This window comes from Scomber scombrus, chromosome 10 (genome assembly GCF_963691925.1).
Source record: "Scomber scombrus chromosome 10, fScoSco1.1, whole genome shotgun sequence".
In the NCBI taxonomy this organism is placed as follows: domain Eukaryota; kingdom Metazoa; phylum Chordata; class Actinopteri; order Scombriformes; family Scombridae; genus Scomber; species Scomber scombrus.
Window position 1 is genome coordinate 27,564,975 of NC_084979.1, and position 61,060 is coordinate 27,626,034.

General features: G+C 37.3%; 13 protein-coding genes across 13 annotated transcripts; all 13 read left to right on the forward strand.

Annotated features, from left to right (window-relative positions):
• Nucleotides 1-3,636: 3,636 nt before the first annotated feature.
• On the forward strand, nt 3,637-8,778 carry ccn5 (cellular communication network factor 5). The gene is made up of 5 exons (XM_062427156.1): nt 3,637-3,684; nt 4,803-5,028; nt 5,511-5,759; nt 6,794-7,035; nt 8,056-8,778. The coding sequence occupies exons 1-5, from the start codon at nt 3,637-3,639 to the stop codon at nt 8,341-8,343; spliced, it is 1,053 nt and encodes a 350-aa protein (XP_062283140.1). The 3' UTR covers nt 8,344-8,778.
• A 5,436-nt stretch (nt 8,779-14,214) lies between these two features.
• Nucleotides 14,215-15,306, forward strand: LOC133988180 (P2Y purinoceptor 1-like). The gene has a single exon (XM_062427736.1). It carries the CDS (start codon nt 14,215-14,217, stop codon nt 15,211-15,213), a length of 999 nt encoding a protein of 332 aa, XP_062283720.1. The 3' UTR covers nt 15,214-15,306.
• A 2,141-nt stretch (nt 15,307-17,447) lies between these two features.
• On the forward strand, nt 17,448-18,410 carry LOC133987713 (P2Y purinoceptor 1-like). The gene has a single exon (XM_062427157.1). The coding sequence runs from the start codon at nt 17,448-17,450 to the stop codon at nt 18,408-18,410; it is 963 nt and encodes a 320-aa protein (XP_062283141.1).
• A 2,205-nt stretch (nt 18,411-20,615) lies between these two features.
• On the forward strand, nt 20,616-21,608 carry LOC133987714 (P2Y purinoceptor 1-like). Its single transcript, XM_062427158.1, has one exon. The coding sequence runs from the start codon at nt 20,616-20,618 to the stop codon at nt 21,606-21,608; it is 993 nt and encodes a 330-aa protein (XP_062283142.1).
• Nucleotides 21,609-26,912: 5,304 nt separating this feature from the next.
• On the forward strand, nt 26,913-28,263 carry LOC133988132 (P2Y purinoceptor 1-like). The gene has a single exon (XM_062427684.1). It carries the CDS (start codon nt 26,931-26,933, stop codon nt 27,918-27,920), a length of 990 nt encoding a protein of 329 aa, XP_062283668.1. The 5' UTR covers nt 26,913-26,930; the 3' UTR covers nt 27,921-28,263.
• Nucleotides 28,264-29,657: 1,394 nt separating this feature from the next.
• LOC133987715 (P2Y purinoceptor 1-like) lies at nt 29,658-30,644 on the forward strand. The gene has a single exon (XM_062427159.1). It carries the CDS (start codon nt 29,658-29,660, stop codon nt 30,642-30,644), a length of 987 nt encoding a protein of 328 aa, XP_062283143.1.
• Nucleotides 30,645-33,477: 2,833 nt separating this feature from the next.
• Nucleotides 33,478-34,452, forward strand: LOC133987716 (P2Y purinoceptor 1-like). Its single transcript, XM_062427160.1, has one exon. The coding sequence runs from the start codon at nt 33,478-33,480 to the stop codon at nt 34,450-34,452; it is 975 nt and encodes a 324-aa protein (XP_062283144.1).
• Nucleotides 34,453-37,514: 3,062 nt separating this feature from the next.
• LOC133988174 (P2Y purinoceptor 1-like) lies at nt 37,515-38,690 on the forward strand. Its single transcript, XM_062427730.1, has one exon. It carries the CDS (start codon nt 37,515-37,517, stop codon nt 38,508-38,510), a length of 996 nt encoding a protein of 331 aa, XP_062283714.1. The 3' UTR covers nt 38,511-38,690.
• Nucleotides 38,691-41,263: 2,573 nt separating this feature from the next.
• Nucleotides 41,264-42,253, forward strand: LOC133987718 (P2Y purinoceptor 1-like). The gene has a single exon (XM_062427161.1). It carries the CDS (start codon nt 41,264-41,266, stop codon nt 42,251-42,253), a length of 990 nt encoding a protein of 329 aa, XP_062283145.1.
• A 3,444-nt stretch (nt 42,254-45,697) lies between these two features.
• Nucleotides 45,698-46,705, forward strand: LOC133987719 (P2Y purinoceptor 1-like). Its single transcript, XM_062427162.1, has one exon. It carries the CDS (start codon nt 45,698-45,700, stop codon nt 46,703-46,705), a length of 1,008 nt encoding a protein of 335 aa, XP_062283146.1.
• A 1,599-nt stretch (nt 46,706-48,304) lies between these two features.
• LOC133987720 (P2Y purinoceptor 1-like) lies at nt 48,305-49,291 on the forward strand. Its single transcript, XM_062427163.1, has one exon. The coding sequence runs from the start codon at nt 48,305-48,307 to the stop codon at nt 49,289-49,291; it is 987 nt and encodes a 328-aa protein (XP_062283147.1).
• A 2,159-nt stretch (nt 49,292-51,450) lies between these two features.
• Nucleotides 51,451-52,440, forward strand: LOC133987721 (P2Y purinoceptor 1-like). The gene has a single exon (XM_062427165.1). The coding sequence runs from the start codon at nt 51,451-51,453 to the stop codon at nt 52,438-52,440; it is 990 nt and encodes a 329-aa protein (XP_062283149.1).
• A 2,160-nt stretch (nt 52,441-54,600) lies between these two features.
• On the forward strand, nt 54,601-55,590 carry LOC133987722 (P2Y purinoceptor 1-like). The gene has a single exon (XM_062427166.1). It carries the CDS (start codon nt 54,601-54,603, stop codon nt 55,588-55,590), a length of 990 nt encoding a protein of 329 aa, XP_062283150.1.
• The last annotated feature ends 5,470 nt before the right edge of the window (nt 55,591-61,060 follow it).

Sequence of the window (61,060 nt, forward strand, 5' to 3'; positions counted from 1 at the left end):
TGTGGGAGCTGTCTGTTGAGATTAGGCCTACACGACAGGCGCCAGAGAATTAAAAGAAACAAAACAACATAGACTTGGTGTTTAAAAAATGAAGGGGTCCCTAAGTGATGAGTGAAGTGATGAGTCAGTGTGGATCAAATGGAAGCAGACCTTTACTGTCGATTGTAGGCATGAAAGAAACGCTTAAAAAAAAACCTTTTGTAACCAGATGTGATTTAATACCACTGTTTAACTGCCAAAAGCTCCAGAAGACAAATAACTTGTAAACTCTGTTCACAATAGTAACAGTTACCAAGCTAAAAACAGAAAAACAAGAATGAATTTATGAACCTATGAGAGGGACAAAGGTTTCAGATCACTCAGAGCATTTAGAGAGAGCACCTTATGCATGACTGAATATGGTGAAATTGACCCTGTCGCTTGAGACAAGGGGTAATTATTTCTCATGGAAGAAATTTCAGTATAACTTTAGCTGCTGTTATTATAGGAACAGACCACTGACTAATAGACCTCTGACTGGCACAGTTACAATTAGAGAATTTGTTAGCGTAAAGATTATGTCATGTCTTGGAAAGACGGAAGCATTACACCCTTTCAACATCTGGCTATCATGCGTCTTATATCACCTCCCAAGTTGGTTATAACAACTGGACTTGAATGAGTCTCAAATGCTTATTAGATGCATGTGGCCCTAGTCTTTTTTCTAGATTTATTTTTAACAATTTCTAAAAATCTATCAGTGATTTTACTTGTTGGATGTCAGCAATTTCAACAAATTACATACAAATATGTCAACTATAGTCTGAAATTGATATTTGTTAATCCCCCTTGTGGCAGCCTCTGGATTTTCATTAAGCATGTTACTGTTTGATTTCACTGTGAAATGAATCGAAGCATATCAGAGCAGAACAACAAGTTTTCACATCTGTAAATGTAATTTAAGCTCTGCATACCTTCAGCAGAGTGTCACCTCGGAGTATCTTGATAGCAGCCTGACTCGACAATGTATTACGTGCTACTTCCACATTTTTGCTCCGAAGTGACAGATTTGGTGGAGCGGTTTTCTTTCCTCTCTCCGCACTTAGATCAATGCATTCTTTCCTAACATTTACAGGACAAATAATATTTTCCTTACTTTGCCATTCAGTTTTATGCATGCATGAATCAACAAGGGATCCAGTGGGATTTTCCTACATACCATCACATACCAAAACAATATTCACTCAAGACTGAAAGGGGCTCATTGTACAGGAGTTTGGGGTTTTCTTCAACAGAGAAGTGTCTAGTGTTAGAGTGATACTTTACTGTCTGGGAGCTTTCAAACATCTGTGTGCTTTCTGGGAAAATGAGTCGAGCCTTCTCTGCCTCTCTAGGTTTGCATTGGCAGATATGATTTCACTGTGACTGATACTGGCTGCAGTTGTTGATGTTATGACTTGTCTATATCCTATTCACACAGCAGTTGATCATGGACAAGCACAGTGAGTCTACAACAGTATTCATTCAATGTGTCATATCAAGTATTTTTAAGATCAATTCAGATCTTGCTGTATTGGATGTAACATTTAGAATCTTAAACACTAAAAATAATAATCTAAGACAGATTTCAATGAGCTTTATTTGTCATTTACTAGGGTACGAGGTCCTATCTCGGACTACGGCATGTCATAATACAATCCTTCCAGCTTCAGTCATTCTTGGAGAGCACGGAAAACACATGTAGAGGTGGCCAGGAAAGCATAGTTTTCAGAGAAAGCTGAAACTGAGGCCTTGCAGGACATCTAGACTAGCTGGCCACCTGGAGGCCACCTGCCAGGACACACATACTTTCCTCTTTTCTCTATCTTTCTGTCTGTCTCCTTCTATTTATAACTACCGTGTCTTTACCACCCAACATAGCTCTGAAAGAAATGGCTTGAAATGTTGAACTTCAGAAATCTGGTCTTGCTTTTGATGGAATTCCTTTGATCATGAATAGCTTAAATCCTGTTTAAGTGACTGCAATCCTTTTTACTTTTCTTGTGTTTAGATTCAAGCACATTTTAGTTGACAGCATCACTGTAATATGCTTCATGTATGTTTGCGTGGACTTTTTTGGCTCTATGAACAGCAATGTCGATCAGTCTGTTTGTCCAACACTTTGATCCAGACTCAAATTTCTCAACAACGACTCTTTGCTCTAAAACTCTCATTGCTGTGAAATTAGGTACAGACATTCTTGTTCTACAGAGGATGAAGACTCCTGACTGTGATGATTATTGGACTTTTCTCCTCAAGCACCACCTCAAGGTTCATTTTTAAAGTTTTGAATGAAGTGTCTCGGCAACTATTGAATGGATTTTTAACGACATTTGGTACAGCCATTCCATTTCCCCTCAGGATGAATTGTACTAACTTTGATGGTCCTTTCCCTTTCCCTCAGGTCAAAAGTTTAGTTTGCCAAAAATGGTCAACTTCCTAAACCCTGAGAGATTACATTTTTTGACTTTATGCACAACTTGTGCTGACAAGTTTTTATCTTGTGCTCATGAGATAATAATAATGTGAAGAAGATCTATATCTGCACAAGATAAAGAAGTTTTTTTTTTTAGGACTTTGAGGGCTCCAGCCTTACCTGTACTTTGTGTTCAGAGCTAATTAGCAAATGTTAGCATGCTTAGACTATGGTGAACACAGTAAATGTTTTACATGCTAATCATCAGCATTTTAATATTGCCATTATGAGCATTAGCATTCAAATCAAAACATGCCAGAGCTCAACCTCACACCGCCTCTTTTGGATAATCACAACAGCAACAAACATACTGAATGGTTTAATGAAGATGACGGTTTACAGCGTGCACTGTAAATCCTGAGCTGAATCAGTCTCATTGTCTGCACTGCTGCCTCTGCAGTAACTATTCAGTAATGAAGCAGCTCAGTTTGTTTCCAGGTCCCTATTTGAATTCCCTTCATTGGAAAGCTTTCCTCTCACAATACAAGAGATCACCATGATTCAAGTTCATGCCAACCTCAGACATGCTGCCCTAACACCAGGGAAACCACAGGGAAGAGGAGGATTAAATCTCTTTTAAGTCTGGCTTCAGAAGTATTTTAGGTCTCGGGATGAAAAAATTAAATAGTGGAAATATCTGCTTTATATTCGTCCTTTCAAAAGATCAGCTACTATATCTGACTGACCATACAGTGAAGCAGCAGCTTGCAAAAACATCAGCGAGATAAAATCTCACCAACTTAACTCGGAGTCGTCACCACAAAAGCCCTGGAGGTTGTTTGACTTATAGACAACTGGGTTTATGTATTTTTCTCCCCTCAGCTCATGTTAAGCTGTGTAAACTTAGAACGCCACAAGACTGGAAAGAGAGGGAGGAGAGGAAAAAGAGGGGAAAGAGTGAAGTTGGAGGGGGGCTAGTGTATGTGTGTGTGTGTCTGGAAGTGGAAATGGGCAGCAGGGAGGAGGAATGTGAAACATTTCTGATGCTGCTCCAGTGGCTGTTTACACGGTAGTCAGCCCGTGACATCAGAGTCCAGACTTTATAAATGTCAGCAGGCGCAAGAATGAGCAGTTAGCAAACAGCTGCACTGTTAGCACCACATCGTCACACAGGTTTAGTGAGACGGACTGAGCTCGCCCCCATGGACTGTGTGATAGCTTTGGCTGTGCTGCTGTGTGTGGCTACACAGGTGAGGCCTGTTCCTGCTTGTTTATACTAGTTACTTCTGAATGAGATGATTCAAACAATGAAGCTGTGATTTTATTGTTACTAGATTGATCAATATTGTGGGAGAAATGATAGAAACAGAGTCTTAGTGTGGTCAATTAATTATTGATTACAGTTATTTCATGTGTGTGCTAGATGAGAGGTAACATGTGCTTGTCTTGATTTGAAAGGAAGTGATCATAGCCATCATATCTTGACAGAAATAGGTGTTCAAGATATGCAAATATGATCTTTAAAAAAGGTAGTGCTGCAACTAATGACTGTTTTCATTATCAATTAATCTGCCAATTGTTTTATTGATTAATGGATTCCTTATTCAGTTTTTAGATTGTGATTTTTGACATTTGATAAACCAAACAAGGAATAATGAAAATGATATCTTTGGATTTGGTTGAACAAAACAAGACATTTGATGATTTGATCACCTATGTCTTATTTTGTTCAACCAAACCCAAATATATTATTTTTTATGATCAGATAAGAAAGAAAAATAGGAAATCCTCACAATTGAGAGGCTGGAACTAGAGATTTTCTTCATTTTTGATTAAATAATGACTTGAAGGATGGATTTATTATTGAAATGATGCTGATTAATTACATGTCAGGCCAAAAAGATACTTGATTACTCATAATCATGTTAACATGCAGCACCAGTCAAAAGTTTGGACACACTTTCACATTCAGGAAGGTGTGTCCAAACTTTTGACTGGTGCTGTAACTCTTAAGACAGAGTTCAAGGAAACACTTTTCTCTTCCTCATTATCATCTCGCTCCTTGTTTTAAAGCTGATAAATAGTAAAGAAATAATCTATACTTTACTTGCTGTGTTGATAGATTTACAGTAGAGGATTATCTTGTTGCATGAAAAACACATGGAGGGCTGTATTTGATGACCTGACCTGTGTGTTGGCTCTGTCAGATACATGAGGGCTAACTGAAAACAGTGATGTGGCTTGACAGTGTTGGATACTGATGTGCAGTATACGTCAGAAAATACCATTAATATTTTGTGTACTCCTTCACATAATATGAAAATGTAGTGTTTGTGCTCATTCTGTGGTCTTCCTCTAACTTGTCCAGTCCCTGCAGGTGTTGTGCCAGCTGTGTGACAGGCCCTGCCTTTGCCCCGGTCCTGTCCGTCAGTGTCCCACAGGAGTCCCGCTGGTGCTGGATGGCTGCCGATGCTGCCAGGTGTGTGCCAGGCAACGAGGCGAACCCTGCACTGAGATATTTCCCTGCGACAGCCAGAGAGGACTGCAGTGTGACTACAGTGCCAGCTTCCCTGGGCACCCTGGGGAGTGTGTCGGTGAGTGCCTCTTCTAACGAGCAAACAAGCAGGCCCATGTCTGTGTGGGTGAGACAGAGTGGAGGACGTGATAGAGCCTCAGTCAGCGTGCATGAGCGGCACAAACAGACAGTTAATGTTTAGAGTCTGCTCAGCCGAGCGGGACTGCTATTTCCAGAGCTGCTGTTGACACATTTTACTCTAATGACTACCCTTTGAGCATGATAGATTGCAGAGAGAACGCTCATGGCTTGAAAAACAGCCTCAGTTTTCTCAGTAGAGAAGCCTGTTTTCCTATAAAACTACATAACCATTGGCAGGGACAGCCGCTCCTGTGTCCTCTCTTTCATTTTCCTATACTGTGTCCCCCCTGCATCCATCCACCTCCCCCCTCTCATCACCAAACCAGATCCTCTCACTTCCTGATTAAGTTTCCCACATCAATCCAAGGTGCAGGAGTGGTTGAGGAAGTTAACGCGGCGTCTGTGCTGTGTATCCTACAGGTCAGGAGGATCTGGGCTGTGAAGTCAACGGCGTCACTTACCAGGAGGGCCAGTCCTTTCAGCCATCCTGTGATGCCTACTGCCACTGCAGAGGTGGAGGGGTGACATGTGTGCCAGCTTGTCCCCTGACCGGCCGTCTCCCCACCCCGGATTGTCCTAATCCACAATTTATCCGGCTACCGGGGAAGTGCTGCAAGGAATGGGTGTGCGAAAACCTCGAGAACACAGTCATTCAGGATGCCATCACAGGTAAAATCCACAGGTGGAACCCTTAAAAGGAGGAACACAAATAGTTCTCTCATGCAAGTGTTTATTTATGTCTGAGAAGAGATTACTAGCAGCAGCAGAGAGTAGAGTTTAAAGGAATAGCTTGACATTTAAGTAAATAAGTTAATTCCCTTTTTTGTCAAGTGTTAGATGAGAAGATTGATATCACTCTTATCTGAGACCCCCACCACAAAAGGTAAATGAGTGCATTTCCCAAAATCACAAACTACTCTGTTAAATTTAATCCTGACACCATAAATCACCATATGTCACTGGATTCCCCAATTACAATTGTTGCTCAGTGATTACCAGTTTGTATGGCAACATAATACTTCATTTATATGAGGTTTGTCACTGGTGGTCATGTCTGGAAGTTTTTACTGCAACATTTTGAATTAAAGTGGGGTGTGTCTAGCCAAAAGGAAAACTCCCAAAGTCCAAATATAACTCACATTTCTTTGGAAAAGTCAAAACATTTTTGCTTGTTGCACAGTTACCAAGGTCCCTAGTTCATAACAACAACCACATCTGTGCAAAAATTAAACACATGAAGCCATGTGGACATTACATTACTCCATTAAAAGGGTAATTTGTGTGTGCATGTGCGTGCGTGTGTGTATGAGGGAGAGAGAGAGAGAGAGAGAGAGAGAGAGAGAAAAAGACAGAAAGAGAATGGGCTTTAGGGACATGAAGCCACTCTAAAAACATGTGGAATTCCAAACAATGTCTGAGTCAAACTACGTTATGAGAACAGAGATGGAACATTTTGTTCTTGGATACAGAACCTGCTATGTCATGCCTGAAGATCAGCTGATTATTATGACTTATGCATATTAGTTTTGGGTGGAACAAAAGCTTACAACTCAATCCAATACTTTGAATTTGTATAATTCACAAAAATTCAAACAATCAGATGGAAGTGAATCACTACTGGAAGTGAATAACTGAGGTGAATGAGTTCATTGTTTGAATTCAGTTCTCATTCATTTCTTATCTTATTTTATTCTTTCCTCTAGCCATGAGACCCAACAGGCTGTGGCCAAGTCTCCCAAGGGATCACCATCTAAACAAACTGGTCCCACGTGCTCCCACCTGTATAGAGCAGAGCACCCAGTGGAGTGCCTGTTCCCAGAGTTGTGGGTCTGGGGTCTCCACACGGGTTTCTAACCAGAATCCAGCCTGCAAGCTGCAAATGGAGACTCGACTTTGCAAAGTGAGGCCTTGCCATAAAGTCCTGCCTGGTCCGAGGAAACCCATGGTGAGCCTTGCTTCTACTGCCTGTGTATTATGTCCCATAATTGTCCAGTCATGGGACATAGGAAATGGTTTTGGTTTGTGCAGTTTTTTTAGTCTCTAAAATTTCTGTCGTAAATATAACACAATGACACAAAACACAACACAAACAATGTTTTCAGAGATTATTATATCAAAACCTGCACAACTATCTGCATGGCTAGATACAACAAGGAGTAAGAAAAAATATGTTTATGTGATTGTGGTGAAGTTTAAACAATGCACTTTTTCAAACATTTCTCAGACTCAGAGCTGATGTGCACAACCAAATATAAAATTAAAGGTATCACGTGGCATTTTTGACCACTAGTAGTGCTATGGAGCACTGTTCTTACTCTTTATCCTGCACACTTATGAGCATGCAGGTGATCTGGTCATCATCCCTGTCTGCTTCAAGCTTTTCCTCTGATCAACAGCTGGTGGCGGTAACACACCACCAAACATAGCAATGTGCTAACAGAAGCAGAAAATACTGCAAATAGCATGGATATAAACAATGTCCAATTTAAAATAAATAATAAAAAATCTGCTCTGCAAACCTTTTCTTAACTGCTGAACCCCAACAAAAAAGGCAATAACTATGTTATAGTTTCCATAGTTATGAATGCTTTGCTTGCCATTCAAACATACTGGTTAGTTAAGTTGATCAGTGAATTTCTATCTTCCTCTTTAGCAACTCTGTAGCTCAGATGTGTTTATATTATTATTAGTCAGTTGCAGGTCAAAGGTATTATGGATTCTTATGTAAAATAAATAAATAAAAATTATGATTTGGTAACAAATATAACTTTAGTTTTAACAGCATCTTAATGACTATATTGACTAATATTATCACTGAAATGTTCTTTGATGTCTAAAAATGCTTTGACTTAGACATCTACACATGTTTTGATCTGCACTTCTCCAAATCACTGCATTGCTTATTGGGATTTTCTCCATTAACTGTGTGTGGGTGTGTGTGTGTTCTTGCCTCCTCTTTTTCCAGTGGGGACAGCAGGGACAGTGCAAGGCAAGCTACGCGTCACCGGGGCCCATTCGGCTCGTTCACCAGGGCTGCTACAGCACTCGTACCTACCATCTCCGGTACTGTGGACAGTGTAACAACTCCCGGTGCTGCATGCCTTACCACACCACCACTGCTGAGGTGACCTTCCGCTGCCCGACCGGCAGACTGCTACAGCGAGCTGTGATGATGATCCACTCGTGTGTCTGCCATAACAACTGCCCCTACGCACCGTACACTAACCCTGCTCTTTGGGGATACCGGCCTTGATTCACTGATAACACGTCAGACTTCATTGACTGATTCTTCATCTCTGAAACTTGCCACACATGTGGAACGGACATTGAGAGAAACTTGATGTATCACCAGGTGGATCCACATAGGCATTCTCAATGGACTTTGAAAGAGAAAATGACATTGTAGATTTAAAAAAAACTGTGATTGAGTGTGTGGGGGGAATCTTGATCTTCACACACATCCTCTGTCTGCACTTATTCACAACTCCAGCACCTTGGAAAGCCAATATACTGGTGTTTTTGGGCTTATCCAAGATGCAAATGATACAAATCAAACTTTACTACATAGCACTTTTCAAAACAGAAGTTGCAAAGTGCTTTACAGCAAGAAGAAAAGGGAAATAGGAAGATAGGGGAGATAGGGAAGATAATATATAAGTATGAAAGGTTATAAAACCAAGAAAAAGGAACAAGTTGGTTTCAAAATAAGATGTGCACTGATTTGGCTTCTTTGAGACTTTGCATGATCACGTTAATATTTTTCAGCATTGACAATGAAACAGCATCCAAATGTCCCTCCTGTGAGGATCTGAGGCTTCTCACAGAGGTCAGAGGGCACAACAACCTCCTTTAAATACACAGGTGCCTGAACATGTAATCAAAGGTTAAGTTTCAAAATCAGTCCTCCAGGATACACGGATTAGGTGCAGAGAAACAAAACCTTTTGCAATGTGTGATATATGTTATATTTCTGCTAAAAAAAAACCTTGCTGCAGAGTTCTGCACCTGTTGGCGTCGAGATAGAGAAGATTTGTTTGAACAGGTGAACAAAGTGTGACGTGACAAAGGCATGGGTGTCTTTTTCTAAATGTTTATGTTGAATGACAGTTCTGATTCATGCAGTGTTCCTTTGCTCATTAGTTCTTTGGTTAGAAAGCAGGATGGAAGATTTCATGTGGACAAAGTCAGGTTAAAAAATAATCCCAATACTGGATTTAACATTTTGGGATTTGTTTAAACTGTTATTTTGCATAACAGTAAATGGGCCAATAAAAATAATTACAGTTTTGACCCAATTAAGCTGTAAAACATTTTGCAGGAGAAACAAAAATGTATTTTTCTTTCTCATGTTATTTGAGAAAACCTTTATACCTAAAAAAAAAAAAAAAAAATAGACCATGACTTAACTTGATGTCATCCAAACATGGTGTCAATTTGGTCAGAAATGTAGCTTTAAAGATACATTTTCACCACTGATCTGTAAATATGTCAATAATAAATTTCAGTAATATAAAAGTATGTACTTGTAACCCACCTAATGATTCCAACCTTTGTGTTGACAGATATTATTTCCTGAAGTGAGCAATGCAATTTTTAACTTGTACAGTTTTGTTTGTGTGTTTGTAATGAGATGATGTTGCACTTATTTCTTTATTTTCTGTTTTGCTGTAAATAATTCTGAACGTGTCTCTTATGTATAGTGAAAAATATTTCAATATTTTACATACGGCCTGCATTGTTACATTGTTTATATTTTTCTTTCGATATTACATCATTGCTTTATAAAAAAAAAAAACAGTTTCCTTTTCATTTCATTTCATTTGAACCATATGCATCACATTATCTTTACCTCAGTTTGGAGTCAGTCTGTACTTTTAACAGATCTTTCATGAACATTTTGCTTCATTATTGATCAATATTTGCAGGTTTCCCCTTGCTAATGAACTGCTAAGATCAGATGAAGCATTTGCTATGAAAAATTAAACCAAATTGATAAATATTGTTACTTCCTGTGCAGAGACTGTAAGTTGATCAGACCAAACAACAAGCCATCCTGACATCTAGTGGACTTCAGGGTGTACTGCCAAGACCAAAGGCAGTTCATTAACCATACAGTATTACTCATCAGAACATAAGAAAACATTTTGAAGTACACTACTGGTCAAAAGTTTTAGAACACCCCAATTTTTCCAGTTTTTTATTGAAATTCACGCAGTTCAAGTCCAATAAATAGCTTGAAATGGTACAGAGGTAAGTGGTGAACTGCCAGAGGTTTTTAAAAAAAAGGTAAGGTTACCCAAAACTGAAAATTTTACAAAAACACTTAAAAATGTAGGTCTTTCCTACAGAGAAATTGCAAAGAAAATCAAGGTGTCAGAGAGTACAGTTTCCTTCAGCATCAAAAAACACTCAAAAACTGGGGGAAACTCTGAAAGGAAGAGGTCTGGCAGACCCAAAGCCACAACAGAATCAGAAGACAAGTTTCTGAGAGTCAACAGCTTGCGTGATAGGCGGCTCACATGACAACAGCTTCAAGCACAGCTTAATAGTGGTCGTAATAAGCAAGTCTCAGTTTCAACTGTGAAGAGAAGTTGCAGGTTTGACAGGTCGAGTTGCAGCAAGAAAGCCATTGCTAAGACGTCAGAATAAGAAGAAGAGGCTTGCCTGGGCCATGAAACACCACCAATGGACTACTGAAGACTGGAAGAAGCTGTTATGGACTGATGAATCAACATTTAAAATATTCTGTTCATCACGCAGGAGTTTTGTACGCTGTCGAGTAGGTGAAAGGATGGTTCTTCAGTGTGTGACATTAACTGTCAAATATGGAGGAGGAAGCATGATGGTCTGGGACTGTTTTTCTGGATCCAGGGTCGGCTACCACAGCGTTCTGCAGCGCCATGCAGTACCCTCTGGTATGCACGTAGTTGGTCAGGGGTTCATCCTACAGCAAGATAATGACCCACAACATAAGTCCAAGCTATGCCACAACTACCTTAGGAAAAAAGACCAAGATGGTAAGTTTGAAAACATTTTTTCAATAAAAAACTGGAAAAATTTGAGTGTTCTAAAACTTTTGACTGGTAGTGTACATGCTGCTTAAGGGGAAACGTGGCCTCTGTCATATTCAAATTAAATCATTTATGGGTTGAGCATCATAAGAACAAATCATTGTAGTGTATGGACGTGGGTTATATTCTTCAAAGTGTATCTTGTCCATTTCTGCTTGCTCTTTACCATATGACCTTATCAATTGTGGCTGAAATCCAACTATTACAATATGATTGTCAAACAGTGAGATCAGGGAATTCATTTTTTAATCTAAAACTGAATTTAGTAATGGTTTTCAGTGTATCAGAGTGCACTTGAAAGTCACTTCAGTAAGATAATGCTGCCACTTTGCTATTTTAGAGAGAACATTATATGAATGTAAAGAGGATAGCAATTTAGATGACTGAATCTGCTTGGATGAAGCTAAACAGGACGAAGAGTCTACAGTCTGCTGGCGGCTTTGTGAGGTTGTATTTCGGCACTTTGAGTTAATTGTAAACTAACACCATCATGCTCAGTAAGTACGATGTTGACTGTATTCACATAAAATTTTCTTATTTGCACTAAACCAACAAGTCCTCCAAATTAAATGGCCAAATGCATCATTTGACCATGGGAGCATTTTCTAATATAGCACCTATATAGTTAATAATCAGCAGGACATCATAAATCTGTGCTTTCCAAAACTATAACAAATCACTATCAAATAAATAGGGGTGTTTTATCATGTGGCACATTATTAGGTTTAGGCACCAAAAACATGCTACATCCTTAAAGTTATTGTGACCTTTGTCGTCATGGTTACAATAATAACCATGAGTTTATTGTTAAGGGACAGTCGTAGTTACTTTACTAGTTATTTTATTTTTTTTAACTGTCCCAATTTATATTTGGAAATGATCACCTTTGGCATATTGTATGTCACTCAAATGTAACAAAAGGTTGTTTTGGGGTGACTGACATTTTTCTTGGGGGGGGCAGTCTACTAAACACAAAGTAAAGCTGAGGCTAACCCTAACCCTAACCCTAACCCTAACCCTAACCCTAACCCTAATGGGAATATCTTTAGTTCTGCATATCTTTGATCACAAACAAAAACAGTGTGGATCACAAAGGGATCAGAATTCATCCTGATGGGGGACATGAATGTCTGAACCAAATTTAATGGCAATTCTTTCAATAATTATCGTGACTTTTGAATAAGAATGAAAAAAAGGGGATCACAAAGGTCAGTAGGGTTCATCCTCTGTGAGTCATGTTGATACAAAATGCAATTGCAATCCATCCAGTAGTTGTTGAGATAGTGTTTCAGCTTCACTGAGTACAGCACCTCTGCATCTGACGCACAACAGGCCTAGCACAGGAAGCTAGTGGTATTGAGCAAAGAGCAACACGATCCTTTCATGCTGTGTCTAAAGCTGCCCAGTCACAGTCTGTGAAAGGGGACTGAAGTACAAAGAATCAGTTAGTTAGTGATATTGTGTTTCCAAACATTACTGATGTATATTAACCTTTAGCAGCGTCACAAATGTTTAATAGCTAAGACTAAATCACTATTTTTATATTACCCCCTGTATGAAGACCTACTAATCAACCTGTGAGTTATATAGTAACTTCCTGTGTTTTCAGTTTTAAAAGGATAAGGCTGGCAATTATACTGTGCCCCTGAGGTGCAATATATACATATAATATTTCACAAAACAGAAAAAGTAGAGACAACAAATCTTGTTTGTGATTGGACAGATCTCAGGTCAATCCAGAGTTCAGTGAAGATGGGTCAGTGGTACTGTAAACTCCCAGAGATGCACTGACTCGCCTTGAGGATATAGTGAGATGCTACTGGGCCTTTGTCTTCACTGAAAAAGCTATCAAGAAAACCTGGATGCAGACAAGATGACCGTTTATGAGAGATTTCAGTCTGGACCAAATTGGTGGACCAACCATCCAACAACAGACATGAGCCAGGCTGCTAGTGTGGCTAGAAATCTACACAGAAACCGTCTCGACTCTTAAGATATTATACCACTATTTCTAAAAACATAAACATCCTAACTCTCTTTGTTCATGCTTAATACACAGGAAATATAGATCGTACTAGTTGCCATTTCCAGTTAGTACAACATTTGGGTAGTCCGTTTTTGAACAATAATTTGGTTGGGGTGTATCAACAGCAAACAATGAATTTGTGATTTAATTTTTTTTTAAAATTAATAACATATCATACAATCTGTCCGCACTTACAGTTAACTTGTTTCACAAAAGGATGTGGTAAACCAAGCAAAACCCAGCAAAACTCAGCAGACAGGAAGCAGAAACCCATATTATCATAAGTTATCCACCAACATAATACATGTGTGTAACACATTAACTGAGTGAGGTCTATAAAGTTTATTGATAAAGTACTTTTTTAAATTTCATTTTGGTAATAATCTGTATCTTGGTGGAATCTACCCAAGTAATGGTAAATAACGACTTTACTGAAAGTGAGTAAAATCATCATGTAGTCCTGCATTGTAAAATGTCTGCTGGCTACGTGACACAGAAATAATGTCCCACTGTACTGTGAAACATTTTTCAGTCGCCAAAAACATTATAGTGATTTATAGTGGTGAAATGAATGTACTAAACATTTCCTACTGACTCTCTCATATTTAAGTGATGATGCAGGTTAAGTTAATATTTGCCTAAAATGCTTGATCAGACTTTGAGATGAATTAAATTATAGCTATGTTGTTATTGATTAAATTAAGATATTTAATACCCTCATGTTAGAAATGGTGCTACACACTAAACTAGAGTTAAACATCAGTTACCATTTATAAAAAGATATTATCAGAGGCTTTACAAAAATAAAGACAGAGAAGTCTAACGTGTCACTGCTTTTGATACTAGATTCACTTTCTATTTTTACGAGTTAACCAATGAAAGTTTAAGTTTCTATTTCCTGTACATTTGCAGGTGCAGAACCGCATGTAGTATGCAGAGGACAAGGCTCAAAAGAGGAAGTTTTCTCGCAACTGCTGTCCTGTGATTGTGTTTCAGATACTCACAGAGAGAACAGATTACACTAACAATGAATAAGACCTCCTGTGATATCAGCTTTGACTTTACGGGCAGATTCCTTCCTCCTGTTTTCATCTTAGTATTCATCGTTGGTCTGGCGGCTAATGGATGGGGATTGAAGTCTTTGAAGCTCAACTGGAAGAAACTGGGGGACATCAATGTTTTTGTTCTCAATCTTGGTCTCACAGATATTTTATATCTGCTCACACTCCCATTTCTGATGGTGTACTATTGTATGGGGAGTAAATGGATCTTTGGAGACACATTCTGCAAGATAACAAGATTCTGCTTCAACCTGAATTTATATGGCAGCATTGGGTTCCTTACTTGTATAAGTGTGTACAGGTACCTGGCCATTGTCCATCCAATGAGAGCAATGGGAAGATTAACATTCACACGGTCTGTGGCTATCTCAATCATGGTTTGGCTGTTGGTGAGTGTTCAAAGTCTCCCTGACATGTTCTACATCAAGACTTGGAGATTTGGAAACGAGTCTGGGAAATGCTATGAAACCACCAGTAAGAGATATGTTGAGGATTACCTGAACTATAGCCTCGGATGGACACTTACTGGATTTTGCATCCCCTTTCTCATCACACTGGGCTGCTATGGACATATGATTGTCATTCTCTGCCGCAAAGATACCACTGACAAGGTACTGAAACAGAGATGCTTGAGCTTATTGGTCATATTGATTGTTCTCTTCTGTGTTTGTTACATCCCCTATCATGTACTGAAAAACCTCAACCTCTGGGCAAGAGTTCTGTCCAAACAGCGGATATGCTATGAATGGTTTAATGGAGTCTACATTGCTCATCAGATAAGTCGTGGACTTGTGTGTCTGAACAGTGCTCTCAACCCTCTGGTTTATCTTCATGTACATGAAGATATTCCTGCTCAGCTCAGACAGCTGCTCCAGCGAGCTTGTCCCATGTTCAGCCGTCCGCCTTCAACAAACTCTGGTAATGTGTCGATGACAGAAATGACTAATTTGAATGGCAGAGTTTAATAAATGAAAAATGTTGCTAAAAATGCGCTTTATAAACTTGTCTTGTGCCTTGCTTAGTTTTGTATTTGCAATATGCAGCTTATGTAACCACCAAACCTCGTTTGCAAGTTAGATTACACCACTCACTTGGAAAAATGTGTTTATATACACCCCTTACTTCATTTTCCCGGTAGTAAATTGCGTGCTATGTGAGTGAATCATATTGCATCATCTGCTGTGATGAGACATTCATTTGTCCTGGGTCAGTGTTTGATCTTTTGTTGTTTTATATTTTGCTTTTGACATGTTAAAAAAAAGAGATAAGATTAATACATGTTTTGACAATTCTGAGAATAAACAATTCTGACGACTTCACTGTTCTCTTTAATAAAGGTTTGCAGAGAGAAAAGCACGACTTATTGTGGTCGTGGGGTGAGGCTCCGTAATCAGCATGATGCATGTTGTGTTAAATCAGGAAGTTGAGGAGTCTGTATGAATCACACTGAATATACCACCCCTGCATCAATTGACGCATCACACATGTAGCACAGGAAGCTAGTCGTATTTAGCAAAGAGCAACACAATGACTATTTTATATTGTCTAAGTGCAATATATATGCGACTACGCTGCACTTTACTATTAATACATCCATATATTTATCTATATGTAATATATGCATACATATATTTTTATATATATATAAATATTTATTTTCATGTTTGTATGTATGGATCTATCTATCTATCTATCTATCTATCTATCTATCTATCTATCTATCTATCTATCTATCTATCTATCTATCTATCTATCTATCTATCTATCTATCTATCATAGTTTATCTTTTATCACAAACCAAAATAACCATTGAACCAAATGGCAATGTTAATTCATTCAATTATCATCACGACTTTTCGCAAAGAATGAATACAAAGTCAGGGGATCACTGAGGTCAGTAGGGTTCATCCTCTGGGAGTCATGAATGTATAAAATGTAATCCCAATCCATCCAGTAGTTGTTGAGAGATTTCAGTCCTTGATTATGTATAAATAATTTAAAGGAGAAGTGTTTAAGCTTCACTGACTACAACAGCCACACATCACCTGATAAACCCCAGGCGTAGCACAGGAAGTTAGTGGTGTTTAGCAAACAACACCATGATGCTTTCAATCTCATCAACATTACTGAGCTACTGTGTGACCATTTTATACAGTGTTTTAGGATATTTCTACTGCATTTCCTTCCTTTGTCATGGCCAAAGAGCTGGGTCATGACGACGCACAGAATAGGGAGAGATTTCAGTGTTATCATTGTGTTTTGGGAGTTGATAGTTAGTGTTAAACATAGGTGAACTTTTTAAAACAATAAAATATGACTATGAAAGTCTAACTGCTGACATTGACTGTAAATGAAACTTATTAGAAAATACTTGATGTGTCTGACCTGCAGATAACCCGTCACAGTCTGCAGAGTGGGACTTAACCTTTACATACCGCTGGGGTCAAATTTGACCTATTTTGACATTTTCAAAGCAATGAAGAAACCACATAAATTACATTATTTAAGCCTGAAATTGTATGACTTTTCCTATAGTGGTCTAAAATATAAAAATATTTTTTAGAAATGGTTTATTTTTGTGCAGTTGGTATACACTTTTGCTTATTTTTAAAGGTTATCGTGAAGCCTTCCATTCAAATGTTGTTGCCTCGTTCCCATTCAAAAAATTAACAGAAATACTTATGGCTCCTATATTCTCATTTTAGATAACATAAGATCATAGTATAGTGTGATTGTGAATCTATTTGAGTGTAATTTGGTATAGGCACTAGTTAAAGGGTAAGTTGATATTTGCTTGAAATGCTTGATCAGATTTGGAGATTAATTAAATTATAGCTACGTTCTTATTGATGCATTTAGATATTTAATATCCTCATGTTAGAAATGGTGCTACACACTAAACTAGAGTTAAACATCAGTTACCATTTATCAAAAGGTATTATCAGAGGCTCCAAAGAATAAAGACAGAGAAGTCAAACCTGCAACTGGCTTTGAAAACAGACTCACAGTCTATTTTTACTTCTTTTTTTTTAAGGACAAGTCAACCAATGAAAGTTTAAGTTTCTATTTCCTCTAAACTTCCAGGTACTAAACCGCATATAATATGCAGAAGACAAGGCTCAAAAGAGGAAGTCTTCTCACAACTGCTGTGCTGTAATTCTGTTTCATATACTAACAGAGAGAACGAATTACACTAACAATGAATAAGACCTCCTGTGATATCAGCTTTGACTTTACGGGCAGATTCCTTCCCCCTGTTTATATCTTAGTATTCATCGTTGGTCTGGTGGCTAATGGATGGGGATTGAAGTCTTTGAAGCTCAACTGGAAGAAACTGGGGGACATCAATGTTTTTGTTCTCAATCTTAGTCTTGCAGATATTTTGTACCTGCTCACACTCCCATTTCTGATGGTGTACCATTTTATGGGGAGTAAATGGATCTTTGGAGACACATTCTGCAAGATAACAAGATTCTGCATCAACCTGAATTTATATGGCAGCATTGGGTTCCTTACTTGTATAAGTGTGTACAGGTACCTGGCCATTGTCCGTCCAATGAGAGTAATGGGAAGATTAACTGTCACACGGTCTGTGGCTATCTCAATCATGGTTTGGCTGTTGGTGAGTGTTCAAAGTCTCCCTGACATGTTCTACATCAAGACATTTGGAAACGAGTCTGGGAAATGCTATGAAACCACCAGTAAGAGATATGTTGAGGATTACCTGAACTATAGCCTCGGATGGACACTTACTGGATTTTGCATCCCCTTTCTCATCACACTGGGCTGCTATGGACATGTGATCGTCATTCTCTGCCGCAAAGATACCACTGAAAAGGTACTGAAACAGAGATGCTTGACATTATTGCTCATTTTGATTGTTCTCTTCTCTGTTTGTTACATCCCCTATCATGTACTGAAAAACCTCAACCTCTGGTCAAGAGTTCTGTTCAAACAGCGGATATGCTATGAATGGTTTAATAGAGTCTACGTAGCTCATCAGATAAGTCGTGGACTTGTGTGTCTGAACAGTGCTCTCAACCCTCTGGTTTATCTTCATGTACATGAAGATATTCCTGCTCAGTTCAGGCAGCTGCTCCAGCGAGCTCGTCGAGCTGTCACACAGCTGTCCTTCACCCCTATTCCATTTTCCCCGGAGTAAATTGTTTGCTAATGCATCATCTGCTGTGATAAGACATTCATTTGTTCTGGGTCAGTGTTTGGTCTTATATTGTTTTATATTTTGCTTTTAACATGCTAAAAATAGAGAAGATTAATACATGTTTTAACAATTCTGAAAATAAACAATTTGCAAATAAACAATTCTGACGACTTCACTGTTCTCTTTCATAAAGGTTTGCAGAAAGAAAAGCACGACTTATTGTGGTCGTGGGGTGAGGCTCCGTAATCGGCATGATGCATGTTGTGTTAAATCAGGAAGTTGATGAGTCTGTATGAATCACACTGAATTTACCACCCCTGCATCAATTGACGCATCACACTTTTAGCACAGAAAGATAGTAGTATCTAGAAAAGAGCAACACAATGCTTTCAAAATCATAAAAATTACTGAGCTACTGAGTGACTATTTTAGATTGTCTAAGTGCAATATATATGCTACTACGCTGCACTTTACTATTAATACATCCATATATTTATCTGTATATAATATATACATACATATATTTTTTATATACATATAAATAATTATTTTCATGTATGTATGTATGGATCTATCTATATTTCCATCTATCTATCTATCTATCTATCTATCTATCTATCTATCGATCTATCTATCTATCTATCTATCTATCTATCTATCTATCTATCTATCTATCTATCTATCTATCTATCTATCTATCTATCTATCATAGTTTATCTTTTATCACAAACCAAAATAGTGGATGAATCAGAATTTCTACCTGATGTTGGCGCTAAAAGAAAAACCAAGGGACAACAAAGGGATCACAATTCATCCTGAGGGGGGGACATTAATGTCTGAACCAAATGGCAATGTTAATTCATTCAATTATCATCAAGACTTTTGGCACAGAATGAATACAAAGTCAGGGGATCACTAAGGTCAGTAGGGTTCATCCTCTGGGAGTCATGAATGTATAAAATGTAATCCCAATCCATCCAGTAGTTGTTGAGAGATTTCAGTCCTTGATTATGTATAAATAACTTAAAGGAGAAGTGTTTAAGCTTCACTGACTACAACAGCCACACATCACCTGATAAGCCCCAGGCGTAGCACAGGAAGTTAGTGGTGTTTAGCAAACAACACCATGATGCTTTCAATCTCATCAACATTACTGAGCTACTGTGTGACAATTTTATACAGTGTTTTAGGATATTTCTACTGCATTTCCTTCCTTTGTCATGGCCAAAGAGCTGGGTCATGACGACGCACAGACTACGGAGAGATTTCAGTGTTATCATTGTGTTTTGGGAGTTGATTGTTAGTGTTAAACGTAGGCGAACTTTTTAGAACAATAAAATATGACTATGAAAGTCTAACTGCTGACATTGACTGTAAATGAAACTTATTAGAAAATACTTGATGTGTCTGACCTGCAGATAACCAGTCACAGTCTGCAGAGTGGGACTTAACCTTTACATACTGCTGCGGTCATATTTGACCCATTTTGACATTTGAAAGGAATAAAGAAACCACATAAATTACCTTATTTAAGCCTGAAATTGTATGACTTTTCCTATAGTGGTCTAAAAGATAAAAACATTTTTTAGAAATGGTTTATTTTTGTGCAGTTGGTATACACTTTTGCTTATTTTTAAAGGTTATCGTGAAGCCTTCCATTCAAATGTTGTTGCCTTGTTCACATTCAAAAAATTAACAGAAATAATTATGGCTGCTATATTCTCATTTTAATTAACATAAGATCATAATGTAGCGTGATTGTGAATCTATTTGAGTGTAATTTGGTATAGGCACTAGTTAAAGGGTAAGTTAATATTTGCCTGAATTGCTTGATCAGATTTGGAGATGAATTAAATGATAGCTACGTTCTTATTGATGCATTTAGATATTTAATATCCTCATGTTAGAAATGGTGCTATACACTAAACTAGAGTTAAACATCAGTTACCATCTATCAAAAGGTATTATAGTAGAGTAGTCAAACCTGTAACTGGCTTTGAAAACAGACTCACAGTCTATTTTTACTTCTTTTTTTTTAAGGACAAGTCAACCAATGAAAGTTTAAGTTTCTATTTCCTCTAAACTTTCAGATACTAAACCGCAAAAGATATGCAGAAGACAAGGCTCAAAAGAGAAAGTCTTCTCACAACTGCCGTCCTGTAATTCTGTTTCATATACTAACAGAGAGAACGGATTACACTAACAATGAATAAGACCTCCTGTGATATCAGCTTTGACTTTACGGGCAGATTCCTTCCCCCTGTTTTCATCTTAGTATTCATCGTTGGTCTGGTGGCTAATGGATGGGGATTGAAGTCTTTGAAGCTCAACTGGAAGAAACTGGGGGACATCAATGTTTTTGTTCTCAATCTTAGTCTTGCAGATATTTTGTACCTGCTCACACTCCCTTTTCTGATGGTGTACCATTTTATGGGGAGTAAATGGATCTTTGGAGACGCATTCTGCAAGATAACAAGATTCTGCTTCAACCTGAATTTATATGGCAGCATTGGGTTCCTTACTTGTATAAGTGTGTACAGGTACCTGGCCATTGTCCGTCCAATGAGAGCAATGGGAAGATTAACTGTCACACGGTCTGTGGCTATCTCAATCATGGTTTGGCTGTTGGTGAGCATTCAAAGTCTCCCTGACATGTTCTACATCAAGACATTTGGAAACAAGTCTGGGAAATGCTATGATACCACCAGTAAGAGATATGCTGAGGATTACCTGAACTACAGCCTCGGATGGACACTTACTGGATTTTGCATCCCCTTTCTCATCACACTGGGCTGCTATGGACATGTGATCGTCATTCTCTGCCGCAAAGATACCACTGACAAGGTACTGAAACAGAGATGCTTGAGCTTATTGCTCATATTGATTGTTCTCTTCTCTGTTTGTTACATCCCCTATCATGTACTGAAAAACCTCAACCTCTGGGCAAGAGTTCTGTCCAAACAGCCGATATGCTATGAATGGTTTAATGGAGTCTACATTGCTCATCAGATAAGTCGTGGACTTGTGTGTCTGAACAGTGCTCTCAACCCTCTGGTTTATCTTCATGTACATGAAGATATTCCTGCTCAGATCAGACAGCTGCTCCAGCGAGCTCGTCACATGTTCAGCCGTCCGCCTTCAACAAACTCTGGTAATGTGTCGATGATAGAAATGACCAATTTGAATAGCAGAGTTTAATAAATGAACCATATGTTTTACCAGTAACAAGGTAAACATTAGCATGCATTTGTAAAAAAAATTTCAAAAAATATAATTATGTTTCTAATTTCATATTTATCCCTCTCACATGTATTGTTTCAGCAGTAGTAGTGCTCTTTGAATTGCCTTGTGGCTAAAAATGCCCTATAGAAAACAGATTTGCCTTGTGCCTTGCTTGCTTTTGAATTTGCAATATGCAGCTTATGTAACCACCAAACCTCTGACTTTGCAAGAGATTGCAAGTTAGATTTCATTCATGCTAATATTTGAATTTGTGTGTGTGATTATAGTAACACAATGTGTAGCATTTAGCAATAAAGGAAATAACATAATGATTAATCAAATTAAAGTACTGTTCAAGATTATATGCAGTTGTTGTCATGTACATAATTCAGACTTGGAAAAATGTGTTTAAATACACCCCTATCTCATTTTCCACGGAGTAAATTGTCTGCTATTGCATCGTCTACTGTGATAAGACATTAATTTGTCCTGGGTCAGTGTTTGGTCTTATGTTGTTTTTTATTTTGCTGTTAACATACTAAAAATAGATATGATTCATAATGTTGTAACAATTCAGAAAATAAATGTAAGAGGGAAATTATGTTTTATAGGTAAAAGTTATGTTAACATAAGATAAACATGGGTTTACTGTAGTGTTATTCTATTATTTTTCACTGTGGTCTTATTGAATTATTGCCAGTCAGTTTTACTGCATGTGAATGTTGGCCACTTGGTGGCGCTGTTGAGACTGCGGATAGTGATGTGGAGTTGAGATGAGACTGGAGAAGAAGAGACGTGGGGGAAAAGAAAAGAAACGTAATGGCTGCATGTTAAACTGTACTGAGACCGCACTAAAAGTTATGAGAAAAACCCAGAACGTTGTTGGACTCCTTTATTCTCTTACACAAACCCACATCGTTTACATAAACAATTCTGAAGATTGCAGACAGAAAAGCGTATAGTGCATAGACTGTATATAAAATGGACGTAACATCCGTGACGTCACCCATTGGTTTGTGGACTGCTGCCTGGAAGCGAATAGTTTCGGATCTGAGCAGCGCCATCTTGAAAATGTCCGGTGAATGCCGGGTAAAATAAAAACACGGATTCTACTTATATGGGCATCAGGAGGAGCATGAGGGGCCCTCCTGAACCTGTGAACTAATCAACCTGTCAATCACGGCGTAGCCACGCCCTAATGCATACCCTGCTTTATCGTCAAATATAAAATCAGGGAGGCCAAAATTTCACAAATGAACATGATACTGCATTGAAGAAGGCTTTAAGCTAGCGATTGAGACCATAAACACATTTTGAAAACGTTTACTGAGGTTATAAATCAAGTGAGAAGTTGGTGAATTCTCCGTTGACTTGTATAGAGACGGAAGTCCTTTTGACACCAAAACGGTCGCCCCCTGGTGGCGTTTTGATAGAATGCAGTTTTAAGTTACTTCCGCGTTGGCATCATTTCAGAGGACCCGAACTCCCAGCTTGGTATAGTGGTTGTGAGGTGAGGCTCCATAGTCAGCATGATGTGTGTTGTGTTAAATCAGGAAGTTGAGGTATCTTCACAGTGTATTAACAAATGTACAGTATGTTTGAGCCACACTGAATGTAACTTAAATTGTAATCTTTCATTTGCACTTTCCTTTTAAAGCAAATCATTATTTTATGCTGTAACCTTATATTTAATGCTCTATTCTAGTTTAGTTTTTATTTTATTTTTCTCTCTTTCTATTTTTTATTCCTTTTATTATTGGTGGGGGTGTTTTGTTTTTAATTGTATTTTTTAATGTTTACATGTTTTTACTACTATTGGGTTTTATTTTTATTTTTCAAATTTTATGTTTTTTGTTTCCAATTCTTAATGTTAAATGTTTGTTTTATGTAAAGCACATTGAGCCATTGGGTATGAAATGCGCTATATAAATAAAGTTGCCTTGCCTTAGCAAAGAGGAACACGATGCTTTCAGACATTACTGAGCTACTATTTTGTCTAAGTGGAATATGTTACTACTGCTGCACTTTAGTGTCAATACATCCATATAGGCTATTTATTTATCTGCCATATATACATTCATATACTTTCATATACATATATATTTATTTTCATGTCGGCCTGTATGTATGTATCTCGCGCGATCACTGAAATCCCGTGTGGTCGCGCGAGATCCCGCACAGATCTCTAGATGTGCTGTGCGGGATTTCAATGATGTTTACAGCTTTAGCAGTAGCAGCAGAGTAAAAGCCATCAGGTAAGTGTTTATTTTACAAAACTTTCAAACTTTACAAACTTTCCAATGCATCGATTTTTGAGTAAAGATCCTATTTGTACTACTGTAGAAGTTTGATAACAATCCAGGTATTATTAGTTGGGTAATCTACGAGATACACTGGTGGTTCTGTTAGCGCCTGTACTAAGCCATTCGGCTGATGACTCTAACTTCACTATTTTGCGACCAAATGAAAAAAAAGGGCTGAGGCAGTGATTATATAGACCGCATGGTGCATATGACCCTAGGTCTAAATTACGCCGAACCATTGCTTTAAGGCTTCTTGGAGATCATCTTGACAGTCACACATCAGCAGACCACAACAACCTCATCATTAGTCATCAAATGTCAACTACCAGAAATTAAAGTGGACAGCAGCGCAACAACAACTACTGCAACTACTACAGTCACAGAGACAAGTTAAGTTCAAAGGTGCGATGGAATAAGAAAGGATGTCAGTGCTACTGAGCTGCTTGAAAAGTCATCAATGAAGATCTTTACAAAGATCTTAGCGCTGGAAGAGTCACAGTTTCAGAAGTGAGTGAAACAATATCAAACATATCAGACGTAGACTTATACACAGCCACGTTAGACAAAACATCTCCGGTAACATTGCTTGCAGCTAAACTAGCAGTAACTTTAGCAGCAAACATCTCAGTGGGGGTGGTGTTTTTTTGAGTGCCAGCATAGTGCTTGTGCTTTCATATGATTAAATGTGAGAATTCAGTGCTTTACAACCCATAGTTCCAAGTTTGAATGTTCTTTGGCAGAGTTCACATTTTACTTCATGTGGATCTTTGAATGGTTTCAACCACTCATAGCGTCCTTTTCGTTCTTTTCTCAATCTTCTCCGCAGCTCTTTCCCTCGCTTTTTTGTCTTCCTCACCACCCGCAACTCTTCACCGTCTCGCCAAATTTTTTCCTTCTCCATTCTGATATCTACTGTTTTGTTTAATTCCTTGTTTCCTTATTCCCACCACAGCTCTTACAGTTGGGAGCTTCTTTCTCTTCTTCTAGGTTAAAATGCCATAACCACACAAGGCGCCACTACCACTACCCATCAAGCCTACTGCAAGATAAAGTGAGATTAAACACGGAGGACGATCTGGAAATGATAATTGTTGTTGGATATAAAATACCAAAACACACACAACCAAAAAAAAATTCAAACATAAATTGAACAAATATAATTAAGCTCATTCACTCTGCCCACCTAAAATAGAATTTAATGCCTTAACTCCTTCAACTCCAGACATTTTAAGATACTTTTAGAGTTATCAAAAACTAAATTTAAGACTTTTCCACAGGATCCACAGAGATCCTGGAATTGTTACTGTGTTTTCCTGAAATGTTTATATGTTATATGTTTATAATATTAATATAATACAATTTTAGATTGTGCAAAATGCGTTTTTAGTTGAGTGATTCAGTTCTTTGTACCAGTGTCTAAATATTCAGTAAAAGAGAAATGACCCCTTCATATAGCTAACATAAGTCATTTCATCTGTAGCATGTTACTTATTATATTATGTTCATGTCATAAAAAATTAGCATTTGAGATTTTACCTGTGTCAAGGATTATTTATTATGTCTTTCAGTTTGTATATTACACCACTATAATCATTTGTAAACAGTGTTATATTCAGGATTCCTTTGGAATATTATGCTTTAAAGAGCAAATAATTAACCAGACTGGTCTAGTCAAGCTGCCGCTAGTGTACACAAGCTTTTATCTTATAAATTGTACATCTGAAGCACTAAAGGGTTGTGGTTACAGAGATGTAAAAACAGGAAAGCTTTGACAGGAAAGTGTTGCAATTCACAGTAAGTGTGATGCCACTGTGCATCCTCAGCTGAGATCTGATGATAATAATAATAATAATTTCCATTGTCATAGTTAGTTTCCATTAATTTAGTTTCAAAGTTTCCATTTAGTTTCCATTGTCATAGTTAATTTCCATTGTCATAGTTAACGTGACAATTGTCATTGTCACATTTTATCATTGTATTTACCCACTTTATGAAATCATATTTTCTGATTAGTCATACAGTGATATACTAGTGAACGCCAACAGGAAGCATTTTGAAAGAAAAGTTTCCTCAGTTTCTTCCACCAGAGGGGGCTCCTCGACCCCCTGGATCATCCAAACTGTTTGCACACTTTATAAAAACTATCTTATATGAGATGAATAACATCACACACATGTATTTTAAGTGCTAAAACTGCACTACAAAAACACTATTTCCAAAAGATTGTTATTTTTGAAAAAAACTAAATTCAAGTATAATAAAAACAAATATCTCAAGTAGCTGTTCTTACAAGTGTACCATGTAGTTGTCCATCTCAGCTAGTAACATTACTACAATATGAAATAGTCAGTCATTATCTTATATTGTTTGCCTAGGTATTAATTCTGCTATAATAAGTTACTTTTTTTGTTTGTTGTGCTGCCGTTTCCACATACAGATATACAGGAAATTGAGACAACCACAGCTTTTGAATTTTACAGCAAGCCTGTAGACTGATTATGACCATGCAATGTGTCTAGGGGCGGAGAAACAAGGTTTGATGCATGCTCTGCATCTCTGTTTGTTTAAAACAGGATATAGTGAGAGAAATGAAAATGTCCTATTAATACGCTGCAAACAAGAATGACATTGTTTAAGCTTTGCTGACTTTGACAAGCCCATATATACTTCAAACCATGGCAGTTATCATCTGATACTTATTCCACTTCCTCTAAACTCATGCCAACACCATTTGCTGCCACAGCTCACCTCAGCCCAAAGTCCATTTTTCCTGCTAATCTTTAAAATCAGGTCACACATATCTTTCTTGGTCATGGTTAACAGTTATATCGTTATATCTAACAGCTTAAGGAAATCCCATTTTCTGTTCATGCCCACAGTGATATTATTCTAATGAACACTCACAGGAAGCATTTTGAAAGAAACATTTCCTCACTTACTTCCAGATACCATAGCATACTTGCTTTACAGTATTTGCTGCTTTTCACGAGTCAAAATGAAGAACATCTCCAGTCCTTATATCAATTTTGACTTTGAACACAGATTCCTGCCTCCTGTTTTCATCTCAGTATTCATCTTTGGTCTGGTGGCTAATGGATGGGGATTGAAGTCTTTGCTGCAGAAATGGAGGAAACTAAAGATCATCAATGTTTTTGTTCTCAATCTTGGTTTTGCAGATATTTTGTATCTGCTCACACTCCCATTTCTGATGGTGTACTATTTCATGAAGAGTAACTGGATCTTTGGAGTCACATTCTGCAAGATAACAAGATTCTGCTTCAACCTGAATTTATATGGCAGCATTGGGTTCCTTACTTGTATAAGTGTGTACAGGTACCTGGCCACTGTCCATCCAGTGAGAGTGATGAGAAGATTAACTGTCACCCACTCTGTGGCTATCTCAATCATGGTTTGGCTGTTGGTGAGCGTTCAAAGTCTCCCTGACATGTTCTACATCAAGACATTTGGAAACACCACTGAAAGTTGCTATGATACCACCCATCAGACATACGTTGAGGATTACCTGAAATACAGCCTCGGATGGACACTCGCTGGATTTTGCATCCCCTTACTCATCACACTGGGTTGCTATGGACACATAGCTATAGTTTTATGGACCAGAAAGAGAGTTGACAAGGTACAGAAACAGAGAAGTTTGAAGTTGTTGCTCATCTTAATTCTTCTCTTCTCTGTTTGTTACATCCCCTATCATGTACTCAAGAACCTCAACCTCTGGTCAAGAGTTTTATTAAAACGGCAGATATTCTATAAATGGTCTAATACAGTCTACATAGCTCATCAGATAAGTCGTGCACTTGTGTGTCTGAACAGTGTTCTTAACCCTCTGGTTTACCTCCATGGAAATGAAGACATTCCTGCTCAGCTCAGACAGCTGCTCCAGCGAGCTTGTCCCATGTTCAGCCGTCCGCCTTCAACAAACTCTGGTAACGTGTCGTTGACACAAATGACCAATTTGAGTCACTGAGTTTAATACATGAAAAATATTTTTTTTCCGGTAGCATGTTACACATTAGTATGCATTTGCAAAAAAAAAAATGTAGTCAAAAATAATAGCTAGATTTGTAATTTCATATTTGTCCCTCTCACACGTACTGTCTCAGCAGTACTTTGAATTGCCTTGTTGCTTAAATTGTGCTGTATAAATATATGAACTTGCCTTGGCTTGTATCTTGCTTAGTTTAGTGTTTGCAATATGCAGCTTATGTAACCACCAAACCTCTGAGTTTGCATAGATTGTAAGTAAAATTTCACCAATCGTGCTAATATTTATTAATTCATGTACAATATGTAGCATAAGACAGTTAACAATAAATGACATAACATAACGGTTAATTAAATTAAAATACTGTTTAAGTTCATATTTGCTGTTGTTGAAATGTACTGTATGTATAATTCAGACTTGTATATGTGTGTTTAGGTATGCAGAGAAAAACTTTTAAGATCACTTAAATAATAAATGAATAAAGATCCCTAACCCTCTAAATGTTGAAGTCTCATGTATGTTATTATGATTGTTCAGAAAGGCTTTTAGTATTTTCTCTCAAGCAGGAACTCTACCACCAGAGGGAGACTCTTACCTTTCCATGTGTGGATGAAAAACTGCCCCTGGATCATCCAAACTGTTTGCACACTTGTAAAAAGCACATCTGAGATGACATGAATAACATACATACATCTGTACTTTAAGTACTAAGTTGTTGTACCAGTGTCACAACGGAATCATTATAAGGTGAAGGGGTGCTCTTTGTGTTGTCCCTTAACATAACAATACTCATTTGATGGTATAACTACTTATTATATCGTATTTAAGTAATAAGAATTTAGGATTTGAAACTTTACTTGGGTCAAGGAGTATTCATTATAATTAACCAGGCTGGTCCCGTCATCTTATAAATTGTACATTTGAAGCACTAAAGGGTTGTGGTTGCAGAAATGTATGAACAGGAAAGCTTTGACAGGAAAGTGTTGTGTGTTGCAATCCACAGTAAGTGCGATGTCACTGTGATATGCATGATCAGCCGAGAGCTGATAAGGACAGTGCAGTACATGGAACGGTTTGGCTTTTTACATGTTAAGAGAAAAACGTGGCTACATGCATCCTGTGATATTTGTAAAAAGCATCTAACATGAGATGAATAACATCAAACACCTGTACTTAAAGCGCTCTAACTGCACTGCAAAAAACACCATTTCCCAATAGGAGAAATATTCTTATATTTTCATTTAAAATCGTATCTGACCTCTTTTGAGTACAATTTGTACCCGTTTTTTTTTCTCAGATTGAGATTGACGTCAGTTAAGATTTTAATGTTAATTTATTTATGAAACAAATGTCTTGTGACGGCCTGCCCCTCTGTCTGCTCATTGGCTGTGTGACTTCCCTCCGTGGAGGTTGGGACAGGTCGTCGGGCCAGTTTGCCTCACCTGTGGGTGTATGGGGAACCGGGGATTTATGGGCTGTCTGACCATTTGGTCTCTCTCTTGCTGCCTTGCTGCTGGTAAGCTTTGTGGTTTGCACTTCATCTCTCATCTTATCTCATTTGTGTGGTCTCAAGTAGAGGCTGTACAGGAAGTCTTCTCTGAAACCAAAAGGTCACAATTCATTTTGTCTTACTACTCTTATTTTTCATCAGAGTTTTTGGAAAACACCAGTGTACTCACGGAGGGAAGGATCTGTAATGACTGATTTGCAGAAGACAGAATGAATAAGACATCCTGTGTAATCAGCTTTGACTTCACGAGCAGATTCCTGCCACCTGTTTACATCTCAGTATTCATCTTTGGTCTGGTGGCTAATGGATGGGGATTGAAGTCTTTGCTGCAGAAATGGAGGAAACTAAAGATCATCAATGTTTTTGTTCTGAACCTTGGCCTTGCAGATATTTTGTACCTGCTCACACTCCCTTTTCTGATGGTGTACCATTTTATGGGGAGTAAATGGATCTTTGGAGTCACATTCTGCAAGATAACAAGATTCTGCTTCAACCTGAATTTATATGGCAGCATTGGGTTCCTTACTTGTATAAGTGTGTACAGGTACCTGGCCATTGTCCATCCAGTGAGAGTGATGGGAAGATTAACTGTCACCCACTCTGTGGCTATCTCAATCATTGTTTGGCTGTTGGTGAGCGTTCAAAGTCTTCCTGACATGTTCTACACCAAGACATTTGGAAACGAGTCTGGGAAATGCTACGAAACCACCAGGAAGAGATTTGTTGAGGATTACCTGAAATACAGCCTCGGATGGACACTTACTGGATTTTGCATCCCCTTTCTCATCACACTGGGCTGCTATGGACATGTGATTGTCATTCTCCACTGCAAAGATACCACTGACAAGGTACTGAAACAGAGATGCTTGAGATTATTGCTCATTTTAATTATTCTCTTCTCTGTTTGTTACATCCCCTATCATGTACTGAAAAACCTCAACCTCTGGGTAAGAGTTCTGTCCAAACAGCGGATATGCAATGAATGGTTTAATAGAGTCTACGTAGCTCATCAGATAAGTCGTGGACTTGTGTGTCTGAACAGTGCTCTCAACCCTCTGGTTTATCTTCATGTACATGAAGATATTCCTGCTCAGCTCAGACAGCTGCTCCAGCGAGCTCGTCACATGTTCAGCCGTCAGCCTTCAGCAAACTCTGGTAATGTGTCGATGACACAAATGACCAATTTGAGTCACTGAGTTTAATACACGAAAAATATTTTTTTCCGTTAGCATGTTACACATTAGTATGCATTTGCAAAAAAAATAATGTAATTTCATATTTGTCCCTCTCACACGTACTGTCTCAGCAGTACTTTGAATTGCCTTGTTGCTTAAATTGTGCTGTATAAATATATGAACTTGCCTTGGCTTGTATCTTGCTTAGTTTAGTGTTTGCAATATGCAGTTTATGTAACCACCAAACCTCTGAGTTTGCATAGATTGTAAGTAAAATTTCACCAATCGTGCTAATATTTATTAATTCATGTACAATATGTAGCATAAGACAGTTAACAATAAATGACATAACATAACGGTTAATTAAATTAAAATACTGTTTAAGTTCATATTTGCTGTTGTTGTCATGTACTGTATGTATAATTCAGACTTGTATATGTTTGTTTATGTATGCAGAGAAAAACTTAAAATCACTTAAATAATACATGAATAAATATCCCTAACCCTCTAAATTTAGAAGTCTCATGTATGTTATTATGATTGTTCAGAAAGGCTTTTAGTATTTTCTCTCAAGTAGAAACTCTACCACCAGAGGGAGACTCTTACCTTTCCATGTGTGGATGAAAAACTGCCCCTGGATCATCCAAACTGTTTGCACACTTGTAAAAAGCACATCTGAGATGACATGAATAACATACATACATCTGTACTTTAAGTACTACGTTTTTGTACCAGTGTCACAACGGAATCATTATAAGGTGAAGGGGTGCTCTTTGTGTTAACCCTTAACATAACAATACTCATTTGATGGTATAACTACTTATTATATCGTATTTAAGTAATAAGAATTTAGGATTTGAAACTTTACTTGGGTCAAGGAGTATTCATTATAATTAACCAGGCTGGTCCCGTCATCTTATAAATTGTACATTTGAAGCACTAAAGGGTTGTGGTTGCAGAAATATATAAACAGGAAAGCTTTGACAGGAAAGTGTTGTGTGTTGCAATCCACAGTAAGTGCGATGTCACTGTTATGCATGATCAGCCGAGAGCTGATAAGGACAGTGCAGTACATGGAACGGTGTGGCTTTTTACATGTTAAGAGAAAAACGTGACTACATGCATCCTGTGATATTTGTAAAAAGCATCTAACATGAGATGAATAACATCAAACACCTGTACTTAAAGTGCTCTAACTGCACTGCAAAAACACCATTTCCCAATAGGAGAAATGAATCTTATATTTTCATTTAAAATCGTATCTGACCTCTTTTGAGTACAATTTGTACAAGTTTTTTTTTCTCAGATTGAGATTAACGTCAGTTAAGATTTTAATGTTAATTTCTTTATGAAACAAATGTCTTGTGACGGCCTGCCCCTCTGTCTGCTCATTGGCTATGTGACTTCCCTGGGTGGAGGTTGGGACAGGTCTTCGGGCCAGTTTGCCTCGCCTGTGGGTGTATGGGGAACCGGGGATTTAAGGGCTGTCTGACCATTTGGTCTCTCTCTTGCTGCCTCCAGACTGAGACACAGGCTTCCACCTGCCATGTGGAACTAAGTATTATTTCCTCCTGCATTCAACACTTCACTCATCCATACACTACATACATGACTGACCCTCAACATTACATTTCATACATACTTTTGGTTTACTTTTATCTAAGTTTACCTTATATCTGTTTAGTGTGAACTATTTTCTACTTAAATGATTTAACCATTATTTATTTTCAAGTTAAAATGATTTACTAATTAATTTTGATTTGTTATTGCATGTGTGGACTCCCTTTTTGCCACTGACTGGTCCGTTTTGTGACAGTCTCAAGCAGCTTTTATTTTCTTTGTACCTGTACATTTAAAGGTAGGGTTGGTAATGTTGGAAAGCTAGCAAGAGAGCTAGCAAGATTTGAAAATAGCACCTCCTCCTGCCTCCTCTAAGTTCCACCTCGCTGGTCCCCCTCCCGTCAGTGAGTCCGTCCAAACCACGCCCCCACAAACCGGCAACAGCGACAGGTGAAGACGATGCACGAGCCAAGTAGGCAGTGAGAGAGGGGGGGGCAGCAGAACTAGACATGAAGGCAACTGATTGGTTTTTGCTTTTCGATGCGAAGAGCATGGATTGGTTTGAGTTTTATCAGTCCTGTGGCTGCCACAGGGGTCTGATTTTTTTCCGTTCCTTTTTCTAAAGACATAATGTATTGATACCTCTGATAATAGAAGGACCATTTCATCCAGTATAACAAAAAGTGCTTCTGAACAGGATTACCAACCCTACCTTTTAATCTTGTAGAATTATATTATCACAATGTGAAATAAATTATCATATAGAAATAAAAACAGCAAAAGAATAAGATCAATGAATAGGTGTTAAAACAATAAATAGAATGAATCAAATATTTCCAAAAACTTTCACAGAGAAAAAAAAAATTTAGAAGAGTTTTAAAAGAAGCTAATGTGCCAAATTTCAGTAGGCAGTGAGAGTTGAGGACTCTATCAGCAAAAGCCTGATCACTCTTTGTCACAAACTGTCCTGGGATTGGCTGTTGTAGCTACCCACTTCAGGAAACCACATTTTCTGTTCAGTGCCACAGTGAAATTCCACTGAAAGCTCACAGGAAGCATTTTAAAAGAAACCTCAGGTACTTCCCACAGCATGCAGGCTTTACAGTATTAGCTGCTTTTCAATACACAGAAATAAAATCCTCATATCAGGTTTGGTTTTGAACAAAGCAAATTTAAAAGTGATCATACCTAGAGGTTATACAGGAAGTCATCTATCATCTTCTCGCCACATTTCTAGAAAACATCAGTGTACTCAGAGAGAGAAGGATCTGTAATAACTGATTTGCAGAAGACAATGAATAAGACGTCCTGTTCTGGTGTCAGCTTTGACTTTACAAGCAGATTCCTGCCACCTGTTTACATCTTAGTATTCATCGTTGGTCTGGTGGCTAATGGATGGGGATTGAAGTCTTTGCAGCAGAAATGGAGGAAACTAAAGATCATCAATGTTTTTGTTCTCAATCTTGGCCTTGCAGATATTTTATATCTGCTCACACTCCCTTTTCTGATGGTGTACTATTGTATGGGGAGTAAATGGATCTTTGGAGACACATTCTGCAAGATAACAAGATTCTGCTTCAACCTGAATTTATATGGCAGCATTGGGTTCCTTACTTGTATAAGTGTGTACAGGTACCTGGCCATTGTCCATCCAGTGAGAGTGATGGGAAAATTAACTGTCACACGGTCTGTGGCTATCTCAATCATGGTTTGGCTGTTGGTGAGCGTTCAATGTCTCCCTGACATGTTCTACTCCAAGACATTTGGAAACGAGTCTGGGAAATGCTATGAAACCACCAGGAAGAGGGTTGTTGAGGATTACCTGAACTACAGCCTCGGATGGACACTCACTGGATTTTGTATCCCCTTTCTCATCACACTGGGTTGCTATGGACATGTGACTGCAATTATCTGCCGCAAAAAATTCACTGACAAGGTACTGAAACAAAGAAGTTTGACAATGTTGCTCATTTTGATTCTTCTCTTCTCTGTTTGTTACATCCCCTATCATGTATTCAAGAACCTCAACCTCTGGTCAAGAGTTTTATTAAACCGGCAGATATGCTATGAATGGTCTAATGGAGTCTACGTAGCTCATCAGATAAGTCGTGCACTTGTGTGTCTGAACAGTGTTCTTAACCCTCTGGTTTACCTCCATGTACATGAAGATATTCCTGCTCAGCTCAGACAGCTGCTCCAGCAAGCTTGTCCCATGTTCAGCCGTCCGACTTCAACAAACTCTGGTAATGTGTCTGACACAAATGGCTGATTTGAATAGCAGAATTTAATAAATGAAACATGTTTTTCCAATAACATGTTAAACATGGGCATGTTGAATGAATGAATGTTTCTAATTTCATATTTGTCCCTCTCACATGTATTGTCTCAGCAGTAGCAGTGCACTTTGAATTGCCTTGTTGCTAAAAATGTGCTATATACTGTGTGTATATATATATACTTGGCTTGTATCTTGCTTAGTTTTGTGTTTGCAATATGCAGTTTATGTAACCTCCTAACTTACCTAACTTTTGATTTAAAATCTTTTCTGACTTGTCTTGAGTATGACTGTGGAAGGGTGTTTTTACTTAATTCAAGTAACTGTCATTTACCTTCTTTTAATTTTCCATTTTTATCTAATTCAGGATTTTTTACTTGGATACAAAGGACTTTTTCAGGACCTGCAATATGCTTTGACACTTATTTTACGTTCCGCATTTCAGGAGAACAGCATGATGGTATACTCTTAACTTCATATTGGGGCAAAACATAAAATTTCAACATTTAGAGTTTTGTGTTCATTTTTTTTCAACAGTGCTGCTGATGGTTTAAGTCCAATTCAATATATTACAAAAATTAAGCTTAGCCAAAGTTCAATCAGAAAACGCTTTCCATAACAGGCATAGTTTGTTGCAAACTCAATTATTGCCTGGTTGTCAGTGCTCATGGGGTGTAGTTTGAGTTTCAGTTGTAACCTGTCACTCACATCTATCCAATAGCGCAATGTCACACTTTCATCATTAGCCTATCATCTAGTTGTGGTCTCTCTCTCTCTCTCTCTCTCTCTCTCTCTTTTTGCTCTAGTATGGCATGCAGCATCACCACCAGTGTCTGGACCATATACATAAAAGTGCACAATACATAATAAAAAACATTACAACATATATGTATATATATATATATGTACATATATGATAGTGAGTGAAACAGCCCGTCAGACAAGATTTTAGATCAAAATATAAGATTATTTCACTTCCTTGGAAACAGTTTTTGATTTCGACAACAACACAAGATAAACATAAGAGCACATCACCACAACAGCTTTCATAGGGGGATTTATCGTCTGGCTATTTTGGGATGATGTCCTCATGGGGTTCAAGCACCAAAGATTTTGTCTATCTCATTGTACTTACAGTATATAATAAACATAATTCTTTTCTCACTGACTTGTCTTTCCTGATTGAATTATACTCAGAATAATCAGTAGACCTAATACTTTTTATTCCTGCTCAGCTCAGACAGCTGCTCCAGAGAACTCATCAGATATCCAGCTAAGATCTTAATATTAATTTCTTAATAAAACAAATATGCCAGGTAGCTGTTCTTACAGGTTTATAATGTAGCTGTCCATTTCATCTAGTAGCATTACTACAATATAAAATAGTCAGCCATTCTCTTATTATATTGTTTGACTGGGTATTCTTCTGTACAAAGTAACTTTTGTAAAACGTTTGTTTTTGTCGTGCTGCCGTTTCCACCCACTTTTTCTACACCATTTTCCCGATAAAACAGGAAATTGAGACAACCACAGTTTACTAATTTCAGAAGAAATGTGTGGAGTGAGTTTGATCATGCAATGTGTCAAGGGGCGGAGAAACAAGGTTGGGTCCAATGACAGCAATGGGAAGATTAACTATCACCCACTCTGTGGCTATCTCAATCATCAGTACCACTGACAAGGTACTGAAACAGAGATGCTTGAGATTATTGCTCATCTTGATTCTTCTCTTCTCTGTTTGTTACGTCCCCTATCATGAACTGAGGAACCTCAACCTCTGGTTTATCTTCATGGAAATGAAGATATTATAGATCAGCTCAGAGAGCAGCTCCAGCTACTCATCAGATGTCCAGCTGTTTATTTCTGTCAAACTCAGGCTGTGTGCCCGTGGCACAAACTGCAGATAGAGATTAACATCAGTTAAGATTTAAATATTGATTCCTTAATAAAACAAATATTTCAAGCAGCTGTTCTTACATGTTAATCATGTAGCTGTCCATCCAAACTATCAGATTACAATAAATACATTAAATTGTGAGTCAATATCTTATTGTATAGTTTACTTCTGCTGTATCAAGAAACATTTTGTATTCTTTGTTGTTTGCCGTCATTCTGACATGCTGAATGATCTTTCAAATAAACAGGAAGTTCAAACAACCACGTCCTCTTATGTGTCAGTATCGAATTTCAGAACAAGCTTGTTGACTGTATATGGTCATGTAATGTCCTGAGGTGGAGAAACAAAGTTTGATGCACGCTCTCTACTTGTGTAAAACAGGAAATGTGAGAAATGACCTTGTCCTATTACTACACTGCTAGTAGTACTGACATTGTTTGAACTTCACAGACTTTGACAAGCTCATTTCAACTTAAAATCATGGCCATTATAAATCTGTAAATCTGTAAAATTGAGCCATAAATGTACAATGTAATTTACAAAAACTGTAAAATAAGTCCCTAATATAGTATGGCACTATAGCTTTTTAGATACAAATTTAAACAGGAGGCAATGTTGCATTTTTAATTAACTATTTTAAGCTGTTGGAATAACTCAAACTAAAGTACAATGTCCATGTTTATAATACTGAATCATGAACATAATGAGAGCAACATGAGGCTTATTGGTGTGATTCTTATAGATTTTGGACAAGAATACATTTCTATAGTGCAGAACAAGACATAACAGGTTTTAAATTGGCAATATTTGATAGAAGGATAAATTCATTGGTTTTGTCTTTTCATTAGATTTGCTTTCAGTGAAATTAAATACAGAATATGATAATGGGCATTATCATCATTCATGTGAGAGTAAGAGACAATTCCTGTATTTGTGAGAGGGTTAGCTTTGGGTTTGCACTTCATCGTTCACTCATTTCTGGGACTGCATATTTAAAAGTGATCACAAATGGAGACTGCACAGGAAGTCATCTCAAAAAAATTTCACAACTTTTTTTTATCATGCTATTCTTAATTCTCAGCACATTTCAAGATAACACCACTCGCAGAGAGGATTTGTGAAGGGAAGGATCTGTAATAACTTAATTGCATGAGACAAAATGAATAACACAACTTGTCCTGATGTCAATTTTGGCTTTGAACACAAATTCCTGCCTCCTGTTTTCATCTCAGTATTCATCGTTGGTCTGTTGGCTAATGGATGGGGATTGAAGTCTTTGCTGCAGAAATGGAGGAAACTAAAGATCATCAATGTTTTTGTTCTCAACATTGGTGTTGCGGATATTTTGTACCTGCTCACACTCCCTTTTCTGATGGTGTACTATGTTATGGGGAGTAAATGGATCTTTGGAGTCACATTCTGCAAGATAACAAGATTCTGCTTCAACCTGAATTTATATGGCAGCATTGGGTTCCTTACTTGTATAAGTGTGTACAGGTACCTGGCCATTGTCCATCCAGTGAGAGTGATGAGAAGATTAACTGTCACCCACTCTGTGGCTATCTCAATCATGGTTTGGCTGTTGGTGAGCGTTCAAAGTCTCCCGAACATGTTCTTTATCAAGACATTTGGAAACACCACTGAAAGTTGCTATGATACCACCCATCAGACATACGTTGAGGATTACCTAAAATACAGCCTCGGATGGACACTCGCTGGATTTTGCATCCCCTTACTCATCACACTGGGTTGCTATGGACACATAGCTATAGTTTTATGGACTAAAAAGAGAATTGACAAGGTACAGAAACAGAGAAGTTTGAAGTTGTTGCTCATCTTGATTCTTCTCTTCTCTGTTTGTTACATCCCCTATCATGTACTGAGGAATCTCAACCTCTGGGTAAGAGTTCTGCTCAAACAGCAGATGTGCTATAAATGGTTTAATGGAGTCTACGTAGCTCATCAGATAAGTCGTGCACTTGTGTGTCTGAACAGTGTTCTTAACCCTCTGGTTTACCTCCATGGAAATGAAGATATTCCTGCTCAGCTCAGACAGCTGCTCCAGCGAGCTTGTCCCATTTTCAGCCGTCCAACTTCAACAAACTCTGGTAATGTGTCGATGACACAAAGGACAAATTTGAGTCACTCAGTTTAATACTTGAAATATATGTTTTTACAAATATTGTTGTTACATGAGCATGCATTTGTAACTTTTTGCCAAAAGTAATAATTATGTTTCTAATTTCATATTTGTCCCTCTTCTATGTATTGTCTCAGCAGTAGCAGTGCACTTTGAATTGCCTTGTTGCTAAAAATGTGATATAAAAATAAACTTGCCTTGTATCTTGCTTAGATTTGTGTTTGCAGTATGCAGCTTATGTATGAATGAATAGCTTTATTTGTCACTGTACCGAAATACAACGAAATTACAGGAACCACCAAAATTGTAACCACCAAACCTCTGAATTTGCAAGAGATTGCAAGTTAGATTTCATTCATGGTAATACTTCTGTTTGTGTGATTATAGTTACACAATATGTAGCATATTAACAATAAATGATATATCAGAATTGTTTATCAAATTAAAATGCTTTTTAAGATTATATATGCTGTTGCTGTCACATATGTATAATTCATACTTGTATATGTGGAGAAATGTGTTTAATTATGCAGAGAAAAACTTCGAAAATCACTTAAATAATAAATTATCTAAATCTTGAAGTCTCAGACTGATAATGGTAATTTAACGTGTCCTGAGGTGGAGAAACAAGGTTTGATGCACGCTCTCTACCTGTTTAAAACAGGAAATGTGAGAAATGACTGTCCCATTGATACACTGCTAATACTGTAGTACTGACATTGTTTGAACTTCACAGACTTTGACAAACTCATATGAACTGAAAATCATGGCCATCATAATCTGACACTTATTACAATTCCTCTAATCTCATGCCAACACCATTTACCACCATCACCATTTATGGCCACAGCTCACCTCAGGCCCATTTGTTCTGTAAATCTGTAAAATTTAGCCATAAAAGTACAATGTAATTTACAAAAACAACAAAAATAATTCCCTTATATAGCATGTCAATGTAGCTTTTTACTTAAACAGGAGTATTTTGGGCACTTTTAAGGAACTATTTTCAGCTGCGGATAAATACATATTCGTACACATTTGGTCCTAAAAGCTATGTTGAGGATTACCTGAAATACAGCTTAGAAAAGACACTCGCTGGATTTTTTATCCCATTCCTCATCACACTGGGTTGCTATGGACATGTGATTGTCATTCTCTGCCGCAAAGATACAACTGACAAGGTACTGAAACAGAGATGCTTGAGATTATTGTTCATTTTAATTCTTCTGTTCTCTGTTTGTTACATCCCCTATCATGTACTGAGGAACCTCAACCTCTGGTCAAGAGTTCTGTCCAAACAGCGGATATGCTATGAATGGTTTAATGAAGTCTACATAGCTCATTAGATGAATCATGGACTTGTGTGTCTGAACAGTGCTCTCAACCCTCTGGTTTATCTTCATGGAAATGAAGATATTCCGGCTCAGCTCAGACAGCAGCTCCAGCGAGCTCGTCAGATGTCCAGCTGTTTCTTTCTGTCAAACTCAGGCTGTGTGCCAGTAGCACAAACTGCAGATAGAGATTAACATCAAGTCAAAGTCACATTATTGTAAATTCTAACTAGATGTACAGGACATATAGCGGATTGGAATGATGTTTCTCTCCGACCCACGGTGAGGAACACAACAATGCCAGTTAAGATTGTAGTATTAATTCCTTTATTAAACAAATACATCAAGTAACTATTCTTACAAGTTTGTCATGTAGCTGTCTATCCAAACTATTAGATTACTATAAATGAATTAAATTGTCAGTCAATCTCTTATTGTATAGTTTACTTCTGCTGTATCAAGTAATGATTTTTTGCTTTTGTGTTTGTTGTGCTGTTTTTCTGACATGCTGAATGATCTTCCAAATAAACAGGAAATAACAGTCACAGCCCTCTTATGTGTCAGTATATAATTTCAGAACAAGCTTGTTGACTGCATATGGTCATGTAAAGTGTCCTGAGGTGTAGAAACAAGGTTTGATGCACGCTCTCTACTTGTGTAAAACAGGAAATGTGAGAAATGAAATCGTCCTATTAATACACTGCTAATAGTACTGACATTGTTTGAACTTCATGTAACTTGTAATGTAATTTACCAAAACAGCAAAATAATTCCCTAATATAGTATGGCACTATAGCTTTTTAGTTAACATTGCTTAAACAGGAGTCAATTGTGCATTTTTAAAGAACTATTTTCAGTTGAATACATATTTATACACATTTGGTGCTATAGTTATTATTAAATGCTATAGGATGCTTTCTGTTGGAATGACTCAAACTAAAGTTTATGATACGGAATCATCAACATAATGAGACCAACATGAGGCTTATTGGTGTGATTCTTACAGTTTTTGGACAAGAATACATTTCTATAGTGCAGAATAAGACATAACAGGTTTTAAATTGACAATACTTGTTAGAAGGATCAATTCATTGGTTTTGTCTTTTCATTGGATTTGCCGACAATAAAACAAATACAGAATATCACCAGCCTTATCCTATAATGGGCATGATCATCAGTCATGTAAGAGTAAGAGTCAATTCCTGTCTTTGTGAGAGGGTTAGCTTTGGGTTTGCGCCTCATCTTTCACTCATTTCTGTGATCGCATATTTAAAAGTGATCACAAATAGAGACTGCGCAGGAAGTCATCTAAAAAAAAAGGTCACAATTTGTTTACTCATGCTATTTCTTAATTCTCAGCACATTTCAAGATAACACCACTCGCAGAGAGGATTTGTGAAGGGAAGGATCTGTAATAACTTAATTGCATGAGACAAAATGAATAACACAACTTGTCCTGATGTCAATTTTGGCTTTGAACACAAATTCCTGCCTCCTGTTTTCATCTCAGTATTCATCGTTGGTTTGTTGGCTAATGGATGGGGATTGAAGTCTTTGCAGCAGAAATGGAGGAAACTAAAGATCATCAATGTTTTTGTTCTCAATCTTGGTCTTGCAGATATTTTGTTTCTGTTCACACTCCCTTTTCTGATGGTGTACTATTGTATGGGGAGTAAATGGATCTTTGGAGACACATTCTGCAAGATAACAAGATTCTGCTTCAACCTGAATTTATATGGCAGCATTGGGTTCCTTACTTGTATAAGTGTGTACAGGTACCTGGCCATTGTCCATCCAGTGAGAGTGATGAGAAGATTAACTGTCACCCATTCTGTGGCTATCTCAATCATGGTTTGGCTGTTGGTGAGCGTTCAATGTCTCCCTGACATGTTCTACATCAAGACATTTGGAAACCCCACTGAAAGTTGCTACGATACCACCTATCATACATACGTTGAGGATTACCTGAAATACAGCCTTGGATGGACACTCACTGGATTTTGTATCCCCTTACTCATCACATTGGGTTGCTATGGACACATAGCTATAGTTTTATGGACTAGAAAGAGAGTTGACAAGGTACAGAAACAGAGAAGTTTGAAGTTGTTGCTCATCTTGATTCTTCTCTTCTCTGTTTGTTACATCCCCTATCATGTATTCAAGAACCTCAACCTCTGGTCAAGAGTTCTTCTCAAACAGAGGATATGCTATGAATGGTCTAATACATTATACATTGCTCATCAGATAAGTCGTGTACTTGTGTGTCTGAACAGTGTTCTTAACCCTCTGGTTTACCTCCATGGAAATGAAGATATTCCTGCTCAGCTCAGACAGCTGCTCCAGCGAGCTTGTCCCATGTTCAGCCGTCTGACTTCAACAAACCCTGGTAATGTGTCGATGACACAAAGGACCAATTTGAGTCACTGAGTTTAATACTTGAAACATGTTTTTCCAGTAACATGTTAAACATGAGTATGCAGTTGTAAGTTTTTGTCAAAAAAATTATGTTTCTAATTTCATATTGGTCCCTCTTCCATGTATTGTCACAGCAGTAGCAGTGCAGTTTGAATTGCCTTGTTGCTAAAAATGTGCTTTATAAATAAACCTGCCTTGTATCTTGCTTAGTTTTGTCTTTGCAGTATGCAGTTTATGTAACCACCAAACCTCTGAGTTTGCAAGAGATTGCAAGTTATATTTCATTCATGCCAATATTTCAATTTGTGTGATTATAGTAACATAATATGAAGCAGTTAAACAACATAGGAAATAACGTAACTGTTAAGCAAATTAAAATACAGTTTAAGTTCATATATGCTGTTGTTGTCATGTATGTATAATTCAGACTTGTATTTGTGGAAAAACGTGTTTGTGTATGCAGAGAAAAAACTTTTAAAATCACTTAAATAATAAATTCTCTAAATCTAGAAGTCTCAGTATGTTATTATGTTCGATCAGACAGGCTTGTTGTATTTTCTCTCAAGTAGGAACTCTACCACCAGAGGGAGACTCTTACCTTTTTGTGTGGGTGAAAAACTGGCCCTGAATAATCCAAACTCTTTGCACATAAACACCATCTTACATGATTTGAACAACATCATACATCTGTACTTTAAGTGCTAAAACTGCACTGCAAAAACTTAATTTCTAAGTAAATGAAATAATTGTATATTCTGATTTAAAATCTTCTTCTGACTTATTGTGCATATACATTTGATTGTGCTGACTATGCAGAGGTGTTTGACCTAATTCAAGTAAATATCACTTGCCTTGTCTTAATTTGCCATGTTTGTAATAAAGCTAAATAATATCAGCCATATTAGCATAGATTTACATCTATAGCACAGACATCACAACAGTATAAAATAATTAATTATTATGGGTAAAAAAAAAAAAAGAGAGAAAAAAGCCATCAAATCTTGTAATTCCATACTCACCAGTAAACAAGACTAAGACTCAACAGCCATGATACAAGCTCTTTGATTCTATAGGTACAGCTGTGTTTAAAGATGGAGCATGCTTAATATACTGTCATGGATGCTCCCTCCACATCTAATGTTTCCTAGTATGTTGTGTTTCCCCTTCCCCAATGTTTCTGTGTCCTTGTCAGTCTCTGTTTTGTGTCAGGCTGCTGGTTTGGGTGGATCCTTCTCTCTCTGGTTGCTGGCTCCCACCTCCATTCACCTGTGTCACATTCCTCTCCCAGTCAATCATACTCATCTGCTCCTAATCTACTCATCAACCTGCAGTGCATATTTTCCCCCCGGATCTTCAACCACTTATCGCCATATTGTCATACTTGCCGCAGTGGTATTGTAGCTTTTGGCTGAATCAAGCTTGTTTCTTGTGTTCATGTTATTTGACACGTTGTACTTACTTCTAAAAGTACAACAGATAACGCAGATGGAAATGTTATTAACTTTGCAGGTATTTGGTTGTAAAAAAAAGTACTGAAATGTTGACCTGATGATGGTGCTTGGTGAAAAGTCAGAGGGTCAGTAAAGTCATTGAGAGTCATCCTAATGAGGATCATGAATGTCAGTACCACATTTTGCCACAATCCATGTAGAGATCATAGACTGTATATAAAATGGATGTAACATCCGTGACGTCACCCATTGGTTTGTGGACTGCTGCTTGGAAGCAAATAGTTTCAGATTTGGGCAGCGCCATCTTGAACATTTCCGGTGCATGCCGGGTAAAAAAAACAACACGGATTCTACTTATATGGGCATCAGGAGGAGCAAGAGGCGCCCTCCTGAACCTGTGAACCAATCAACCTGTCAATCACGACGTAGCCACGCCCTAATGCATACCCTGCTTTATCATCAAATATAAAATCAGGAAGGCCAACTTATCACAAATAAAAATCATACTGCATTGAAGAAGGATTTAAACTAGCGATTGAGATCATAAACACATTTTGAAAACGTTTACTGAGGTTAGAAAATTAAGTGAGAAGTTGGTGAATTCTCCATTGACTTGTATTGAGACGGAAGTCCTTTTGAAACCAAAACGGTCGCCCCCTGGTGGCCTTTTGATAGAATGCAGTTTTAAGTTACTTCCGCGTTGGCATCATTTCAGAGGACCGGAACTCCCCGCCTGGTAGAGATTAACATGAGATCAACGTCAGTTCAAAAGTCAAAGTCACATTATTGTAAATACTAACTACATGTACAGGACATATAGCGGATTTAATTATGTTTCTCTCCGACCCACGGTGAAGCAGACAACAATGCCAGTTAAGTTTTAGTATTAATTCCTTTATTAAACAAATACATCAAGTAGCTATTCTTACAAGTTTGTCATGTCGCGGTCCATCCAAACTATTAGATTACTATAAATGAATTAAATTGTCAGTCAATCTCTTATTGTATAGTTTACTTCTGCTGTATCAAGTAATGTTTTTTGCTTTTGTGTTTGTTGTGCTGTTTTTCTGACATGCTGAATGATCTTCCAAATACACAGGAAATAACAACCACAACCCTCTTATGTGTCAGTATATAATTTCAGAACAAGCTTGTTGACTGCATATGGTCATGTAAAGTGTCCTGAGGTGTAGAAACAAGGTTTGATGCACGCTTTCTACTTGTGTAAAACAGGAAATGTGAGAAATGAAATTGTCCTATTAATACACTGCTAATAGTACTGACATTGTTTGAACTTCATGTAACTTGTAATTTACAAAAACAGTCAAATAATTCCCTAATATAGTATGGCACTATAGCTTTTTAGTTAACATTGCTTAAACAGGAGTCAATTGTGCATTTTTAAAGAACTATTTTCAGCTGTGGATGAATACATATTCATACACATTTGGTGCTATTATTAGATGCTATAGGATGCTTTCTGTTGGAATGACTCAAACTGAAGTTTATAATACTGAATCATCAACATAATGAGACCAACATGAGGCTTATTGGTGTGATTCTTACAGTTTTTGGACACGAATACATTTCTATAGTGCAGAATAAGACATAGCCTAACAGGTTTTAAATTGACAATAATTGTTAGAAGGATCAATTAATTGTTTTTGTCTTGTCATAGGATTTGCCGAAAGTAAAACAAATACAGAATATCTCCAGCCTTATCCTATAATGGGCATGATCATCAGTCATGTGAGAGTAAGAGTCAATTCCTGTCTTTGTGAGAAGGTTAGCTTTTGGTTTGCACCTCATCTTTCACTCATTTCTGTGACCGCATATTTAAAAGTGATCACAAATAGAGACTGCACAGGAAGTCATTTTTTAAAAAAAAGGTCACAATTTTTTTTATCATGCTATTCTTAATTCTCAGCACATTTCTAGAAACTACCACTCGCAAAAAAGATTTGTGAAGGGAAGGATCTGTTATAACTTAATTGCATGAGACAAAATGAATAACACATCTGGTCCTCGTGTCAATTTTGACTTTGAACACAGATTCCTGCCTCCTGTTTTCATCTCAGTATTCATCGTTGGTCTGGTGGCTAATGGATGGGGATTGAAGTCTTTGCTGCAGAAATGGAGGAAACTAAAGATCATCAATGTTTTTGTTCTCAATCTTGGTCTTGCAGATATTTTGTATCTGCTCACACTCCCATTTCTGATGGTGTACTATTTCATGAAGAGTAACTGGATCTTTGGAGTCACATTCTGCAAGATAACAAGATTCTGCTTCAACCTGAATGTATATGGCAGCATTGGGTTCCTTACTTGTATAAGTGTGTACAGGTACCTGGCCATTGTCCATCCAGTGAGAGTGATGAGAAAATTAACTGTCACCCACTCTGTGGCTATCTCAATCATGGTTTGGCTGTTGGTGAGCATTCAAAGTCTTCCAGACATGTTCTACATCAAGACATTTGGTAACACCACTGAAAGTTGCTACGATACCACCCATCAGACATACGTTGAGGATTACCTGAAATACAGCCTCGGATGGACACTCGCTGGATTTTGCATCCCATTCCTCATCACACTGGGTTGCTATGGACACATAGCTATAGTTTTATGGACCAGAAAGAGAATTGACAAGGTACAGAAACAGAGAGGTTTGAAGTTGTTGCTCATCTTGATTCTTCTCTTCTCTGTTTGTTACATCCCCTATCATGTACTCAAGAACCTCAACCTCTGGTCAAGAGTTTTATTAAAACGGCAGATATTCTATAAATGGTCTAATACAGTCTACATAGCTCATCAGATAAGTCGTTCACTTGTGTGTCTGAACAGTGTTCTTAACCCTCTGGTTTACCTCCATGGAAATGAAGATATTCTTGCTCAGCTCAGACGGCAGCTCCAGCGAGCTTGTCCCATGTTCAGTCATCCGACTTCAACAAACTCTGGTAATGTGTCGTTGACACAAATGACCAATTTCAATCAGAGTTTAATACATGAAAAATAGTTATTTTTCCAGTGACATGTTAAACATGAGTATGCAGTTTTAATTTTTTGTCAAAAACAATTATATTTCTCATTTCATATTTGTCCCTCTTCCATGTATTGTCACAGCAGTAGCAGTGCAGTTTGAATTGCGTTGTTGCTAAAAATGTGCTTTATGAATAAACCTGCCTTGTATCTTGCTTAGATTTGTGTTTGCAGTATGCAGCTTATGTAAACGCCAAACATCTGAGTTTGCATGAGATTGCAAGTTAGATTTCATTCATGCTAATATTTCAATTTGTGTAATTATAGTGAAATAATGTGTAGCGTAACACCGTTAACAATATATGAAACAACATGACTTAATCAAATTAAAATACTGTTTAAGTTCATATATGCTGTTGTTGTCATGTATGTATAATTCAGACTTGTATATGTGGAAAAACGTGTTTGTGTATGCAGAGAAAAAACTTTTAAAATCACTTAAATAATAAATTCTCTAAATCTAGAAGTCTCAGTATGTTATTATGTTCGATCAGACAGGCTTGTTGTATTTTCTCTCAAGTAGGAACTCTACCACCAGAGGGAGACTCGTACCTTTTTGTGTGGGTGAAAAACTGGCCCTGAATCATCCAAACTCTTTGCAGATAAACACCATCTTACATGATATGAACAACATCATACATCTGTACTTTAAATGCTAAAACTGCACTGCAAAAACTTAATTTCTAAGTAAGTGAAATAATTGTATATTCTGATTTAAAATCTTCTTCTGACTTATTGTGCATATAAATTGGATTTTGCTGACTATGCAGGGGTGTTTGACCTAATTCAAGTAAATATCACTTGCCTTGTCTTAATTTGCCATGTTTATAATAAAGTAAAATAATATAAACCACATTAGCACAGACATCACAACAGTATGAAGTAATTAATCATAATTGGTTAAAAAAAAGCCATTAAATCCTGTAATTCCATATTCACCAATAAACAAGACTAAGACTCACAGCAATGCTACAAGCGCTTTGATTCTGTAGGTACAGCTGTGTTTAAAGATAAATGCTGAAGTCAGCATGCTTAACATACTAACATTTGTTATTTAGTAAAAAACCTAAAGTATAGCAGATAACACAGATGGAAATGTTATTATTTTTGCTGGTATTTGGATATAAACGATAGTACTGAAATCTTGACCTGATGATGGTGCTCGGTGAAAAGTAAGAGAGTCACCAAAGTCATTGAGAGTCATCTTTATGGGGATCATGAATGTCAGTACCAAATGTTGCTACAATCCATGTAGCAGATGTTTTATAAGTCTACTTTAAAAAATCACCACAGACTTTAAGAACCAAGAGAACACATCCAATGTGGTACATCATAGAGAATTTTTCTATCATGCTTTTCAAATTATATGATGATGTGCAGTGACTGTGATCAGGCAAGCAAATGGACAAAGCATGCATGCACATGAAATTTTGCCCATGGATTTATCTATGATCACAAATCTGCATTTGAGAGAGCATGGTTTCAAACAGGAAACCCTCTCTGAACATAATAGGTCACATTCTCTGTCCCTTCTTATAAGAAAAGGGTTTGAACTAACTTTTTTTCAGTAGACAAAATGAATAACACATCTTGTCCTCACGTTGATTTTGGCTTTGAACACAGATTCCTGCCTCTTGTTTTCATCTTAGTATTCATCGTTGGTCTGGCGGCTAATGGATGGGGATTGAAGTCTTTGAAGCTCAACTGGAAGAAACTGGGGAACGTCAGTGTTTTTGTTCTCAATCTTAGTCTTGCAGATATTTTGTACCTGCTCACACTCCCTTTTCTGATGGTGTACTATGTTATGGGGAGTAAATGGATCTTTGGAGACACATTCTGCAAGATAACAAGATTCTGCTTCAACCTGAATTTATATGGCAGCATTGGGTTCCTTACTTGTATAAGTGTGTACAGGTACCTGGCCATTGTCCACCCAATGAGAGCAATGGGAAGATTAACTGTCACGCATTCTGTGGCTATCTCAATCATGGTTTGGCTGTTGGTGAGCATTCAAAGTCTTCCTGACATGTTCTACATCAAGACATTTGGAAACGAGTCTGGGAAATGCTATGATACCACCAGTAAGAGATATGTTGAGGATTACCTGAACTACAGCCTCGGATGGACACTCACTGGATTTTGCATCCCCTTACTCATCACACTGGGTTGCTATGGACATGTGATCGTCATTCTCTGCCGCAAAGATACCACTGACAAGGTACTGAAACAGAGATGCTTGAGATTATTGCTCATTTTAATTCTTCTGTTTTCTGTTTGTTACATCCCCTATCATGTACTGAGGAACCTCAACCTCTGGTCAAGAGTTCTGTCCAAACAGCGGATATGCTATGAATGGTTTAATGTAGTCTACATATCTCATCAGATAAGTCGTGGACTTGTGTGTCTGAACAGTGCTCTCAACCCTCTGGTTTATCTTCATGGAATTGAAGATATTTCTGCTCAGCTCAGACAGCAGCTCCAGCGAGCTCGTCAGATGTCCAGCTGTTTCTTTCTGTCAAACTCAGGCTGTGTGCCCGTAGCACAAACTGCAGATAGAGATTAAAATCAAGTCAAAGTCACATTATTGTTAATTCTAACTAGATGTACAGGACATATAGCGGATTGGAATGATGTTTCTCTCTGACCCACGGTGAGGTAGACAACAATGCCAGTTAAGATGTTAGTATTAATTCCTTTATTAAACAAATACATCAAGTAACTATTCTTACAAGTTTGTCATGTAGCTGTCTATCCAAACTATTAGATTACTATAAATGAATTAAATTGTCAATCAATCTCTTATTGTATAGTTTACTTCTGCTGTATCAAGTAATGATTTTTTGCTTTTGTGTTTGTTGTGCTGTTTTTCTGACATGCTGAATGATCTTCCAAATAAACAGGACATAACAACCACAACCCTCTTATGTGTCAGTATATAATTTCAGAACAAGCTTGTTGACTGCATATGGTCATGTAATGTGTCCTGAGGTGTAGAAACAAGGTTTGATGCACGTTCTCTACTTGTGTAAAACAGGAAATGTGAGAAATGAAATCGTCCTATTAATACACTGCTAATAGTACTGACATTGTTTGAACTTCATGTAACTTGTAATGTAATTTACAAAAACACACATTCATACACATTTGGTGCTATAGTTAGTATTAGATTCTATAGGATGCTTTCTGTTGAAATGACTCAAAGTAAAGTACAATGTCCAAGTTTATGATACTGAATCATCAACATAATGAGACCAACATGAGGCTTATTGGTGTGATTCTTACAGTTTTTGGACAAGAATACATTTCTATAGTGCAGAATAAGACATAACAGGTTTTAAATTGACAATACATGTTAAAACGATCAAATCATTATTTATTTAGTCTTTCATTGGATTTGCTGATAGTAAAACAAATACATTATATCACCAGCCTTGTTCTATAATGGGCATGATCAGCATTCATGTGAAAGTAAGTGTCAGTTCCTGTCTTTGTGAGAGGGTTAGCTTTGGTTTGCACATCTTCTTTCACTCACTCTTTATCTGGCCATTGTCCACCCAATGAGAGCAATGGGAAGATTAACTGTCACAAGGTCTGTTGCTATCTCAATCATGGTTTGGCTGCTGGTGAGTGTTCAAAGTCTTCCTGACATGTTCTACATCAAGACATTTGGAAACGAGTCTGGGAAATGCTACGATACCACCAGTAAGAGATTTGATGAGGATTACCTGAAATACAGCCTCGGATGGACACTCACTGGATTTTGTATCCCATTCCTCATCGGTTTGATGCACGCTCTCTACTTATTTAAAACAGGAAATGTGAGAAATGAAGTCGTCCTATTAATACACTGCTAGGGCTGACATTGTTTGAACTTCACAGACTTTGACAAGCTCATATCAACTGAAAATCATGACTATTATAATCTGATATTTATCACAATTCCTCTGAACTCATGCCAACACCATTTATGGCCACAGCTCACCTCAGGCCCATTTGTTCTGTAAATCTGTAAAATTGGGCCATAAATGTACAATGTAATTTAAAAAACAACAAAATAATTCCCTTATATAGTATGGCACTAAAGCTTTTTAGCTAACATTACTTAAACAGGAGTCAATTGTGCATTTTTAAGGAACTATTGTCAGCTGCGAGTGAATACACATTCATACACAGTTGGTGCTATAGTTAGTATGCAATGCTATAGGATGCTTTCTGTTGAAATGACTCAATGTAAAGTAAAATCTCCATGTTTATAATACTGAATCATCAACATAATGAGACCAACATGAGGCTTATTGGTGTGATTCTTACAGTTTTTGGACAAGAATACATTTCTATAGTGCAGAATAAGACATAACAGGTTTTAAATTGACAATACTTGTTAGAAGGATCAATTCATTGGTTTGTCTTTTCATTGGATTTGATAAGAGTGAAACAAATACATTATATCACTAGTCTTATTCTATAATGGGCATGATCAACATTCATGCGAGAATACTTGGCAGTTCTTGTCTTTGTGAGAGGGTAAGCTTTGTGGTTTGCACTTCATCTCTCATCTCATCTGTGTGGTCTCAAGTAGAGGCTGTGCAGGAAGTCTGCTCTGAAACCAAAAAGTCACAATTTATTTTGTCTTACTACTCTTAGTTTTCATCAGAGTTTTTGGAAAACACCAGTGTACTCACGGAGGGAAGGATCTATAATGACTGATTTGCAGAAGACAGAATGAATAAGACATCCTGTGATATCAGCTTTGACTTCACGAGCAGATTCCTGCCACCTGTTTACATCTCAGTATTCATCTTTGGTCTGGTGGCTAATGGATGGGGATTGAAGTCTTTGCTGCAGAAATGGAGGAAACTAAAGATCATCAATGTTTTTGTTCTCAATCTTGGCATTGCAGATATTTTATATCTGCTCACACTCCCATTTCTGATGGTGTACTATTGTATGGGGAGTAGATGGATCTTTGGAGACGCATTCTGCAAGATAACAAGATTCTGCTTCAACCTGAATTTATATGGCAGCATTGGGTTCCTTACTTGTATAAGTGTGTACAGGTACCTGGCCATTGTCCATCCAGTGAGAGTGATGGGAAAATTAACTGTCACACGGTCTGTGGCTATCTCAATCATGGTTTGGCTGTTGGTGAGCGTTCAAAGTCTCCCTGACATGTTCTACATCAAGACTTGGAGATTTGGAAACGAGTCTGGGAAATGCTATGAAACCACCAATAAGAGATATGCTGAGGATTACCTGAACTACAGCGTCGGATGGACACTCACTGGATTTTGCATCCCCTTACTCATCACACTGGGTTGCTATGGACATGTGATTGTCATTCTCTGCCGCAAAGATACCACTGACAAGGTACTGAAACAGAGATGCTTGAGATTATTGCTCATTTTAATTCTTCTCTTCTCTGTTTGTTACATCCCCTATCATGTACTGAGGAACCTCAACCTCTGGTCAAGAGTTCTGTCCAAACAGCGGATATGCTATGAATGGTTTAATGTAGTCTACATATCTCATCAGATAAGTCGTGTACTTGTGTGTCTGAACAGTGCTCTCAACCCTCTGGTTTATCTTCATGGAAATGAAGATATTTCTGCTCAGCTCAGAGAGCAGCTCCAGCGAGCTCGTCAGATGTCCAGCTGTTTCTTTCTGTCAAACTCAGGCTGTGTGCCCGTAGCACAAACTGCAGATAGAGATTAACATCAAGTCAAAGTCACATTATTCTCAATTCTAACTAGATGTACAGGACATATAGCGGATTGGAATGATGTTTCTCTCTGACCCACGGTGAGGTAGGCAACAATGCCAGTTAAGATGTTAGTATTAATTCCTTTATTAAACAAATACATCAAGTAACTATTCTTACAAGTTTGTCATGTAGCTGTCTATCCAAACTATTAGATTACTATAAATGAATTAAATTGTCAATCAATCTCTTATTGTATAGTTTACTTCTGCTGTATCAAGTAATGATTTTTTGCTTTTGTGTTTGTTGTGCTGTTTTTCTGACATGCTGAATGATCTTCCAAATAAACAGGAAATAACAGTCACAGCCCTCTTATGTGTCAGTATATAATTTCAGAACAAGCTTGTTGACTGATTATGGTCATGTAAAGTGTCCTGAGGTGTAGAAACAAGGTTTGATGCACGCTCTCTACTTGTGTAAAACAGGAAATGTGAGAAATGAAATCGTCCTATTAATACACTGCTAATAGTACTGACATTGTTTGAACTTCATGTAACTTGTAATGTAATTTACCAAAACACACATTCATACACATTTGGTGCTATAGTTAGTATTAGATTCTATAGGATGCTTTCTGTTGAAATGACTCAAAGTTAAGTACAATGTCCATGTTTATGATACTGAATCATCAACATAATGAGAGCAACATGAGGCTTATTGGTGTGATTCTTACAGTTTTTGGACAAGAATACATTTCTATAGTGCAGAATAAGACATAACAGGTTTTAAATTGACAATACATGTTAAAACGATCAAATCATTATTTATTTAGTCTTTCATTGGATTTGCTGATAGTAAAACAAATACATTATATCACCAGCCTTGTTCTATAATGGGCATGATCAGCATTCATGTGAAAGTAAGTGTCAGTTCCTGTCTTTGTGAGAGGGTTAGCTTTGGTTTGCACATCTTCTTTCACTCACTCTTTATCTGGCCATTGTCCACCCAATGAGAGCAATGGGAAGATTAACTGTCACAAGGTCTGTTGCTATCTCAATCATGGTTTGGCTGCTGGTGAGTGTTCAAAGTCTTCCTGACATGTTCTACAACAAGACATTTGGAAACACCACTGGGAAATGCTACGATACCACCAAAAAGAGATTTGATGAGGATTACCTGAAATACAGCCTCGGATGGACACTCACTGGATTTTGTATCCCATTCCTCATCGGTTTGATGCACGCTCTCTACTTATTTAAAACAGGAAATGTGAGAAATGAAGTCGTCCTATTAATACACTGCTAGGGCTGACATTGTTTGAACTTCACAGACTTTGACAAGCTCATATCAACTGAAAATCATGACTATTATAATCTGATATTTATCACAATTCCTCTGAACTCATGCCAACACCATTTATGGCCACAGCTCACCTCAGGCCCATTTGTTCTGTAAATCTGTAAAATTGGGCCATAAATGTACAATGTAATTTAAAAAACAACAAAATAATTCCCTTATATAGTATGGCACTATAGCTTTTTAGCTAACATTACTTAAACAGGAGTCAATTGTGCATTTTTAAGGAACTATTGTCAGCTGCGAGTGAATACACATTCATACACAGTTGGTACTATGGTTAGTATGCAATGCTATAGGATGCTTTCTGTTGGAATGACTCAAAGTAAAGTAAAATCTCCATGTTTATAATACTGAATCATCAACATAATGAGACCAACATGAGGCTTATTGGTGTGATTCTTACAGTTTTTGGACAAGAATACATTTCTATAGTGCAGAATAAGACATAACAGGTTTTAAATTGACAATACTTGTTAGAAGGATCAATTCATTGGTTTGTCTTTTCATTGGATTTTAATAAGAGTGAAACAAATACATTATATCACTAGTCTTATTCTATAATGGGCATGATCAACATTCATGCGAGAATACTTGGCAGTTCTTGTCTTTGTGAGAGGGTAAGCTTTGTGGTTTGCACTTCATCTCTCATCTCATCTGTGTGGTCTCAAGTAGAGGCTGTACAGGAAGTCTGCTCTGAAACCAAAAAGTCATAATTTATTTTGTCTTACTACTCTTAGTTTTCATCAGAGTTTTTGGAAAACACCAGTGTACTCACGGAGGGAAGGATCTGTAATGACTGATTTGCAGAAGACAGAATGAATAAGACATCCTGTGATATCAGCTTTGACTTCAAGAGCAGATTCCTGCCACCTGTTTACATCTCAGTATTCATCTTTGGTCTGGTGGCTAATGGATGGGGATTGAAGTCTTTGCTGCAGAAATGGAGGAAACTAAAGATCATCAATGTTTTTGTTCTCAATCTTAGTCTTGCAGATATTTTATATCTGCTCACACTCCCTTTTCTGATGGTGTACTATTTTACAGGGAGTAAATGGATCTTTGGAGACACATTCTGCAAGATAACACGATTCTGCTTCAACCTGAATTTATATGGCAGCATTGGGTTCCTTACTTGTATAAGTGTGTACAGGTACCTGGCCATTGTCCATCCAGTGAGAGTGATGGGAAAATTAACTGTCACACGGTCTGTGGCTATCTCAATCATGGTTTGGCTGTTGGTGAGCGTTCAATGTCTCCCTGACATGTTCTACATCAAGACTTGGAGATTTGGAAACGAGTCTGGGAAATGCTATGAAACCACCAATAAGAGATATGCTGAGGATTACCTGAACTACAGCCTCGGATGGACACTCACTGGATTTTGCATCCCCTTACTCATCATACTGGGTTGCTATGGACATGTGATTGTCATTCTCTGCCGCAAAGATACCACTGACAAGGTACTGAAACAGAGATGCTTGAGATTATTGCTCATTTTAATTCTTCTGTTCTCTGTTTGTTACATCCCCTATCATGTACTGAGGAACCTCAACCTCTGGTCAAGAGTTCTGTCCAAACAGCGGATATGCTATGAATGGTTTAATGAAGTCTACATAGCTCATCAGATAAGTCGTGGACTTGTGTGTCTGAACAGTGCTCTCAACCCTCTGGTTTATCTTCATGGAATTGAAGATATTCCTGCTCAGCTCAGAGAGCAGCTCCAGCGAGCTCGTCAGATGTCCAGCTGTTTCTTTCTGTCAAACTCAGGCTGTGTGCCCATAGCACAAACTGCAGATAGAGATTAAAATCAAGTCAAAGTCACATTATTGTCAATTCTAACTAGATGTACAGGACATATAGCGGATTGGAATGATGTTTCTCTCCGACCCACGGTGAGGTAGGCAACAATGCCAGTTAAGATGTTAGTATTAATTCCTTTATTAAACAAATACATCAAGTAACTATTCTTACAAGTTTGTCATGTAGCTGTCTATCCAAACTATTAGATTACTATAAATGAATTAAATTGTCAATCAATCTCTTATTGTATAGTTTACTTCTGCTGTATCAAGTAATGATTTTTTGCTTTTGTGTTTGTTGTGCTGTTTTTCTGACATGCTGAATGATCTTCCAAATAAACAGGAAATAACAACCACAACCCTCTTATGTGTCAGTATATAATTTCAGAACAAGCTTGTTGACTGATTATGGTCATGTAATGTGTCCTGAGGTGTAGAAACAAGGTTTGATGCACGTTCTCTACTTGTGTAAAACAGGAAATGTGAGAAATGAAATCGTCCTATTAATACACTGCTAATAGTACTGACATCGTTTGAACTTCATGTAACTTGTAATGTAATTTACCAAAACACACATTCATACACATTTGGTGCTATAGTTAGTATTAGATTCTATAGGATGCTTTCTGTTGAAATGACTCAAAGTAAAGTACAATGTCCATGTTTATGATACTGAATCATCAACAAAATGAGAGCAATATGAGGCTTATTGGTGTGATTCTTGCAGTTTTTGGACAAGAATACATTTCTATAGTGCAGAATAAGACATAACAGGTTTTAAATTGACAATACATGTTAAAACGATCAAATCATTATTTATTTAGTCTTTCATTGGATTTGCTGATAGTAAAACAAATGCATTATATCACCAGCCGTGTTCTATAATGGGCATGATCAGCATTCATGTGAAAGTAAGTGTCAGTTCCTGTCTTTGTGAGAGGGTTAGCTTTGGTTTGCACATCTTCTTTCACTCACTCTTTATCTGGCCATTGTCCACCCAATGAGAGCAATGGGAAGATTAACTGTCACAAGGTCTGTTGCTATCTCAATCATGGTTTGGCTGCTGGTGAGTGTTCAAAGTCTTCCTGAAATGTTCTACAACAAGACATTTGGAAACGAGTCTGGGAAATGCTACGATACCACCAGTAAGAGATTTGTTGAGGATTACCTGAAATACAGCCTCGGATGGACACTCACTGGATTTTGTATCCCATTCCTCATCGGTTTGATGCACGCTCTCTACTTATTTAAAACAGGAAATGTGAGAAATGAAGTCGTCCTATTAATACACTGCTAGTGCTGACATTGTTTGAACTTCACAGACTTTGACAAGCTCATATCAACTGAAAATCATGACTATTATAATCTGATATTTATCACAATTCCTCTGAACTCATGCCAACACCATTTATGTCCACAGCTCACCTCAGGCCCATTTGTTCTGTAAATCTGTAAAATTGGGCCATAAATGTACAATGTAATTTACAAAACAACAAAATAATATAGTATGGCACTAAAGCTTTTTAGCTAACATTACTTAAACAGGAGTCAATTGTGCATTTTTAAGGAATTATTGTCAGCTGCGAGTGAATACACATTCATACACATTTGGTAGTATGGTTAGTATGCAATGCTATAGGATGCTTTCTGTTGAAATGACTCAATGTAAAGTAAAATCTCCATGTTTATAATACTGAATCATCAACATAATGAGACCAACATGAGGCTTATTGGTGTGATTCTTACAGTTTTTGGACAAGAATACATTTCTATAGTGCAGAATAAGACATAACAGGTTTTAAATTGACAATACTTGTTAGAAGGATCAATTCATTGGTTTGTCTTTTCATTGGATTTGATAAGAGTGAAACAAATACATTATATCACTAGTCTTATTCTATAATGGGCATGATCAACATTCATGCGAGAATACTTGGCAGTTCTTGTCTTTGTGAGAGGGTAAGCTTTGTGGTTTGCACTTCATCTCTCATCTCATCTCATCTGTGTGGTCTCAAGTAGAGGCTGTGCAGGAAGTCTGCTCTGAAACCAAAAAGTCACAATTTATTTTGTCTTACTACTCTTAGTTTTCATCAGAGTTTTTGGAAAACACCAGTGTACTCACGGAGGGAAGGATCTGTAATGACTGATTTGCAGAAGACAGAATGAATAAGACATCCTGTGTAATCAGCTTTGACTTCACGAGCAGATTCCTGCCACCTGTTTACATCTCAGTATTCATCTTTGGTCTGGTGGCTAATGGATGGGGATTGAAGTCTTTGCTGCAGAAATGGAGGAAACTAAAGATCATCAATGTTTTTGTTCTGAACCTTGGCCTTGCAGATATTTTATATCTGCTCACACTCCCTTTTCTGATGGTGTACTATTTTACAGGGAGTAGATGGATCTTTGGAGACACATTCTGCAAGATAACAAGATTCTGCTTCAACCTGAATTTATATGGCAGAATTGGGTTCCTTACTTGTATAAGTGTGTACAGGTACCTGGCCATTGTCCATCCAGTGAGAGTGATGGGAAAATTAACTGTCACCCACTCTGTGGCTATCTCAATCATGGTTTGGCTATTGGTGAGCGTTCAATGTCTCCCTGACATGTTTTACATCAAGACATTTGGAAACAAGTCTGAGAAATGCTACGATACCACCCATCAGACATACGTCGAGGATTACCAGAAATACAGCCTCGGATGGACACTCGCTGGATTTTGCCTCCCCTTCCTCATCACATTGGGTTGCTATGGACACATAGTTATAGTTTTATGGACTAGAAAGAGAGTTGACAAGGTACAGAAACAGAGAAGTATGAAGTTTTTGCTCATTTTGATACTTCTCTTCTCTGTTTGTTACATCCCCTATCATGTATTCAAGAACCTCAACCTCTGGTCAAGAGTTTTATTAAAACGGCAGATATGCTATGAATGGTCTAATACAGTCTACATAGCTCACCAGATAAGTCGTATTTTTTTTTCAGGAATAAATCACATTTTCACGATCATTTCATGGAAAGAGGTCAAAAATATTTTATTCCAACTTCATGGGCGACCGTGTATATACATTACAATTTAAAAGTGATTTTAGTGGGTTTTTCAAGATTAATTGGCAATGGCCTTAAAAAAAAATCATGTGGTGCGACCATGATTCATCTTAAAATATCTTATATAAATAAAAGATCATTTACAAAATTTTTTAAAAAATTCAAATACTTTGTTTCCAAACACTTTATATTACTGAAAACAAAAAAGATGTGAAGCGTGTTAAGTAAATTAATTTATTTCAAGATGAATCATGGTCGCACCACATGACTTTTTTTAAGGCCAGTGCCAATTAATCTTGAAAAACCCACTAAAATCACTTAATTTCAAATTTATAATATGAATTTTCAGGTACACAACATTCTGAATGTTTGAACTACTGCATTAGATATGCTTGTTTTTATTATTCTACAATTGAGTTGTTGAAAATCCTTATACGTCATTGACCCATATACATACATACATACATACATACATACATACATACATACATACATACATACATACATACATACATACATACATACATACATACATACATACATACATACATACATACATACATACATACATACATACATACATACATACATACATACATACATACATACATACATACATACATACATACATACATACATACATACATACATACATACATACATACATACATACATACACACATACATACATACATGTATATAGATATAGATATCTATGTGAGTTGTGTTTTTGTTCAGCCTTTAGCCACACAGCCCGCCGTGTCTCTGATGTCTCAATCAGTTTTTTTTCCTGGTACCAATTAACCACATCAAAGTCATTAAATGTAAAATTCTAAAATGATTAGACTAAAATTGAAGCAAACAAATGTAAGATTACAAAACACTGCCATGTCTGGCCTGTACATTTTGTTTGTGAGGCAAAGAATCACCACATTCTGTAATGTAGGACACAACCACACATCATTACAAAAAGGTACACAGGATGTCGCAAAACCACAGATTCAGAGATTGAAAGGAAACTAGATCCTAACCTCAGGTCTTTGCAGCTATAGAGTCTGTGACTCTCTCAAACCAACGGCGTCTGACTTTATCATACAACAGTTCTGCTGAGCCTCTGGTTAAAATGCGAGTGTGCACTGCAGTTTACTGCTTCTTTTGCACTTTTGGTTAGATGCTAAAATGTATTTCATTGTCTCAGTACTTGCACTAAAGTAAAGTGGAATCTAATCTAATCTAATGTAATCTATTCTAATCTAATATAAGGTAATGTATAACTCTGCATGTTCCTGGCTAAAAAGGTACATTCTGCTGCGTTTTTATTCAAATAAATGTAACCATGCAGCAGCCGCCCTGTGAACCCTCTGCCCTGATTTCTTCCTGTAACAGGTACTTTGCTTGTCGGCCCAAAAAGTCATCTGGATTTAATTTTACTAACTTCAACAATACAGAATTTCAGTAAACTATTAATGTGCAATCATTCTACTACTGCACACCAAATTAAGTATTTAATATATTTCTATATACTTATTTAGTAAAAATAAAAAAAAAATAAAAAAAAGTAAAAGATATCCCTCACAAACAGAAACAGTGACAAGGGACAACTTGACTTATAAAACTATAAAATAAAAAAAGTGTCATAATGTTGTCAGAAACTATTTTCCTTAATAAAAGAGTACAGAGTTTATTTGATAACTTAGTTTCTAAGCAATTGATGTAATGACCCCATGCCTTGTGGATGACCTTTAAGTCAGAGTGCATGTAGGCAAGCTCACTTCCTTTCAGCCATTGGTTAACATTTGGCAACGTTAACATTTGGTCTGTTTTTTTCTCCCCTGCTTGCATGATGACAAAGTTTATCTTCAAACCTCATTTTTTCAGATCAGCACAAAAGAGTCCCAAGATGTAAAGGTGCAGACGAACCCAAAACAGAGATTATCAGATAGGATCTGAATCATTTAAACCCAGATATGCATGTATGTGTCTCTGCTCTGAACCACGCTATACAAATGTGTAACTAGTTATTGTTAAACTGATTTTAAGGAGGTGTGCATGATACATTTTTAACTCAGCTTTTTTTTTTAAACAAAATGTATTCACCTTTATTTATGCAGGGTCTTTGATTAAAGGGGAACTCCACTGAATTTACATATCAAAATCTGTTTACAATGATTGGAAGTACAGTTGAATATGTGGAAAAAGTTGTATAAAGACTGATAAATTGTCTTAAGTAACAGCATTTGAGGTAATGTCAGTTGGAGCATAAACTACAAGTTTGAAAATGAAATATATTGTTGGAGTGGAGTGTGGACTTATAAAGAAGTGTAGTACACTCTTCATCTCTTATTAGTTATATTAGTTATATATAACTTCTAGTACCTTTTTAAAATTGTACATCGTGAGTCTGACAAGGTGCAATGCGAAAATG

Bases quoted from the DNA above. Each gene is read 5' to 3' on its own strand.
- ccn5 (XM_062427156.1), top strand. From the start codon at position 3,637: ATGGACTGTGTGATAGCTTTGGCTGTGCTGCTGTGTGTGGCTACACAG. The intron at 5,029-5,510 runs GTGAGTGCCTCT...TGTATCCTACAG, and splicing joins GCACCCTGGGGAGTGTGTCG to GTCAGGAGGATCTGGGCTGT. The intron at 5,760-6,793 runs GTAAAATCCACA...TCTTTCCTCTAG, and splicing joins CATTCAGGATGCCATCACAG to CCATGAGACCCAACAGGCTG.
- LOC133988180 (XM_062427736.1), top strand. From the start codon at position 14,215: ATGAATAAGACCTCCTGTGATATCAGCTTTGACTTTACGGGCAGATTC.
- LOC133987713 (XM_062427157.1), top strand. From the start codon at position 17,448: ATGAATAAGACCTCCTGTGATATCAGCTTTGACTTTACGGGCAGATTC.
- LOC133987714 (XM_062427158.1), top strand. From the start codon at position 20,616: ATGAATAAGACCTCCTGTGATATCAGCTTTGACTTTACGGGCAGATTC.
- LOC133988132 (XM_062427684.1), top strand. From the start codon at position 26,931: ATGAAGAACATCTCCAGTCCTTATATCAATTTTGACTTTGAACACAGA.
- LOC133987715 (XM_062427159.1), top strand. From the start codon at position 29,658: ATGAATAAGACATCCTGTGTAATCAGCTTTGACTTCACGAGCAGATTC.
- LOC133987716 (XM_062427160.1), top strand. From the start codon at position 33,478: ATGAATAAGACGTCCTGTTCTGGTGTCAGCTTTGACTTTACAAGCAGA.
- LOC133988174 (XM_062427730.1), top strand. From the start codon at position 37,515: ATGAATAACACAACTTGTCCTGATGTCAATTTTGGCTTTGAACACAAA.
- LOC133987718 (XM_062427161.1), top strand. From the start codon at position 41,264: ATGAATAACACAACTTGTCCTGATGTCAATTTTGGCTTTGAACACAAA.
- LOC133987719 (XM_062427162.1), top strand. From the start codon at position 45,698: ATGAATAACACATCTGGTCCTCGTGTCAATTTTGACTTTGAACACAGA.
- LOC133987720 (XM_062427163.1), top strand. From the start codon at position 48,305: ATGAATAACACATCTTGTCCTCACGTTGATTTTGGCTTTGAACACAGA.
- LOC133987721 (XM_062427165.1), top strand. From the start codon at position 51,451: ATGAATAAGACATCCTGTGATATCAGCTTTGACTTCACGAGCAGATTC.
- LOC133987722 (XM_062427166.1), top strand. From the start codon at position 54,601: ATGAATAAGACATCCTGTGATATCAGCTTTGACTTCAAGAGCAGATTC.